Source organism: Porites lutea, chromosome 5 (assembly GCF_958299795.1).
Source record: "Porites lutea chromosome 5, jaPorLute2.1, whole genome shotgun sequence".
Lineage (NCBI taxonomy): Eukaryota > Metazoa > Cnidaria > Anthozoa > Scleractinia > Poritidae > Porites > Porites lutea.
The window spans coordinates 32,862,353-32,924,041 of NC_133205.1; the positions used below are offsets into that span (position 1 = coordinate 32,862,353).

General features: G+C 38.5%; 3 protein-coding genes across 5 annotated transcripts; all 3 read left to right on the forward strand.

The window, feature by feature from the left end:
• The first annotated feature begins 10,445 nt into the window (after nt 1-10,445).
• LOC140939179 (TNF receptor-associated factor 2-like) lies at nt 10,446-17,693 on the forward strand. Its single transcript, XM_073388745.1, has 8 exons — nt 10,446-10,513; nt 11,826-12,009; nt 12,723-12,774; nt 13,008-13,112; nt 13,373-13,537; nt 13,807-13,884; nt 15,773-15,862; nt 16,390-17,693. Exons 2-8 carry the CDS (start codon nt 11,855-11,857, stop codon nt 17,449-17,451), a joined length of 1,707 nt encoding a protein of 568 aa, XP_073244846.1. The 5' UTR covers nt 10,446-10,513; nt 11,826-11,854; the 3' UTR covers nt 17,452-17,693.
• Nucleotides 17,694-25,495: 7,802 nt separating this feature from the next.
• LOC140939180 (TNF receptor-associated factor 1-like) lies at nt 25,496-36,104 on the forward strand. Of its 2 annotated transcripts, none has more exons than XM_073388747.1 (8): nt 25,496-25,518; nt 26,209-26,290; nt 30,262-30,548; nt 31,062-31,116; nt 31,467-31,571; nt 32,527-32,691; nt 33,922-34,089; nt 34,543-36,104. In XM_073388747.1, the coding sequence occupies exons 3-8, from the start codon at nt 30,403-30,405 to the stop codon at nt 35,605-35,607; spliced, it is 1,704 nt and encodes a 567-aa protein (XP_073244848.1). In that variant the 5' UTR covers nt 25,496-25,518; nt 26,209-26,290; nt 30,262-30,402; the 3' UTR covers nt 35,608-36,104. The 2 variants fall into 2 exon arrangements, with proteins under 2 accessions (XP_073244848.1, XP_073244847.1); XM_073388746.1 differs by lacking the exon at nt 25,496-25,518 and adding an exon at nt 25,913-25,958.
• A 15,136-nt stretch (nt 36,105-51,240) lies between these two features.
• LOC140939181 (TNF receptor-associated factor 2-like) lies at nt 51,241-60,746 on the forward strand. Of its 2 annotated transcripts, none has more exons than XM_073388749.1 (7): nt 51,241-51,623; nt 54,368-54,419; nt 55,074-55,178; nt 55,820-55,984; nt 56,382-56,459; nt 56,958-57,047; nt 57,709-60,746. In XM_073388749.1, exons 3-7 carry the CDS (start codon nt 55,113-55,115, stop codon nt 58,744-58,746), a joined length of 1,437 nt encoding a protein of 478 aa, XP_073244850.1. In that variant the 5' UTR covers nt 51,241-51,623; nt 54,368-54,419; nt 55,074-55,112; the 3' UTR covers nt 58,747-60,746. The 2 variants fall into 2 exon arrangements, with proteins under 2 accessions (XP_073244850.1, XP_073244849.1); XM_073388748.1 differs by lacking the exon at nt 51,241-51,623 and adding an exon at nt 53,476-53,880.
• Nucleotides 60,747-61,689: the final 943 nt, after the last annotated feature.

Sequence of the window (61,689 nt, forward strand, 5' to 3'; positions counted from 1 at the left end):
TTACGTAAATCATTACATAATGAGACATATTTCAACAAATGTGAATTTACGGAAAAATTCTGTGAATTCATCAATTTGATTATTAATTCTGTGTAAGACAGCTGATTAAAGTCGACAAAATTTTGTTGGATTTGATTGTAGAATTTCTCCCTTGGGATTGAGAACCTATGCGACATGTGACGCTCCACTCTCAATTACAGAAATCGCGCCGAAATCACCGTTCTTATGTGTGAACAAAAGCCCTATCCCGTATGATTTTCGCCGCCGATCTATCCGGTAGGGTGTGAATACAACCTAAAGCTCAAAAGGATGAGAACGTCTTTCGTTTAGTTAATTTTATAAAGTGCTTTGTTTCGTTGAGGTATTGTACTGGCCCCAGTTGTTCAAAAGGTGGATAACGCTATCCACTGGATAAATCACTATCCACTGGATAGCGCAATTGGTTTCCCTAACACTTCTCCGTTGGATATGTAGTGGATAGCGCTATCCAACTTTTAAACAACTGGGGCCAGATGATTTAAAGCGAAAGGCAAAGACGATGTTCCGGTTATGCATGATCTCTGAATGAAACGACGAATATAACAGCCCGGGTCAGGCGACATTAAACATCCAATCACAAATCACTCTCACAAAAAATGAGTCAAAGAGCTTAGAGTTTAATTTAAAGTGTCGATGACCGCATGCAGTTGAGTTCATTGTACTTGTACACTATGTCCAAACCAGTCTAGGGTCTAAAAATTCTCTTAGGCCTAATTTTTACAGGTTCTGTGAACTCCAAACTAACAATTGGCATATTAAAAAGATAACGCTGTCGTGAAGAGTGCTCACAGTAAGATTTTGTCGCAATCCTCCCTGTCTTCTCTTATGTTTCTGAATGGATACAGCTCACAGAAACGACAATTTTCATTATTTGCTTTAAAAAAAAAAAACGCACACACACTTGGTATCGATTCTAGAGCTAGGGTAATTACATGGGTCTTTCATAGCTAGTTAGTCCCCCACACTTCCCACTGCGTCCCAACTCATAATCATGATGAGTAAAGGTTGTTCACCCCAATTTGTATCACCCCCTACAGAGTACCACATAGCTGGCTCGGTCCCCAGCCGAACAGTAGTTAATAGACCTTTTTCCGATGCGGCGGCCGTATTGAAGTAATTGGATTTAAGGAGTATTATGGGATGCCCAGGGGGCATGAGCACGATCCGATATACTCGCATCAGTATTTACGCGCGCTTTTCGGGCCAATTGTTCTTTAAGTTTTCCTAGAAAAAAGATTGTAATGGGAAAAACGATCGTTGTGCTGTGTTTGGATGTAATAATCATCACCTTTTTCCCGAGAAATGTGCATTGAAGTGCTCTTTTTGCCCGAAAAGTGCACGTAAATACTGAGCTAGTGCCCCCCTGGGCATACCATAATACTCCTTAAATCTAATAAATTCAATTTTACATATGGCCGCCGTATCGGTGAAAAGGTCTTCTGACTCGATGCACCCAAAGTTATAATTCACTCCACCTTATGGCTGGGCGCATGGAAAGTCTGGAAAGGGGACACTTTAAATTTTGCGAGGGATAAATTTTAGCCATACTAAGTTACGTACTAAGGATTTAAATTAAATTGAAGAATAACATAATGTTGTTTTATGGGGAACATATACTTTGAAACTTCTTGATCACTTGCTTTTGACAGGTTTGGCTTGATAATTTAACATAGGTGAAAAAACAGAGTTTACAGATGATTTCATTTCTCGTATGCTGAGCTTTGTAATTATCATGACTTCAAGAAAGAGCAAACAGTCGAACCCAGCTTGGCGCCCAACGGCTGGAGACTGAGGCAAGTGACTGCAATTTCATGTCACTTTGTCGGCAAAGCATGTTTAAGAGCCAACATCTGTAATTGTCTCAAAGAGATTTGTTGAAACAAAAGCTAAAAATATTCCTTTTGGTGGGCGAATAAGGAAAAAAACTGGGCTGAGAAACCGAGAGAAAATGTATCGATAAAGACAAATATTTGTTTCGTTACAGGTAACAGGGCTATCAATAAATTATAATTGAAAGAATTTTTTGAAGGTTTTCTGGCCTTTCATTTGTTTCATTTCATGCACTGTACTTGCCGAATCTGACGGAAGAAACTGAAAATATAAAGGTAAGTTACCAGTGCCTCTCCCCCATAAAAATAAAAAAAAATTATAATAAAAAAAATATATATAATAAGATATAATTCCCTCATACGATTAAAAGGGTGAGGGGGAATAAGCAAAATATCACAAAACTGAAAACTGCGTTCACTGTTTTGGTGACATGTTTAGTCAACTGATGTGTTTCCTGGAAATAAAAATAAAAGAACATAATATTGAAATTGCATCTCTACTTGAGTGGACATTTGTATATAATGACAATTTAAGAAATGGACATTTCTTTTCAATTCTTCTCCGTAATAATCGTCGCTCTTTTGCTATATTTCATTTAATTCTCCCACGCCCGTCAAGCAACGTATTCTTAGTAAATGCCGGGTTATGTGAAGGAGGAAAGGAGAAACTTTTATCAAAAATTACTTAGAAGAGATGTAGAATAATATCGATTTTTATCTTTTACTCTCAAAACTTCCAGCCCTCTCTAAGCCTTTGAATAATTCCCTTGAATTTAAATGGTGTTTCATAGCGAAGTAAAACGGGTTATTGACAATTGCTATATTGTAGTAAGCTGATATAAGGTATGTTCAGCGCGGAAACATTTCAATGCAAGTGCTTTTCAATTTAAGCAACTGGTTTTAACAGTGTAATGCGGTTTCAAAAGTAATGCAGTTATACTTACACTCCAAACAGTTGTAACAAGGAGGTATTTTAATTTACTGGTCAATCATTTGACTTGATGACTCAACTGCGAGCTTAAACTGGACTCGTGATATATTATTGTTAATGTCGTAGTGGACTAGAATAAACCTCAGAATTATTAGTAGTGGTTCCTACTAGACCTCTTGGAGCACAAGGCCGAGAGCTGGCCCCATAGCCTATTGTTAACAACGAAGCTCAGAACGAAGTTCACAATGAAATAATTTCTTTATTATCTTTACTTGTAGATAAACAGCATTGAACAACTAAACTTAAAGCGGTGGCCTGGGTATTGCTTTCGCTCTTTTGTGCCGCCTCTGGGAGTACATTTATTAACACAATTTCAAGAATTAAAACGGCCTGAAGAAATGTTTGTTTGCTTCTTTCACTTGATGTTTGTTTGTTTTCCTAAGCCCAAACCAGATGAATGCTAATCAGGGAATAGTTATCGAATTCTTTTTCATAGCATTGGCTGGAGAAATAGGTAGGTGCTAAAAGTAAAATTTATCAACCTGCAGTCACCAACAGTTTTTTCTAGCTTATTTGAAGACCGATCAGTACCAGGGATAAAAGGGGATGCATACGGTGTTACTCATGTATAGCGACAAGTGTTTCTTAATTATTGGACTGAAGTGTTTTTGGTCTCGAAGTGTTCTCGAATTCACGAAGTGTTTTTGGAATGCGGGAAACTGTTTTGTCCCCATAGAAACCACTCCGTTGAGGTGCAAAATTAACAGGACTCTAAACGTGAATAAGATAAAGTATTTCGCTTTTCTATTGTGCGATTTTTGGGGAAAGTTATTGTAACTGAGAAACCGTATCCGGAAAGGAAAAGCAAAAAATTCTTTCATTTTGCCAAAACTTGCCTTCATTTGGCATTATTTCCTTCAGCTTAAAAGCGCCAGGTGCTATCTAAAAGTTTCATGTTTTTTTTAAATTTTATCATCTCCTGGCTCTGAAGATGAGGCAACCTGAAACCTGAAACTTAGCTTTTTTAAGACAATTTTTAAATCGTATATTTCTTTTTCTGGTGGGAGGATCAGGATTAGCCAAAGCTTCAGGGAAAATTTTGGTCGCGATGACAGAAAAAAGTATTGAAAATTATTATCAGATTAGGAAGGCAAATTGTCGATTGCCATGGAAAAGTTCAATAAAAAAGAATTGTATCTTAGTGTTTGGTGTTATTATTTTTCAGGCTGCCATCCCTCTCAAGTTCCAGTAGAGGATACTTTTGATGACTTTTTAACCCAAGAGGATATCACCCCTCTCACTAAAATACTTGAACAGGATGATGTATTGAAATCTACGAAGTCCATTTTAAAACATATCTGGCCTTTCAAAAAGTATCTGTAAGTTAATGATACAATTATTAGTCTGTAATTGGACATACAAAAATATGTTAGGGCAGTAAACGGGAGAAAAGACAATTTTCGACTCGAAAAGTTTTTGCATGCGTCGTGTGATGTTCTTTCACTTTGCTACAAATGTCACCACTGTTTGGACACTGGCATCATATTCAGTTCGAGCAAGGTCGACTGTTTATGATGTGGCAGATACATAGAGATACACCGAGTTCCGTCAAACTTATGTGCATATTAAAACTGTTTTCTATTTATAACCTTTAAAATTAGGTAAACAGGTAGGAAATCTCATGATATAGTTACGAGACGGTGGGCCTGATTATGTCTGACGTACCCAGCTGTGTCTATTTTTTCTCACTATTTCAATAAGCATTGCTGTCTAGCTGTTTCGCTAAAAAAACTGTGATTTTATTCTCTTTAAGGTTGCCCATTTTCAAAAAAATCCTTATTGGAATTTCAAAAAGCAAGAATCCAACTGATATTCTACTTGACATTATTCGTGTCCTCGAGGGAGGCAAAAAGAAGAAAAAGAAAAACATGAAACCACGGAAAGAAGAAAACCGTACCAATGCAGAAGAGGAGAGGACGAAAGAGGAAGAGGTTTACGAACCTTCCGCATCAGGAGAATCGGACCTGGAATTACATGAAGATACCAAAGAAATTCATCCTAAGTTCAAAATTACTGGACCCGAAGAATGGTAGCAATTGGTCCGAATCTCGTATTGTATTCGTTAGGACACACGTCGTAAGACAAGTGTTTTCCCTCCGTGATGGAATGAAAATTTAAATTTTCGTATATTATTATGTTACGTTAATGCAAGGCGCTGGTTAAGTGCCGAAGCCACTGAGTTCTTTAACTTAATAAAGGTTGTTATCAGTCCCCTATTTCCCCGTAAGATCGTCGATATCAAGCACTAGTCAAATGCTACGGGGGTACCTTATTTTTCTTTTTTAGAGAGTCTATCCTGAGAAAGAGAATCAAATATACCTAGATGGCGAGACACGGTTTGAAATGAGGTGAGAACCCCCACCACTATATAGTCCGAGGCTCCCCCCCCCCCGCCCCCCTCCAACATTCTGAAGCCAAGAATAGCGCTCATAAAGGTCAGAGCTTGATCTTGCGATCTACAATCTTACTGAAGAAGAAAAGGGGGATTTTTTCAACATTCCATACGAAAAGTTAACAATATCGCACGTTCTGTGCTTGAGGTTGTTATATCCTGAGAGCATACCTATAATTTGAGCCTGTTGAGCTCACCAGTGCCCACTTACTTGACTCTTGGACGTGCGCCGGTCTGCCAAGCAGGAGGTCTGGTTCTTTCCTTAAAATAACCGAAGAAAATGATGGCCTTCTTTTAAACTGACATCTACTGAATAGTTCAGCATTTTGGTCTTCTCAGATAAGACAGTTACAAGGGCCCACCTCACAACCTTTCACTGTTCTGATTCTTTTGGAACATAAAATAACCCAAACTGCTGTCGGTAAAATGTTTAGTAAAGAGTAGAGGATATAACGGTGCCGTCGCACTCCACCATCTGAACGCCTAGAACAGGCTAGGGACGTAGACCTCGGTAGCGTGGACAGCCTTTCATGGGCTGCAAAGTGGGTGGATAATGTAGGAGTTGATATAAAATGGGACAGAAGTCCTTATGTATCCCTTCCACCCTGTACGTTGATCACCGTGGCACATTTCTTCGAAGTAAACTTTGCAACTCCCTTTACAAAACCAAAGATTTTGTAATGAGATGTTAAGATCGACCATATAACCCCTATCCTGTGTACATCTGCCTGAAAATCGTACCTACCTCATTTCTTTGTGTGTGTGTGTGTGTTGGGGGCGGGGGGGTGGATTCTTTGAATGCTTTTGTCCAGAGGTATCCCACCCCTATTTGGTCTTATACGAGTTGGTTTTTTTGGCCTTATAATTCCTTATTCACCCTTGACTTCATATTATTATAAACCACCTGTGATAATTTGTGTTTTGGGTGTTTGGTTAGAGTTATCCAAAACTTAAAATTCCTATATTGTGTTTCGATTTTTATTGGGAATCTGCCTGTTTCAGCCCTACATGCATTGTTGCTGCAGTATTTATTTACACCTAGCAACCATTTCAAGAATTTAATTTGAACTGATTATGCGGGATCTTTTTCTATTTGGTCGTTACAGTCAACACCCCAAATTTCACTTCCTTAGAGAAGTATGGGGGATATCAGAGCATCGAATAGCATAATTGTCAGCATAATTTTTTCTCTAAACTTGTCACCTATCTCTTTTCTTAGTTTATAAATTGCCTTAAGCCCAACTTTTTTTAGCTATGACCACCAAACTTAGCGACTTTTCCTAAAAAAATTATCCTGGAAACATTCTAACGTCGACGTTACCTTTGCAGCCAAGTTTTGGCAGCCATAGTTTTCAATTTCTTTTTTTTTCAAAGAAGTTTTCGTTCTATTTTACCAATGGAATTATTATTAATATTATATTAATTTCGCAGAAATCACAAAAGAGCACCTCTCAATTCGTTAACGGCGGATCAGTGAAATGTCTCTCACGATTCTCTCATACATGCATGTTCTTTGTCGGCGAGCTCATTTGGTAAAAAAAAGGACTTTTCTCGGTATAAGCATCCTCATGTTCTTTGCATGTGCTCTAAGGCATCGTAGAGTGATGACAGGCTACCATGTGACATTGAAATATCAGGCAAAACCCAGAACTATGGCCTGAAAAGGGTTTGCATCTCTAAAGTGACTCGATTCTACTTAATTTTGCTTTGCAAACAACATAATTGGACTTCAGGCACTTAATCCATTGAGATATCCACCTGGAGTTATGAAAACCGGGTTAGCAAACATTTTGTAATTTTTCTCAACTTCCCCTGTCTAATAGCTTTTTTACTCTCTTGTTTGCTTATGTCGTTTGTTTTTGCTTGTTTTGTGGTTAGGGATTTGTGTAGAAGTGGATGTGGACAGAATTACTACCTAACCCCTCCCCCGCTATTTTTTTTGGTCCCTACCCACAATTCTCTCTCTCTTATTTGAAATCAGTGCGCGCCTAAAGCTGGTTTCGGTGCCGTTTAGCAGTTTACTTTTAGATATTGGTCACCTTGAGAAAAGTTTCCCTGAGAGCATCATGTAAAGCTCCGAGATGGGACAAAGTTATTACGATTCGCAGAGTCTGCTTCGTCCAATATCGTATTATATTCTCGTTTCATTTGGTTAGCATTAGATGACAGAGCCAGATTGGACACCTTATGAATTTTACACAACGCATTATTTTCACAATGGAACGAGACTGGAATGTAGAATGAGCCTAGAATAGCTGAGGAAAACTACAGAGCGCCAGTTATGGAGAGAACACAGTAGAGAGTTAAGCACTGATCTGCAGTGATTAGGGTTAAGCACTGAACTGAAAACGGTTAGCTTTCAAATATTGTAATGGGGTACGGCATATATAAGAACATGTATATTTTAAAAATTACTGGATTTGGCAGCTAGTCCTCGATGGTTTAGTGGATATGGCTGTAGACTATAAAAAAGTGACCCGGGTTCAAAGCATCACAGTGGAGTTTTTGTATTTCACTTTTATATTACACAGCAAAGTTGGACTTAAGTTGTTCTTCATGTAATTTTACAGAAAGAAACAATCTGACTTCAGGCGATGTTACCTAATGCTAACCGTTTCATTTGGCTAAACGGATCAATCACCCTGATCCGGGCTGTTGCCCGTCGACCGTGTGACTCTACATCCAGGAACTTGAATAAGACGAGTGTAAGAGAAAAGTCCAGAGGTGTTTATTTGCTAATAGCCTGAGTTTTTCCGCGTTATTTGATGATATTTCGCTTATGTTGAACGTGAGAAGATTATGCGTGGTTGTGGATAGTCTTATCAGTGCCGCGAAAGTGTGTGATTGAGTGATTTCCGCATGGTGTTGGCAGGTATGTGATCGCGTGGTTGAACTGCCGTTTGGCCAAAATATTTTGTGCCAGCCATTAATACTTTTTCGTCGGTGTTTAGCTTAACTGGTTGTACCTTGGAAAAGCGACTCTCGACTCAGGAAAATTGGATCTAGGTCTAGTTTCAGCGTGCTCTAATGGCATTGAACCATAGGCCGATTTTGGCAGATGAGAAGGTGATAATTTGTGCACTACGTTTCATTCAGTTTGCTGTCTATTCCATGCGATATCCTATCGTTTATCGGACCTCGAAAGAAGTTGTGTTTTGCTAACTATTTAAGTTGTTATGTAAGCCTTAACCAGGCACTCTTTCGCTGAAGTTCACTCAACTTAAAAATTTCTAGACTGAAATGAAACCGGTTTGAAACTTCTCAAAGTCAGATTACTGAATAAATGTTCTAAAATTTGCGTCATTTTAAATTTGGACTCGTTTGGAATGCTTCTAGGGACCATTAGCTTACTGCCCGGCGTCAGATAAACGCTTTTAATCGGCCTTTGAACGAGTTTTATTGTTTTAAATTGCCAACTAGTAGAATGAGTTGATATTTTTGCAAACCCGGTTTTCAAAAATCCAGGTATATTTAAATTAGCATTATTTTTTCAAAGTTATTGTCACTGTTAATGAAATCCAGGCTTTTTGGTGACTAGTTTGAGAAAAGAAAAAAAAAACGTGAGCAGGAGAACATGAGTTAATATGACCAAATGGTAGATGCTAAGTTTGATTTTCATAAGTGTTCATTTCTATTTTGGAAATTTTCGATAGCCCATCCCTAAACCCTAACAGGAAAAACTCGTAGCCCTCCCAAAAAATGCCCTTTCCCCTTCATCATGTGGACCATCTAATACCTCTATTAATGTAATGTGATCATTTACAAACGTATCAGAGTTCGAGGGACATTTCCCTTATGACGTGCTAAGGTGCTCACAATACTGATAAGGGCATATTCGATTGTCCGTACTCAGGACTCGAGGAATACGAAAGTTATGATGTATATATAACACTTGTTATGGCTTTCATTGCTTTGCAATATCATGAATTCTGCTTTTGAAATAAAATACCGTAAAATTCCGAAAATAAGCCCCAGGGCTTATATTTTTCAAAGGCCCTTTTTGAGGGGCTTATTTTTGGAGGGGCTTATTTTCGGAGGGGCTTATCTACGGAGGGAAATTTTCGTTTCAAAATCGATTGGGCTAGCCTTAAAGTTGGAAGTAAATTTACCGTTTTTGCTTTGTGTTACTTTGTATTTGAGCGCAATTTCCAAGTACAAGCCCCCGGGGGGCTTATATTTGGAGAGGCTTATACATGGAGGGACTTATTTTCGGAATTTTACGGTATTCCAAAAACATGTAGCGTTCAAGTGGTTTTTAAAAAAATCATGGTAGAAGATAAGATATTTAAGTTTGTCACAAGTCTTCTGCGTATTCGTATTCCGGAATATCATGAATCAACCACACCCGAAGAAGAAGGAACTACTGTACGTTGCATTTACCCGGATGTAAATACAAGTATAGATATTACCATGATTACTGTGATATTAATAGGCGGGCGTGCAAGCCACGGGAGTCTACCTCGTTTCTCAAAAGCTCGGTTTGTAATACTTCGTTGATGCCTTTAATTTCTTTTTGATAATAATTTAATATAAAATGCTACAAGTCTTCAGACTGCTTGGTGACTTTCCCTTTTTTTGCTGTTGCTAGTTTATGTGCGTGTCCTGCTTTATTTGAGTGGTATATTGGTTTACCGGCGGAACACTTTCATCAACCACTGACAACAGGGACTTTCCCCTTCATTAGCTAAGCGCGTTGCTATTATATATATATATCTTTCTGCAAGAACGACTTGGGTTTACTCAAATACATTTTTCTGTTAAAAATCGACACAGATATGTGCAAAACAACCAAACACCCAGATATTAGGAACTAGTAAGAACTCTGGTAAAAATAGGAACTCGAGCGTCGCCGGTTTCCACCGGAAATCGAAATTTCTCCTTCATCGCGTCGCTTCAAACCATAAACACTCAGGACACAAAACATTACCGAGTCTTACCGTTAGGTACCCCTCTATTTCTTGAAACAGAAATCACAATAAACGGCAGTTTTAGTTTCCATTGCTTATAATTGCTGTTTGTTCAATTCTACCAAGTAAGGGCCCGGCGTGATTAAGTGGTTTACCTGATTGTCAAAATGACACGCTATGATGCATGTATCACGTAGAGGGAAAACCCCCACTCACAAAACCCCTACTCACTTTTCATTTCTGATCTTCCGTCTCACAAACTATAAAACTATCATTCATCTGCTCAGTGCAGACAGTGGTCATCCGTTGGTTGTACAGGGACTTGGACGAAACAGAACCGTGTTTGCAATCTTTGGTGAGTACTTAGGCAGGTATTTTTGACTTTCTAATCAATTCATTCGCGAGATGTAAATGGTTGAATGCTTAAATTCATCCCACCGGTTCTGCAACACGGACCGGAAGGGTCCTAGCTAGAGCGCCAATTTTAAAAAAAGTGAAATGGTTGCGCTGAAATTTTGGAAAAAAAAGTCGATTTGGTCAACCTTAAACCACAATCAAATCAACTCACGCCGTTTCATACCATGAATGAAGATATAATAATTATCCAGATGGGTTTTCAAGTAAATTGGCGCGCGAGGTAAACTCATGTCAGATGCTACACGATAACGACGATGCATCACTCAGAATGGTATCACTGAGAAATGGCTGTGAATAATGGCAGCTTCTGTAGGTCTTAAATTGAAATAAGTTTCTACATTATTTTCGGTCAACAGCAACATTATTTTGACGGAAAATAAAATATTTGCCCTCCGCGTAGGTGTCCACACGGTACGTGTGCGCCAAAATTTACTGTAACGCTGGCCGCATATAAAGTACATAGAAATATTAAATTTGAAAGTTTTAGTGTTCGAAATTTAAGACCAGTAAAAGTTCGTTCGTTTTAGAGAAGCCGTGGAGTAGTTCTAAAAACCGTTGGAGCTTAGAAAATAATTTTTCTCCATTCTATCTAAACCAGAAATTGTTTTAATTAGCATAATGAGCAGCTCTCAAAATCACTATTAATAAAATCCTATCACAAGCCCCACAGATTCCGAAATTTTTCTACGGATTTCTCTAGAATATATGAAGGATAGAACTCGCTTTGGTCTGGTGCAGCGCACTGATCGATCGTTGTCGTTCGCAAATGCAAATGCTCCGCCTTGGTCTAAATACGCTAGTTTCCGTCACGAAACACTTATTATAAGTTACCGTGGGACACCTTTTAAATTTTGCGGGTTCTAATTTTGCGTTTATTTTATTGTTATTGTTTTTTTACCTTCACGTAAAGTTTTGGCAAAAGACGCGCTCATAACCTGGCACTTGGCAACAACATGCTCTCAGCGGGTATCGCAGGTGAAAAAATTAAAGGGACTTTTCCCATGACCTCTTACAGCAAATGGCATATTCAAAGAAAAAGTCTTAGCAAGGAGATTATGGTTACTTAAATTTCCAAACATTATACACTTGAGATACGATTTTCCCTGACGTTTTTTTCGTCATAATTAGCGGAATGAATCCCGGAAATCCGTATATCCCATTAATGCCCTCTTTAATTTAGAATTATATTTCCGGTCAATTCTTGGAAGCGCCATAACACTCTGTTTAAGTTTTATTTTTTTTATTTGCAGATTATTAAGAAATCTTTCCTGAATTCACCATGCTTAGTCAGTACATGTGTGTTTTACCTGATAATGACAAGAAGCCTTTTGATCTTCAATACCTGTGCCCGTCCTGCAGAAATGTGCTGAGAGATCCAATACAAACTAGTTGTGGACACCGATACTGCAGGTCTTGTATAGAGGAGTTGTTAAGGTAATTTTAAGTTCGACCGTCTCCCTCTTAGGTCATAAGACATCGTAAAATACAACAAGCAAAGGCAAATACTAATACGTTACTAAAAGTGGAGTGGGAAGGGGAAACAAGCACGTGGAGCTGCAAAATGAAAAATGGGAGCAAAACTTAACTTGAACAGCAGTAGACTGTGAGTGGTCTCTTATTTTTCTTTGCAAAGTTATTGCACGCGAAACTCAAGCGATAAACAAGGCCGTGTTAAAGCCCGTCCCAATTCCTCATTATTGTAACGTAACGTCGTGGTCTGCAATCATAATAACTAGACGGATTTTAAGCGAAAAGGTTGACTGCAAGCAGTCCAACCCTAGCAGTAACGGGCTCAATTTTCAATTCTAGGTTTTGTTCTCATTTTTTCATTTTCTCTTTCTGCGTGCTTGTACCCCGTTCCCCTTTTAGTAACTTCTGAAATTAAATACGAACTGGAAAATAATCACCTCGTACCATTAGCACAATTTATGTTATTACTTTGTATATGTAAGAAATACTTCACGGACGTTAAGAACCGCCGATGCTGACCTGCCTGTGAAGTACATCTTTACTGAGTTCCAGCCACTTCAAATACTTAATGATCTACACCACGCACATGTCAAAACAACGCGTTGGCATTAATGCTATATCATGGAATTTCACTCAGATAAACATTTTGTTCCTTTTTTTGTTTCGATTCTTGTAAGGTCGTCCTCTGGCAAGTGTTTGGTCGATAACAAACAAATCAAAAGGAAAGAGGTAAATGCTCTCTTGTTAGCTCTTGTTCTTGTTCTCTTGTAAAAGTTTAAAGCTTTAAAGGACGGAAAAGAGCGTTATACATTGCCAACGAATAGAGCAGAAGATTTAGACTCCAGCGTGTAAGAAATAAAGAAAACCCGCTGTTTTAGTGCCAGCAGTATAAGGGCCTACTTTTAATTCAGGCTGAATCGTCTGTAACAAAATAATGTATAGTAAAATCATTTGTTTCTTAGATTTTCGAGGACCATTTTGCAAGACGCGAGATTCTGTCGTTATCAGTCCAGTGTACCAACCACTGCGACGGCTGCGATTGGAGAGGGGAACTGAGACAACTAGAGGTATGTTGTATTACCTCATTGAAAATATTCTGCCGTTTCGTTCTTACTTTAAAAACTAGGAAAACAACAGAACCCTGAGAGTAAATCTACGTTATTACAGTTGACGTAATTGAGTATTGATGTTGTTTCCCCGTACAAGACAGGAACGCTAGGGTCGCATTAAGTCTTGTTGCCTTAATGCTCTTTTTTGAATACCACTCCCTGTAGCTTTGACTATGTACCAGCCTTAAACATTTTACTCCTTTCTTTCACTGCTTAAGGTTCACATGGAAAAATGCTCGTATGCAAAGGTTCAGTGTATGCATTCTGGTTGCGGAGCCCTGGTACCAAGGGACGATTTGCCTCGCCATCTGACTGAAGATTGCAACTTCAGGCAGGTGTTTTGTCAGCTGTGCAAACTGGAGACAACTGCTGACCAGTTAAAGGTAACATTTCTCAATGAGTCTATTAAATTAGGAATTGTATGTCTAGAAAGGGCAGATGATCTACCGCAAAGCTAGCTGCAAGAATTTGCGAATCTTGATTAATCGATGAATCATTTCAATGAATCGATGTATCTCTCGATGAAGGTTTCTCCTTATGACGATATATGCCCTTGAGCATAAGATTATAATGTTCTTATAATTAGTCCAAAGTTTTGCAGGTTTGTTTTCAAGTTGTGTAAATGATATTTAGCCATTGCGTCTTTTTGCAGCAACACCACCAAGCGGACTGTCAGGAATACATCGTAGATTGTCCGAAATGCTTCGCTGTGAAAATGCCACGAAAACAGGTAAACTACGATTAAAGTCAAATTCCACGTAACTGTGTGCATCGGATTCTTCCTTTTCCTTTACTCTTTCATTCACCCACAAGGCTTACTAGCAACTCGACTGATAAAATCAATGGTTGTTTTTATGGTGACTTCGAGCGACCTCTCCTTTTGAAAATTTGTCTGAGTATGTATAGCCTGTGTTCACACTATATTGGATAGCTTTTGCGCCCCCGCGAAAATCATACCGGATAAGGCTTCTGTTCACACACAAGAGCGGTTATGGCAGCGTGATTTCCGTGACACAGCGAAGCTGCGCCGCGCCCATCTCTAAAGCGGATAGTCAAAAGTGGATACCTTTTACTGGCGCTACGAAAAGCTATCCTGTATAGTGGGAGTATAGCCTAAGCTAGTCTGTAGATCAAGATGAGCTATGAATTACATACTAAAAGCTTATACATATTTACATTCTTGGAAGTTCCCGGGGATTCCTTGAACAATTTTGCACGGTGAGAAGGCAAGACTGTGTTCAAACTAAAGGAAATAGAGGATATTACATGACCGCGCAGAGATACGAAATTTCTCTTCGAGTTTTGAAAAATATTTCACGAGTGAGGGCAGCGAACGAGTGAATTTTTTTTTTCAACACGAGAAGAGAAATTTCGTATCTCCAAGCGACCATGTGATGTTGTTGCGTTCAAGGTACGAGAACGCAACCCCTAATTTGTGTTGGGTGTTCTGTACATTATTGGGTGGCCTGTGCAATTAAAAATGGAGGTTTTTTCGAGATTGCATTTGTTGTCGTCGTCGACACACATTTGCCTCGCTTTGAGGCGCTTGCTTGCGTTTTGCCTCACTTTGACGATCTAACTCACGTGGTGATTCATGCGTCCTCAAGCGTTTGCTGAGGTCTTTTATTCTCTCTTCGTAAAGCGTTCATCTCAGTTTTAAAAGTTTTCTGAATCTTCGTAAAGCGTACATATTTCAAGACTTAAATGAAGTTCTACTATCGATTTGTGTTTGCTGAATCTTTCAAAACGTTCATCTTTCAAAAGTTTCGACGGCCGTTGTGCCACAAAGTAAATCTACCGAGTTTTGAAGCTCGGCGGCGCCGTTTCATCACGACTTGTGATATTTTCGGCACCGGACAAACGAACAATTTAGGTCCATGTTACTTATTCGGAAAACTTACAAACAGCCCAAAGTAACTCCACTCAAGTCACTGAAATCAACACACTCGACCAAACTACTGCACTTATTGAGATGGACCATACGATATCACTAGCGTTCAAGGCTTTTTCTTAATTATACGCAGTTTAAATAGAGGTGTCCCTGTAAGAAATCCTTACGTTTAAAATATGCCATGATCAAATTAAAGCCCGGTTTCCATAATGATCGCTACCATCGCTGTGATCGCAGCCGCGATCATATGAAACCACTCTCCAGCGATCGAAACGACAACAATCGCAGGGATATAAAAAGTTCTATCTCAGCGATCGTTGTAGCTGCCATCGCTGGAGAGTGGTTTCCATATGATCGCTGAACTTTTTTTTCTTAGCGATCACAGCGATCACAGCGATCGTAGCGATCATATGGAAACCGGGCTTAATCTATCGTAATAACCATCCGCCCTCCCTCCGCAACACCTGTACGCCTTGAACATATGGAACGCACTCTTCTAAGCTCCGATTACTCCTGGTATTTATTATATAAACACCAATGAAATACCAAACCGTTTTACTTAAATAGTTTTATGGTCTGAAAGGTGTGATTTATAATGAAGCCATAGGTACGGTGATATTTTCACATGTGAAGATATCAAGTTTTCGCGCGAAAGCTCGCTTGGTATTTCATTGTTGTTTATATAATAAAGTAGAATAATATAACGCTTACTGTTAATCTACAACAGCTTTCAAGCCACCTGGATCCTGTCAATGGAGACTGTGAAGCTTTTGAGGCAACTTGTCCGTTCCACATCATAGGATGCCCGGATGAAGAGGTTGGTCTTGTGAACATGCTGTTTTATGTTTGAAAAGCCAAAATTTTCCATGCACAGTATTGCTAAATCCCCTCGTCACTGTAAAATGTAAATAAATACTTATCTCTGTTAATTCAAACTGTATGATAAGCTGCTGGCTTTGGATAAACCGCTTTCCTTGAAACACTTGGTGTTTAGAGAAAATTAGTACAAAGCTCTCATTCAGTTCAATATCGCACTTTTTATAAACAGAAATATGACAACCCCATGTTTTCGTTTTCTTTTTTAATTCATTCATACTTTTCAATTAACTTCAGGCTTTCGGCACAAACTCTTAAAGCCACACGAAATGATGTATAATTCTTCAGTTTTAAGTACCCACACTACCTCTTTCAAATCACCGTATTTATAATCGTTTGAAACTGGTCGCTTGGGACATAACATGACTCAACGAGAAAAATATGATAAATAAATAAAAACAAAATAAGGCCCTTGAACGTAGCTAGGAAACTATATGTTTTATTTTATTTTATTTTTCATTTTTATAGCCAAGAAAGAGAAAAGAAAACAAGGATCATCAGGATAAAATGGTCACAAATCACCTTAACTTTCTCCTGTCATTTGTGCAGCAGCTGTCAAATGTAGTGTATTCCAAGATTGATCATGCAAATACATCAATGGCAAAATATCGACTCTTGGAAACCATGGATACCACAATTCACAATTTGCTACAAAAAGTAGAAAATATCATAGTAGAACAGTCTGACATGTCGGAACTGCTTCAGAGCCATGGTACACGTATTAGTGATGCTGAAAAGAGCATTGAACGCCTTTTAATGGATGATGTTGTACCTGACAGTCCTCCCTTAAATTCCATGCATCGTTGGTCTCAAGCCGATATAAGTCGTGTTTTGCATAGGTTGGACAATGCTGATGCAAAAACAGCCAATCACGAAGTTCTGTTGGTTGAAATAAACGCAATGGTGCAAGAAAAGACCAAACATGTCAGTGCTTTAGAAACTCAGCTTAGAAATGCAAATGACGAAATTAGGAAACTTCAACGTCGAATGGAAACTTTGGAGTATAACTTAAGTCTCAGAAACATCGCTACCGCTGATTTAGAAGAACATATTAGACAGCAGGAGTTTTCGTGCAATGATGGTGTCCTTATTTGGAAGATCACCGATTTTGCAAAGCGCAGGAACGAAGCCATAACTGGCAAACAGGTGTCTTTCTATAGCCCGTGCTTTTACACTAGTCGCCATGGCTACAAAATGCGAGTGCGCATCTATTTAAACGGTGACGGCATCGGTAAGGGAACGCACATTTCACTGTTTTTTGCTGTCATGCGCGGTGAGTACGACGCAATACTCCGCTGGCCATTTCAACAGAAGGTTACACTCATGTTACTTGATCAAAACAATGTAGAACATGTAATCGACGCCTTTAGGCCTGATCGCAACAGTTCATCTTTTCAGAGACCAAGAAGAGAAGTAAACATCGCTAGTGGATGTCCTACATTTTGTTCCTTATCAGAGCTACACAACCACGCCTATGTCAAAGACGACACTATGTTTATCAAAGTTATAGTTGATACCTGCGATATATAAAACCGTTTCTCAAAAAGGTGACAGAATATATTTTGATATTCTTACTATATCTTTCTTGACCTATTTAGCAGTTTAACATGGTGGTTTTATGCAAACGGCCTCCATTGTTTGTAAAGTTTAGATTGGGGCACGAATGAACGGTCAAAATTTCAGTTGCCCATCATTTGTAACAACATTTTACACTTAATAACTGTCCATAATAAGCGGTGATGTAACGAGTAAAATCATTTGCTAAAGTACAAGGGTTCGGTTTGCAATTTCTCCCCAAAATTTCACTTAGGCCCAGTTCACACTAACGCCTTTTCGTTTGAAAATGCATACCTTTGGAAGCGTTAGGGCCTTCCCGGCCACACTAATACGCCTACCGCAGTTCAATGAAAACGCTTCGATCTTAAAACGCTTTTGTAAGTGGATCAAACAAAAACTGAATACATATCGTATTTGTGTCGACGATCAAAAACGGTCAAAAACTCATTAAAATGAAAACGATGACTGAAAATATCGCAGACGCATGTATTTGAGGAAGCGCATATAGTTCAACTTACGTCACAACGTGCAATTTTATCGTTTTTGAACGTTTTAGTTTGGATCAGTCGAAAACACATGAAAACGGTAGTGTGGACGCGAATCGATCGATGCGTTTTCGATGACATCAACAAAACTGAGCACATTTTTTTTGAAAACGAGTTAGTGTGGCATCAGTACAATGGCTAGGAAGTGGGACACCGCGCTTGCAAACGCAAAAGTCGCACTAGGCCAGGACGTGGATCCGAATATTTGCACCGCTCTGTTTCTTTCAGAGTGTTAAATCTTGACTGTGTATAATTGGTCATAATTAGGTGCAGACGCTTCTCATTCGCCCTCTGATATTTTGACACCGTTAGAAGCCCGTCAAACCCGTTTTCTGGTCAAAATTACAAAACTTCTCAAATAAGCCAAGCACGGCGCTAGCTTCTCGGTCCCCGGCGTCAAATTGTATCTTGCGAAGTCCGGGCATACGCAAGAAAATACTGTCCTAGTCCAGTCTTTGTTTTTCCCTTCTTCGTCTGTGCATTTATTACGTTCAGTGCGTTATACTATATAAGGCTTCATGTCGGTGAGAAACCGCGAGGATCGTGGATTGAGGCCATGACAGGAGTCTAGTGGAAAGATATCTTCAACGTAATATTATGGTGAAAGTTGCATGTTTTGTTCCGTTCGTCAGGCCTGACTGACTGACTGATCATGAACTGAGCTTAAATCGCGTTTATTTAGGGTATCTAACTTGTAGAAGTTGTAAGTGGATATGGTTTTGTTATTGTTGTTGTTGCTATTATGACTTATTTCCCATTCAGTGACATCTGATGATCAGTGTACTCATAATCTTCTCACAACCGCAGAACTCACACAGGACCACTATTATATAATACGGATTAAGTCAATCTAAAAATCATTTTGCCGGGATATATATGACGAGCGGACTAAGAGCTTCCCCTCGTAATTAAAAAAAGTATGACGAATATTATTTCGACAAATTCCCAGGAGCCTATCTTGTAATTTTGACAATAGAGTTAATGTGGTGGTCGACTGTGCCAAACGCTTTCTTAAGGTCAAGAAAAACAACAGCGTTAACATTACCTATATCACTATTACAGGCCCAACTATCGGTTGTCTCCAATAAGGATGTAACTGTTGAATGAAGCGCACAAAATCCAGATTGGTGTTTAGACAAAATATTATAATCCGATATAAAATGGCAAAGAATTGATTGTAGATAATCTTTCAAATACTTTGGTAATTATAGAGATAACTGAAATTGGACGCGATAATTGTCTTTAGTATATACTAAAACAGTGGATAGTGTTTTTCGCGCGCTCTGATTGGCTACTCAGTCAGTGAATATCCTGCACTATTCACTGATTCACCTCCAGTTCCTCCGAGCGAGCGACGCCACACTCGCGTAGGTTGCCAGCAAAATGCTTTCCCGGTTTGCTGCCGTAACAAACTAAGAAATTTCACAACTAATCAAGCAAGCTATTTCCGAAATACATGAAGAAGGTGACGAAGTTCAGTTTGGAAGTTTTAACAAGTAAAGCTTTTTGTCTTTTTGACTCGAATTTATCGATAAAACAGGTGAAAAAGTTTTTTGTTTACAGATGCAAATTAACCTTAAGTCTTGTGTTACTTTATTTAGTTGACTTGTTCATAAATAAGCTTAAAACTAAATTTAGTAATCTTTTTTACAGAATTATTTTAAATACAAAAAGAATTCACAACTCCTTTTGAAGAAACTTCCCCGCAAGAGCTTAACAAACGCCTTCAAAAGTTTTATTTGTCACTAAGAAAAAGCGACGACCGCGGCCGTTCGGTCATCACGCGCCAAAATTGTAATCGTTGGCAACAGTAAATGAGTTAAAAATCATCATTTTTGTGCTCAATTATCTCACTGTTTTAGTATATACTAAAACAATTATTCACCTCAGTGTCGAAGCGACCTCCGGTAAATATCCAATACTAGCCACCTCCACTTTGGTGAATAATTGTTATATATCGCTTCTTTCGCCTTCCTTAAATAGATGAGTAACCCTCCTGGATTTCTAGGAAATATACCATTAGCTAAGGAACTATTAAATACAATTGAAATATGAAGTGCAATTAAATCAGCGCAATCAAGGATAAGCCGACTAGATATTCCATAGAGACCAGTTTAAGAGAAAACACCTGATTGCTATCAGTGAAGAAAAACTGGAATCTTTCGCTAAAGGCCAGAGATATATTCCTGAAAACTGGAGCCATTGTTGAAAGGTAGTTCGTTTGCCAGCTTGGAGCCAGTTGACAAAAAGTGATCATTGAAGGCGTTTGACAAACCGGACGAATTAGTTGTTGAAACTCCAAATGAGACTTACCTCCCTAACAGCAGGCCTACCCGTTTTGCGAGAAGTAAACTCATTGATCACCTGCGACGTTTTACTCGAGTGGCCGTCAGATTAGCTAAATTTGTTTTTGTAAAATAATTATTTGGCCTGTCGTATGATCGCAAAATTGGCTTTGTCACTCTTTCTTCATAGAACTCGCACTCTTATTTGTAAACTACAAATGGAAATCAAATGAGTTAAAAAAAACTTACATTTCTGTTCTAGTGAATCTGCTGCGGAGCAGGGTGAAATGGAAGTTGTTCTATGATGCAAAAACGATGTTTCTGTCGGCGCTTTCTCAGTAAATTTCACAATGCCTTATTTGAGGTGGTTTGTCTCGCATTTCACTGTTGGTGTCATGCGTTTGTTATTATCCTCTCGCGTTTCAGTGTTGATTATTAATGACATAATAACAACCGCGTGACACAACCAGGCACAACAGTGAAATGCGAGACAAACCACACAAAACAAGACGATATGAGAGCGTACACTTCGGGCGTCGTGGTTGTGGAATTAATCATGAATGCGGAGGAATAGTAAGAAATGATATTTTCCGGATATCCTTCCATAAAAATACCCTAGCTTTTCTCCTTTTGCGTAAAAGACGTCTTAACTTCTTCGCCGAAAGTCTGCTAGGTGCATGACCGCGTGGCTGCAACTCAATTCGATTATAATTCCTGTCATAAATAAATTGCGTACGACGCGATCTCAGTTTCACTTTCTTTATTTCCTCAACAACAACACTCTCCTTTTAATGTAAAGTTAACTGCACACCTTCTCCAGCAACGTAACTAACATCAGTACACTCCCTTACAAACTTGTTGAAAATGCACAATGTCCACACCGAGGATAATTCATGTACAACATCGCAACATAATTATTACATGAAAAACAATAGCACACAACACAAAATCAAGTCTAAAACACCTACTTTTCCAAACAAAACTAAAGGAAAAACAATGATAATGATGCCTATAACAACGGTTACGAAACTACGGTCACTGCGGGCGCTTTCCTACCCCTTGAATTCCCATACTTTGAAAAAGTTGCTAATTTAATGTATGATGTAAAGTCGAGTTCTGTTCCAATTAATGTATATCGAATTTGTCGTCTAAAGTCTCCAGCGTTAAATCTTATATAGTACACGCTCGTCAACATCTGAGCATTTTGACACAAAACAATTTGCACTTAATATTCAAGGAAAGGCCTTTTCCAACTAATGTTAAAAGCTTACCCAAAAACTCTTTTAAAAAATCTATTAAAGAAAAACTATTCAAAATTCTAGAATCTGAAGACTCCTAAGTATGTTGAAGTTGAATTGCCAATTAATAAAATGAAAAATTAGTTCTAGTTATTTTGTATAGCTTTCCTCTTGATATATTGTTCATATTATTCATATATATGTTCCTCTTCGGAAGTATGTTGAAATTCATGTAATATAATGATCAGGTTGTTGCTTCCCTCTTCGCATATTACATTTTGCTTAACTTGTTTTTGTTTGTTTGTTTGTTTCTTAATACTTAATAATATGAAGTCTAGCGTACATTTAATGTATATCTATATAAGAAAGTTATCTCTGTACAGTCTGGCTTGCGGCGCCTGATTAGCCCTTGGCTATCTGCAAGCCCGCCTATTATTGTTATTGTTAATTGCTTTTCATTTTGCCGACCCAAACATTCAGAAACCAGTGGAATTATTAAGAGAAAATGGAACGACATTGTTTAATTGTAACAAAGTTTCTAGTCGAATCGAAGGGATCCATTTGCGTTTCGACCGCAATTTTGATTACTGTTTAGCAAATTAAAGTAGGACTGGAAACAAGAAGTGTTTGAAATGGAACAGCAATTTTCGGTCGGACTGGACCGACCGGTCAAGGAGGACCATCTTTCGAGGTGGACAGCTTCGATCGGAAAATTTCCACGCGAACCGAAGCGTTCCATTTATTTCTTGAGCGAAATTTTGAAACATTTTGGCATAATGGAAAGCAACCTAGTTTTGCTTCCCCTTGTTGACAGTCAATCGCTTCGTCTACACGCACCTCTTTCGAATCACTCTTGCTGCAGCCAGTTGTTGAAATCTCTTCACTCTCAAACTTTATACACATTTCTGTCCCCAAAATTTTGTCCGAGTAACTTTTGTAACCTTGACTTTCTAAAAACTGATTTCGTCTGTTTAAGAATATTGTCTTTGACTGTCTCAATAATTTTCTCTCATTAATTAACCTTGACTTCGCACACCAGCCCATTCCGAAAACGCCTTACAATTTGTATACCTTATACTAAATTATTATTAATATCAACGAACACAAAAGAGCGACTAACAACTAACCATTGAAATTCTCTTTCAATTACAATTTTGTAATATTTCAAGTTATACTACTTATAATAGTTTCATTATGAAAATTCTTATACTGTACATTTCTTTCACTCCCCTCCCCCCCTTTTTTTATGAGAGCTTACATGTGACATTTTCCTTTACTTAATTCTAATCTTGTATTTTATCCAATATCTCGGACTTTATTTTAAAGTATTATACAATATTTTAAAATTATTTCAGAATTTTTGTAACTCTGCAGATGTCGCTATAGTTACTAGAGAAACTACTGAATCAATTCTCTGCACATTCAATAGGGAGTTCAATAGGAAGTTTTACATGTAACATAAACAAACCATTTTTGAGCTACGCACGTCAACCGGAACCAAGAGACTATAAAGGGGACAGAGAGGGCATCCCCCATATACACCCTACTCCATAGGTAATTCGTCTCGAGTTATTTTTAGAATCGGGATAAAGTTACCTCGCGCGAGGCGTGGATGTTTCGTGGAGGTTTCGCATGACCAAACGCCATGCAAAACATGTCGGGCGAGAGGCAATGAAAGCGTAAAAAGATCGAGAGCATTCCTGAATATTGAAGCGAAATGAGTCGGCGCTCACCTGGGAAAAAGGAATCGCTGGACTCTTTGACAACCCGTGAAATCAGTTTAACTCGAAGTTTTCGTAACCTCAGTGCTTTAATAAAATGAGAAATTTCGCCGGTCTATTGAAACCGGTCGTTTGTACAATTTAGGGAGTTTAAGATCCAACGACGCGGACGACAACTAGAACGTCAAAAAAACAATAGGTTTAATTAGCAAAACAACAACTTCGCACGTGCAACACACTTTTTTGTTCATTTCTTTCCCGTTTTGGACGACTATGACGTGAAAATGCCTAATTTCGCGTTTTATTGGCCGTTTTTATGCTAGAGACGTTAAAGTCGTCTAAGACGTTAAAGTCGTCTTAAGACGACTTTAACGTCTAGTATAAAAACGGTAAATAAGGCAGGCGACTTTAACGTCTGACGACTTTAACGTCTTCTGCTAAGTGCGTCCGAACGACGCAGTTAACAGACGACTTTAACGTCTCAGACGTTAAAGTCGTCTGGTATAAAGACGGGACGTCGTAAACTAGGAAGTTTGCTAGCTTGAAGTTCGTTTTTGGCGCCGCTTTAACTCGTGTCCAGTGTCTTCCGAGAGTAGAGCCTAGTCCTTTTTTCAGAAAAATCTACTTTTTTAAATAAGGTCGTCTACTTTTGTGCGTCCCGTTTTTACACTAGACGACTTTAACGTCTCAGACGTTAAATGCGTCTAGACGACTTTAACGTCTCTAGCATAAAAACGGCCATTGAGGACGTAAATAAGCAACGACGAAATTTTATTTCTCTTTCTGAGCTTGAACATGGTCCCTTGAAATTCAGCTTTAGGAGGGTTCGCCTACAATTGACAAAGTAAGTGGGTAGGAATAATCGCTATAAAGACTAAAAAAAAATAAACATCTAACCAGAAATTGCTCTCTTCAAACTGTAAATTATAAATGATCCTAGAGAATATTCAGTGTGTTAAGGATTTCCCTGCTCTACTGTTAGCTCTATATATACAAGAGAGGAAGGGCGATTCTTTTTTAATTTCGGTTTCGCTGACACAGCTTTCGCAGAAATCTCGCTGTAGTCGTTTTCGTCGACAAAAGGAATAGCAAAATCGCTCTCCGCGTCTTCCCCCATTTTGTTCTGCGTCATTTCGTGAAGGACGCGTGGCTCTCAGCGTGGGTCATCCACGCGGAACACATTCGCGCTATGTGATTGGCTTTTGTCTAATCCCCCTTGAGATCTGTGGTGTTAAAAATAACTCGAGACGAATTACCTATGGAATAGGGTGTATAAGGGGGATGCCCTCTCTGTCCCCCTTTATAGTCTCTTGCCGGAACTGAATGCTTTTCCATTGCTAAGTGTCTTTACCCTTATAAAGAAAAAACAAAACAAAACAAACAAACAAACAAACAATTTCCGCAGAATCACTTTTCAGGGATGCCAAAACTCCACTTCCGGTTTCACTCAGTTTCCTAAAAGCCCAAACTAACTAATCTTCGCACGCCGACTATTATATAAATATACCCTTGGCAAAACATTAATTTAACTTACCGTTCCCCGGGCGAGCTAAAAATAATATTTCTTTCTTCCTCGGATTAACTATAAAACAACTCGAGCTGATCTCGAGAAATCTCGAACAACTTCCTCCCTCACTTCGGCAACAAACTGCAGTTCATAAGGCTAAAATGCTTGCTTCTCGCTCCTCCTGAAATATGTATTGTAGCCGAAAGAAATCTAAGTGATCTCGAGATATCTCGAACTCATTCCTGTGTGACTAGGTTAAAGACCCGAAACAAGCCGAAAAGTCACAAACTTGTGTGGCCCAACCTTATCCCGAACCTAGTGCATAACTTATCGCTATTTTTCACATTTCAAATTACCTTAGGCCTCAGTGGCGCAATCATAAGTTGAGGGATTAAAATCCCCAGCTTACGGTGTCATCTGATCCGACGGGTCACACGTGAGTCGGTTCAAACCCTGGGCAAGCCAGAAATAATAATTATTTTCTCCTCAGTGAATAAGTGAGAACTCGGAGTGATCTCGAGATATCTCGAACTAATTTCGCTCTTACTTCGTCAAATAGCCGACTAAAAAAGCAACTTTAGGACATTCCTGAACGTCGCGGATCCTTTACTTTGCCCTGCCTCGAAGTAATAATAGAGCATTGTGAAATTAAAGGACAAAGCGCAGACACAAACATCGTTTTTCCATCGTAGAACAACTTCCATTTCACTTTAATTCAAGAAGACTGATAGAAGAACAGAACAAGTGAGTTTTTATCTCTCATTTGATTTCCAGTTTACAAATAAGAGTTTGGGTTCCCTAATGCATTCGTTTAATGCATGCCCAATCGTGTGGATCATTGAATCGGACTTAACAGCTTTTATTCCCCTTTTTGGTCATATCATGATAACTCGTAGAATGACCAAACCAAGCCGTGTTCGCAGAAGACGGCTGCATATCAGCCTCGTTCTTTTTTTTTGCGTTTTCATTGACCTCGCCCGTCTCGGTCCATAAAAACAAACTGATAATTAAGAACTTGGCCAATATCCATTCACCTACTGAATACGCTTGGTTATTATTGCATGAGTATTGCGTGACCCTCAATTCATAAACATAAAAAATGAAACCGAGAATTTTCCCTTTCCCGACATGCTTTGTCAGCATATTTTCCGCAAATTTTCAGTTTGGCTTCTCTTAGACTTCAAGTAAGTATGGTAAAATCATCGTCAGCTAAAACTGATGAGAATTATGATTTACTATAACGCTACATGTACATTATTTCCTTTACGTTCTGTTTTCATTGAACTGAATTCATTTGCATAATGCTTATGATTCAGTTCTAAAATGTACGTACCAAGTCAAACAAAATAACGAATGTTCTCGAAAGCTGGTTGTGTAAAGATAAACTACGTCTTTAAACTTTTATCATGTCTTTATCATCTTTTTTCTTTTCAGGCAGCAACTTGATATTCTGAAGTCAGAAGTTTGTGGCAATCGACGACGTCGCTTGCTGTAGCATAAATCAGGATACGATAAGGTAAATGAGAGTTAGAAGCGGAAGTGTTGGAATTAAGCTAGGGATGCCGTGTCAAGACTTTTTAAGACGTTTCCGGGTGTGGATTGAAAGAACTAGCGACAATTTTCTTCTATATTTGTTTTCTGCCCTGCCTATTTTTTCATCAGCCGAGGTCTAGGCACTGCGTAGTCATTAGAGCATTCGATAGTCGAACTCAATCTCGCAGTCTGTTCCGTCCGTTGCGGGTCTGCTTTCTAGGAACCGTTCAATTTTTACGAGTTAGCGGGGGAGGGCTGGTGGGATGTGGGGGGAAAGGGTCAGTTGACAAGTGGCCTTTAATGAACTATTTTGTTAAAAGTCTGATTAATCCCCAGTGAAATACACAAAGTAGAGTTAAAAATATATTAAAACAGTTTCTTCTGCTTTTAATAACGTTTCCACCACTACAGTCTGCAATTTTAAAGCTAGGGGATTTGAATAAACCAACAAAGTTTTCTTTTTATTTAGCATATTTAGTGCTTGCACCAGAATAACCAAATATCTGCAAGCTGCTAAGGCTTATAAACTATCCTAAAGAAATAAAGTTACTGTTAATTCATTCCTTCTCACTACAAATCTTCTTCAAGCTCTTCCTTGTCGTTTGTGCTGTGGGAGTCGCTTTTGCTGTCAGGCAGAGCATACTCTTCAGCAGGATAGAGGAAGCGTTAACATTATCTCTAACGTCAGGGGTCCGTCAGGGTTGAGGTTTGTGATTATTCTGGTTCCCGTCGCGTTGTTGAAGTGGTTTGATTGCTACACGGTGCATCTCGTCTATTCAGTTATTCTGCAACTTCTTCAATGTTGACGCGCACACTCTTCAGGGATGGCCTGGGAAGGAGGAAATACAAGACATTCTCCAAGTTACGTGCCTGGCGGGTTTCCAACACTGATGCCATACACTCGCTGGACGTTGTTTGCATCTACCTTCTTCTTCCTTTCATTTGATTTTCTTCGGTTTTCTTTCTTTCTTCGCCTTCTGCTAATATTTCCTTATGTATGCACTTATATATAGTGTGGAAAGTTTTCTTGTTTTCTTCTAGCATTTGCATATCCTGTTTGACCTTCAGCAGCTTAGCCCATGTCACTGCGCTTGATCTGCTCCACATTAAAATCGTGAGAAAATTGTTCTCCTTGCTTCAAGGTAAACCCACCAGGCTGAAACAGCGTGGAATCATGTTCTTTGAAATGTTTGACCATGCCATTCAACTTGTCAAACATGTTTCTGCGCTCCATGATTACTAAGATGTTCATTCTTCTTCTATCACTGGGTTTTAAACGATATCCTGGTTTCGAAATTCACGTTCTTTTTTCGAACACCCCGATCTGCACCAAGAAAAGTAGCCTCTTTTTGATTGTAAACATCCGCATCGATGGGTTCGTTCAGTGGTGAACCTTTCCTTCAACGATTCGTCACTTTGGCCATTCCTTCGCATTTTGAAATGAGAGAGGGCCTAGGAAAGTCAGAGTCTAAGGCGAAAGAGAAAATTATGAGGATTATGTGTGCAAAGATTTGTGCGAGCCAAAATTAAAAAAAGGTTTGGGTGCTACAACTTAACAAATACCTCAAGCACTATAATATCCAAGTAGACAAGCATCCAAAGACCACCAAAAATGACAAGCTAAGGTGAAGGTGATAATCGAATAATAATGTGTTCAAAAGCATTTTCTGGGATAATTCTCTCTGTTGATTTTAGAGCTTTCAATCATGTTGAACTTGCAGACAAAAAGAATTAAAACTGAAATGCTTTTTAAGCTTTCAAATCTGAATTCAAATCTCTCACTAACCCTGGGTTATCTTAACCCAGCTTTGAACAACTCGACCCTGTGTTATTTACTCAGTGCCAAAAAGTTCTCCGAAATTCATTAATTAAAAGAGTCACAAAATAATTCCCTTCAAGGTCTCTGGAAGTCGTCAAGTTGTCACACTAAAATTCAATATGATGTGTACAAATCCACTAAGGAAGTTCTTAAAGATTTCCGTTCTAATCAACAGGTTAATCTGCAACACCACCTAGCATCTCAAGGTTTCTTTTTCTCGAATCAATAAATTAAACGCTCTGCTTGCGAAGGAACAAGTAATCAGTAAACCATTGTAGTTCTGTATCATATACGCCATAACGCGGGACAGTTTTCTTAAAAGAACGGAAAGACTGTATCAAACGCCTTTGATAAGTCAATGAAAACTGTTCCTGTTGCCTTACCACTGTCGGCCTCCTTTCTGATGAGATCAATGAAGTAAGTAACATCAAGTTCCGTTGAGCGATTCGAACGGAAACCAAACTGGTTCTCAAAAAGTAGACTATGCTGCTCCAGCCGAGCCATTAGCTGCTTATTAAGTAGGTAGAATTGAGATAGGTCTGTAATTGTCTATCTCAGCCAGAGAACCAGCTTTGTAGAGGGGGTAATCACCTTTGCCACTTTCCACTCACAAGGCACAACTCTAGTTTCAAGAGATAAATTGATAATAAATGTCAAAGGCTTAAGTCAAAAAAAGAGCAGCGTCTTTGAGCAATCCCGGGGGAAAATTATCCAGTCCAGACGTTTTTTTAGCGCTTAAGATGCTTTAGCTCTTTAGGAATTTGTCCGTAACTTGATTGAAAAGATTTCTTCAGCAGGTTTGCTCCAAACAAAGTCACGAAACAAGACAACCTTTCCAGATTTCTAGCAATGGTACTGAAATATTCACAAAAGCTGTTTGCAATGAAGCTTTTGTCAGTTGACGTTGATTCATTTCCCGGGATTCATTTATCACAAACGCCTGAACCTTGTCCAGGCACTGCCTTCTCCAAATGAATCCTGAAGGAACCGATCTGCTGCAAAAAAGATTGAGAGAAAGAGACTCGACTGAAAATGAATCTTTGCTAGATTGATAACGATGATAGCAATGAAAGACACAACAGTGGAAGTGAAAGCAGTAGCAATGAGAGAATGAAAACGATTTCATCATGTTGGAGAAAGTGACGAATCGAATGATGCCATTCTTGCCTTCATCGATGATAAAGAAGTTTCCTTCATCGATAACGAAGAAACAACATTGGGAACAGGCATAACCAGAAGATCAGAAATCGATTTTTCCTTTTTTTGCTCTTCAACAAATTCAAAGTTTATAGCAGGCTGACACATAGTACAATGTCTTGATATTGTGAAAAGCGGCGGTGCTATTATTTGTGGGGGGTACCCCAAAATAAAACATTGTTTTTTTTGGGAGGGGGGAGGGGAAGGAATGAAAAAATATTAACTGAGGGGAGGGGCATGCAACTTCTTAAGGCCCCCACCTCCCCCACCTCGTAAAAAATGAACGGTCACCTTGTGGTACTGCTTTGAGATGCCATACATCCCATTTCAAGCTAACACATGTGTCAGCAGCAAACTCACTATCTCTAATACATGTCATATCCGGAACAGATTTCTTATTTTAACGTAACACCACGTGGTCTGATACGAGAAAACAACATGTCATTTGAGCGAATCCTTGTTTCATTTAGCCCATAGAAGACGCCGCCGTACATACATAATAGGTTTAAAAGTTACAGGGCAGATTAATTTGGGCATTTTTTATAAGTTTCAGCTAATTGCTACCAATAACAAAGGAAATAGCATCAGCACAAAACTGCGGAATTGCTGGGTGACAAAACAGTTAATGAGTTCAAACATTCTATACAAAAATTTTTCAAAAATAATTTCACCGAAACTATTCGGCATATTGGGCTTAAATTTTCAGAGATAACTGAAATTGTTATGTTCTTTCAATATACAGAGAAGATATTTCATAGCTCTCTCAGAAAATGATAAGCATACGCTAATGAGGCAAAAAGGTGTGCAAGGATTCGCCTATACTCCGGTTAGAGCCTGCCAGCAAGCTTTGCAAGCATTATATGTTACACAAGCTACTAAGGTATATTGACATTGATCATTAGAACAGTAAACATCTTAGCATTTTTTTTGCCATACAGGTCTTTGAAATATTATCCAAACTGGCGGCTACATATATCGTCACAGCTTTCAAAAAATCCTCTATCAAAGACAACGGGAAAATATTCGTGGATCTCCTGATTTTAACTTCAAAGTTACACATCATTATTGTGATTTCGAGCATGGTTGGATATCAACTCTCCAGTAATGATCTAAAAAGTATACAGTCCAAGTACATTTGTAAGCAGTGTGGCTTAGTACTACGCGAACCTATGCAAACGCCATGTGCTCACTTTTACTGCAGATCCTGTTTAGAAGATCTCAAAAGGTAATTATTGTATATTTACATATCGGTATAGATAAAAGAGTTGGTAAGCACTGAAAAATAAATAAATAAATAATGAATTAATGAATACGCCAATCAGCTTTTCTCTACTTTTATCCAAAATGCTGCCTATCGAATTGAACTTATTTCTATAAGCGAGGCATCCAGTCAGTATGATGGGTTTAATGTGCACCGGTCTTAAAGCTCACCAAGGCCACTGAATGTACAAAGATAAAGACAGAAGTAGGGCCGGATTAGAGCTGGAGAAGCCGGGCCTGACCGACCGGTTCACTTGTCCGCCATTGGACAGTTCATCCGTAAATCTGATGAGACCAAAACTATGAACTTTGAACGGTCAAAATAAGGACGCTTGAAGAATTCGAATGGTTTTATTTTTGAACCGGCACCATTTTCCTGCGAAAATCGTTGGAACAGTTCTTGCAAGAAATGCACTTTTGCGTCGCCTCCTTCTTTGACCTACGCGTCAAATTATTTCTGCGCCATTAATTTTTGCAGCGGGGACGAGACTTATAAATGTAAAGATGACAGTGAAGAGTTTAACCTGTCTGAGGTAAGGTAATGAGTTGTATGTGATCAGCATGCGAGCCATCGCGTTACGCTACTATAGCCCACGGGCTACCAAGGAAACATTTACTGCAATTGTAAAAGTATGTTTTAAAGAAATAAATTTAGGTAATTTTAGCCTATCGGAAATTCATAACTAGCTGGGCCCCCACCACGGGCTACATAATTCCATACCGTAGAGAGATGTTCAATTTTGTTTTTCTGATAGGAGCCAATAGAAATAACATTGATAATGATGATGATGACGTGGTGAAGAGCGTGGTGATGTCAATTAATGCACTAGCGAAAAAAAAAATCACCTGTTGAAGTTAAGATACCTAACTGATTTTTTTGTAGGTATTTTTTGATCGCTGGGTTAGGAACGAAATCCGGGACCTAACCGTCCACTGTTTATATAAGGAACACGGTTGTGAATGGGAAGGGAAGATAACTGCTCTGGAGGTGAGTGACGGATTAAAGTTTTTGAGATGAAAATTTACCTCTTGAAAGCCAGCTTTATGTCTTTGATACCTTCCCCTTTGGTTTTGATAAGTATATGCAGCCTACGAATTCTGCCACCTCTTGTCACTCCCTCTCACAGGGGACGTTTGGCGAGAGAAACGTAAAATACTTAAATAGTAAGGTTTCTGAAAATATTAAGAGGTTGGCTAACACATGAGTAACCTGTGACAATAGTGGTGATGTCATGATGACGTTATTTATTATCAAAGAGGGTACTGGAAACATCCCCCATCTTGAATCTGCCATTTTGAATTAATCAAAAGTATTTCATTCATTACATTGAAAATCTGTATAAAAATCGCGGTAATCGTCATAGAAAATTCGGCTGTCTTTGAAACAGTTTGAAAGGATGCTTAAGAAGCGAGCAATCTGCAAGTTGTAAAAAAGGAGAGAAATGAACAGTGCTGGAAATTGAATCCAATATCTACCATTCTAATAATTTTAAAATTCATGTTTTTTTCCCAATTTAGTGACGCAGGGGTCTGAATTTCAGTAACAGTTATAATACATTTCACATATATAATAATGTTTATACTTAATTAAATTAAAGTGTAATATAAGAATCCAATGAGTAAAAATAAAAATAAAACCTTCTTTTTATATAAAAAAATATGGCTGCCAATAATCGGTTGCTATGCCGCTATGTTGACGGACACTTCACAATGAATTAAAACTTTCGTTTCCCATTTAAATTTTAAGGAAAAGTCACTTATAGTTTGTTGATCATGACGTGAATTGTTTTTTAGTTATTTAACTTTCAATATTTGGGGAACCACAAAAGCCCGCCCTCCACCACCTCCCCCGTCTCCCCGGCCCGACGACCCAGCTACTTAACAATAGTTCTGAATGATGGTTACTTTAATTCTTTCTCCATTTTTGTTTGATTAATCACTAGGAACACTCTTCCGGTTGTGATTTTGTAGAGATACCATGTTTGTTTGAAGAGTGTCAAACAAAAGTACTGAAGTTAAGATTAGCTGAACATCTGAAAAACGAATGCAGTCAACGGACTGTGCACTGTGAGCACTGCAAAGAAGAAATGCCTTTTGCTAAACTGGAGGTAATTTTGTCAAATTAATTAAATAGACAAAGGATTACGTTGTGAGTCCTCAATGAGTTATAAAGGAATGGCATCCTAAAATACAATCAGTGGTCGGGAACAGAGGAATGTGATGAGATATTTTTTATGCATGAAATGCAAAATAAACTTTCACTGATAACCGCTATTTCAACGTGGTCTACATCCGAGCAACCCAAATGTCTAGTCGGCAACCTTTGTCAGTTTAAGCGGTAGGCCAAAGTCGACTTTTCATGAGACAAACAATCTCTAATTTTGGTCGACCTAAATTAAGATCGTCTGGGTCAGACGTCGAACTTAGGACGCGTCGAACCAATCAACCGAATTAGACCATAAGGCAATTTTAGCTCAGTTTTTAATAAATTGTCTGCCAAGCAAGGCTAAGTATATATATTCACACAAATTTTTAATTTGTTAGTTTAGTTCGTCGCATGTGAAATCGACGTTTCTCCCGAAGACGATCTTCTGACGTTCTGTCCGTCTGAAGCAGACGGATAGAGCGTGTTGGACGATCCAAACTCCTTCAGATGAACTTAACTGAACCAAACGTCGAACTTTTCATGAGACGGAAGGCCAACTTAAGCTTTATAGTGTTATAGTGAATTAAGTTCATCAAAATTTCGACGTCTGACTCAGTTAAGTTCGTCTGTTGAGTTTGGATCGCCCAACACGTTCTATCCGTCTGCTTCAGACAAAAAAAACGTCTGAAGATCGTCTCCGTGACAAACGTCGATCTACTAATAAACTAATAAATGAAAATTTGTATGATATGGTATATTCAGCCTTGCTCGGAAGACAACTTATCAAAATTGCTTTTTGGTCTGATTCAGCTGATGTGTTGGACGCGTCTTAACCCGACGTATGACCCAACAGACGATCTTAACTTAATTTAGGTCGACCCAAATTTTTACAGAGTTTGGTTCGTTTCATGAAAATTTCGACGTTTGCTTAGGCCTATGACATTTCTTCGGTTGGTTAGGGTATTAAAGCTGCGATATCTCGCTCTGCTGATCATCACTCTGTCGAACTTGCAAAACTTTCTGCGAGTAAAAATGTCATGCTTTTTTTTTTGTCACCTTTTTTAATTTCCCTTGCAAAAAGTCATAAGTTAATTCACTGTTAATTCAAGTCAATGGCAACTGACCGGAACAAGATCCGTTTTAACTTATTGTTCAGGATGTAATTGTTTGTTTTTTTGTTTGTTTTTGACAGGACCATGTTGCCAACGATTGCGAATCGTTTGCCATTGACTGCACTCTGTGCGACAAGAAAGGGATTCCTCGAGGGAAACTAAAAGATCATCAGGATGCAGAATTTGGCGACTGTGAAGGCACCAAAGCAATCTGCCCATTTGGATTACTTGGCTGTGAAGCAAGAGAGGTAATGCGGGAGGATCAGACTGCGTTTAGTATTTTTTTTTTTCTTCAAAGTTTTAGTCTTTTAAGAGATTCAGTGTGAAGCATTTTTCCCAAAGTAACAACTATGCAATTGAGAGGACATTTTTTATGCCGTTTAAGACCTACAAAAATCAAGATTACTTATAAACAACAAGTCACTAAAAACTAAAACAAACAAACAAAAAGAAAAAAACTTAATGGAAACAATAGTAAAATATATAAATTAACTTTCTAACTTTTTTTTAGCGGTTAATTGTATTTCATCTCTTTGGTATTTGCCCTTTCTACCTTATTCAAACCATTAGGATCAGCTGGTGAGCACGGATTCAAGAAAGTCACTCAGTGACGGTCTGTTTCTGCAAATCTTCTAGTAAGATTTTCTTTAAAAAAAAAACTATAAAACTTTTCCGTTTGTGTGCATTCTGGCTCTTTGCAGGAGTTAAGACGAACTGAAAGGAGACGCCACGAACAAACCTTGGTATCGTATCACCTGGCACTTCTGTTTCGATTTGTACTTACCTTAAGAGACCAAGTTGGAAGCTATGTTAACGAGATAAGTCCTTTAAGAGAAGGCGTCACAGCCGTAGATCGACTGAAATCAACAGTCGGTCAGCTTCTGTCCCAAGTTACAGCGCTGGTTCGGGAAAATGGGAATATCCAAGAGGAAGTCGATGGCTTGAGAACGCAACTGGCGCAAATGGAAGAAAACCTAGTGGAGCCAGATTCTGCTGCTATTGGACCGGGTCACTCCCTGCAAGTACGGTGTCAGCAAATAAATGCTATGCTAGCTGATTTAAGGCGTCAGCTAAGCAACATGGAAGCAAAATTTGAAAACCACGAACTGCTGCTCTCCGAAGCAAATCGTTACATTGAAGAACAAAACCAAGAGATTACTAGGTTGAAGCGACAAGAGGAAATGGACAGAGAACAATTAAACCGGTTGCAGGCCAAAGTAATATCTATGGAGGAAAGTTTGAGGAGACGCGGGAATACACCACCTGAAGCGAGTGTTCAAAACTCGCCGAGAAATCAAGAACCAAATAGCTTTGATGGTACTCTTCTATGGAGGATAAATAATATTTCAGCGAAAATGTATGATTCATTTAACGAACCCGAGAAGTCCTTTTACAGCCCGCCTTTCTTCACAAGTCGTCATGGATACAAAATGTGCGCACGGATTTACTTGAATGGTGATGGAATGGGAAAGGGAACACACATTTCGCTGTTTTTCGTGCTCATGCGTGGTGAGTATGATCCGTTACTTCGCTGGCCATTCAGACAAAAGGTCACCTTTATGTTGTTGGACCAAGACAATGTGGAGCACGTGATTGACGCCTTTAGGCCGGATCCAAACAGTTCGTCCTTCCAAAGACCCAGGAGGGAGACGAACATCGCCAGTGGATGCCCCCTGTTCCTGCCGCTTGCGAACTTAAACAACCACGCTTATATCAAGGATGATGCAATGTTCATAAAAGTCATAGTTGACTGCTTTGACCTGTAAAAGTTGACTACTTATCAGCTGTTAAAATTTTGTAGTATATTACCCGGCAGTTCGTCCCAGTGTTTGGCGGCGTATACGTAATGACTAATTAAAACTTTTTAGGCCACGTTAAGTGCACTATTAACCCTAGGTCGAGGCAATACATTTACACCTCGCACATTTGTCTGTAAGGTTATTTTGAGTGCAGTGTGAGCCTACCCAATTTAACAAAGTATGATATATAGAATAGTTTCACTGTAAATGAATATGAAAACGCGTTCCTTTACATTCTTTAGCTTGCCAATATTTCTGGCTCCAAAAGGGACCCAGACTTGGCTGCATTACTTAACAACAAATATAAGGAACAGGGGCATCAGCCTATTATTTAGCTAGTATAATAATAGACACGAAAAAATTACTCAGTTCTGACTGGCTGAGAAGGGAGTGCAGTTCTCCTGTAACACGAGTGCAAATTACAAAAGGTTTCTGATTAGCTGAAAAAAAAAAAACAAAAGAAACCAACAAGAACCAATCAGAATAGAGCTGTTTTAACAACAAAATTTAGTAGGAAAATTGCCGCCTTTTTCAGCAAACAACTATTTGATTTTGCATACAAATCAATAGAACATTTTTAAAATATTCCAAAACCCGAACACAGTAAAAAGTTCGACTTTTGGGCTAAATATGTTGAAAATGTGGTGCTAAGAGAAAAATGTTGTCCACGAAATCGAGGAAAATGAGCCAGGGAAACTAAGCAAGCTACTTAAAACAGGCTTCGCTTAAGTCAAAAAAAAAAAAGAACAACAACATCGGTGACAACCGCATGCAAGCCGTGACTGCCACACTTGTCAGGCATTTAAATAAACAAAGATACAATTTTTCCATCATAACAAAAGGGATTTCAAGCCGTTGGAGGAGAAAGATGTCCGGTTGCTCTCTTTAAGTTTTTTGTCGAGCGAAGACTTCTATTATAACATGCAATGGCGTGGTTCTTCAGTTCTATCTGATCAGTATCAAACGAAACCGAAACCTTGATGACATACATCTTGTTCAAACTAAACCAAAGGGCAAAAATACCATAAGTAACCGATAATGAAAAGAATCTGTCAATGATACTAGCCGTGAAGTTTAAAGTGAGAAAAACGTTGACGAATCATAGTGCAAGAAAAACAACAGACAGCAAGCATTGTACACTTACATATCGCCAAAGTCACAGTCCACAGAAACCGATGAAAAAGAGCGACGACGACTCTCTCTCAATAAATCCAAACGAATTTATTAAAACCCCAGCGTTGAGAAAAACAAATATTGGCAGTTTCCAACATCACAACAAATGTGGCTCCACTTGCCCATCGATGGCAGCGTTGAGAACAAATTGCCTCCTTCATTTTCGAGTTTTAAATCTCAAAAATGTTTCCATGAATCCAGCCAATCATGGGGTGTCAGGAACAGACAATGATGAACATTCGTTAAACAACTCAGCAAGTAATGTCTTTCATCTTTTGCAGCTCAAAGCGTTCTCCTGTTTTCAAAACAGCAGTATATACGTCTTGCCGAGCTTTCATAATGGCAGGATGATTCTAAAAACATTTGCTTTTGCTGATTATTGTAAACCGAGTTATGTTTAACAGGCTGGTGTAAAATCAATACCCTGCACATTTCCAAGTTCTTAGCTGAATGATTTTGAAAACGTTGGTCTTGAAAATGCTTGAATTTGACAAAGGTTGTAATCTGTTTGAGCCAAACAGTTGAATGAATTGAACTAAAAACGCGCGCGCTGTCAAAATTTGTTGTTGTAGTTATGTTTTTCGTGTATATTATTAACAAGTAATCACATGATTTTTCTCGTGCAATTTGGAATAAATAAGCATTTGTAAATTTTTCAAAGACCGAAAAGTGCACTCGCCCTACGGGCTTGTGCACTTTTGTTGGTCTTGTTTATTCGTGTTATTTATTCCAAATTGCACTCGAAATCATGTGATTTCCTATACTAACACCTAATGATAACTTGATATCTTTTGTAATGGGAACCAGTTTATCCGCCCAACTTCACTCGCTCGGAATATAATACTGACATGAATTCACAGATAGAGCAAAAGAGAGGTACAAAAGAAAATAGAAAGAGAGAAAGAAAGAAGAAAAAATGTTTTCTTATTCCTTGGGTGGTTAGACTGCGCGCAGTCCCTTTTTTTTCTTCCAAGTCACTGATGAAGCACGCGTGAAAAGCCTTTGTTGACCCTAGTATGTATTCGCTCACTGTCTAAGAACTCAAAGGATCTCAGAGAAAAGTTGGACTGCAAAAACAATCTATCGGGTACTGGTCCACATGATTTTTAACCATTTTATGGCTCCGACAACATCCAACAAAGAAAAGACATAAAAATTACGCGTGGTAAATAAAGCCATTTTGTATCCATTTTTTTAAATTTTTTTACTTTATTTTCAGGTTTAAGACAATTGTTTTTCCTCCATACAAGTGATCACATGTATACTTCAAAAGTTATACAACAATGCTGACGCTCATACTTCGATTCGAGCTTGGGCTTCCCGTGACGGGCTAAACATAGCTTGCGTTGCAAGCGTCGAAAGGGGTAGGGGAATGGAAGGAAGGGGAAAAGGGAGACGGATTGGGAAGAGAGGGTAAGGTACACCTGCTATAGGAACCTCCATTTGTTTATTTCTGCGGACGCTGGCGTCCGCAAATTCCTGATTGGCTGAGCCGTAATGAGCCAGAGTAACTTATTGGCGTGTATCCTGGCGTGTATCAGTAAGAGACAAATATGATGAAGGCATCAAGGAAATGTATTTTTCTGGCATGAGCTTTGGAAGATCTAGAATTACTCCAATCATGTAACACCTGAACATTAATTAATGAAGTAATAAATAAAACAAAATCAAAAGAGATTGTAGCACATCATTTCAAACAAAATGAACAAACAGTCACGGACTTATCCACATTTGCTTGATAGCCGAAAAGTTCAATGACTATTTTGTAAAAATAGGACCAAACCTGGCTAAAGAAATACCAACCCATCATATTTCCTTTACAAAGTATACATTAAGTATGAAAGAACTAATTATAGACGTTTCTCAGTTAGATTTAGAACTGCTATGATATGGAAACTGTTTGCCAAATAGTTTGAAGGAAATTAGATCATTACAGTTTTTTTAAAGAAAACTGGAATGTTTTGTTAAATAACAATTGTTCACCGAAGTGGTGTGGCTTGTGGATTTAATAATAATAGATTAATGTCAGTTATAGATGTAATACAATAAGTACTTTATAGGTGGCAAATAAAAGATTGATTGATTAGAACTAACTGTGATAGCTTGTTTAGCAGGCAGAGATCCTCTTGAGGTTTTGTAATTGGATTTTTGCAAATACAGAGCGGCGAGCGATTGCGATTCTTTCCCACCTTTTCCGCAAAAACATATACCGTCTTGAATAAACTTCTAAAAGGATTGTAAAGAGAGAGCTGAAGCTTTGTCCGTTGCGCTTTTTTAGAATTGTTTATAATTCTTCTTTGATTCATTATTCGCGCCACAGGCTAGAAACTGTTCTGTTTTTTTTTTTGTGATCATTGTGTTTGATGAGATAAGACCAAGGGTCTTGTGGACTCACACAAAACTGATTAGACTGCTAGCAGTAAAAACAAGAGAGACTGCTCGTAGTCTATGTTTGTCGTGTTTGCTGCGGGAGCAAGATCAGTAAAAAAAATGTATCATTTCGTTCGAGCTATCCTGATTTGAAAAAAAACGATTCGACTTGACAATTTCCGGTAAACAAAGTAATTTAAGTTCGGACCATGCTGAGACTAAAACTCACTATTTGTGATAGGGTCAGGTATTGACAATTGACGTTATCGGATTAGTAACTTAGTTAAGAAAATGGTGGCGGAACCAACTCGTATAGCAGGCGCTCCCTACCCCGCTTTTAGATCGTTCTAAGCCGACATAAACTTCAATGGTTTAAAAGCTAGAAAACGTCAAAAGTTCAAATTACTACCTAATCTTAGAAAACTGTAGCGCTTTATTTGTTTCTGTCAGATCACCAATTTCAGGTGGGTAAACACAGTTTTGGCAGTTTGAGAGTATATGTCATATGTCAAATCGTTGGAGCTCACAAGCTGAAACTTGGAAAGTGAAAAATATACCAGGTCAGTAAAAGATTTTGATTGACAGGTAAAATTTTACGGTTTCGTAGTTTCCATGGCAACATAGACCCTTCAATGCAACATTATATGTCACTTTTGCTCAGTTTACATAAAACTAGCTCATTAGATTTTCCTATAAACTTGCACACAGCTCACTATAATTAATCATCACCATTTGAAACTTATTTGACCAAATACAGTCAACTCGAGTTGGTGTCCTCATTAGCGAGAGTCCGTAATAGTTTCTTGGCGTTTTATCGTTTCGGAGAAAATGTGAGACATCAGTTTTCTCAAATGGACAACAAAGGAGGCGGAGTTTTGTACCTGACTGTACGGAATGCTAGAATATCCACTTACTAGGGATATTTTTTACAAAAGTAGATGTTTTAAAATATATTTAAGTTAAAAGACTCTCCGATGTAAAGCAATGCAAAAGTTTTCATCTGTTCTGTTTTTGGGTTAATTGGCTGGTTTTATTTTTGGCAGTGCATGTGTAATGTGGTTCTATTTCATCCTTCGTTTCTTTCTTTCTTTCTTTTTCTTATTTTCGTTAAAACCCATACGTTACCCATACGAATCAAGAAAATAGATTAAGTGGGGATTACATTGAATTTTAACATGTGTACATGTTTATTAATGCCTTTTCCTTGTTATTTAAGGTTGGATCATCCTCAGACGATTTTGCATTCCTTTACTTAAGTTGTTGATGTCGCAGGATGTACTGCATGAATGACTAATAACCAAACAATCAGTTAAGCAATTTTGATCATTATCAGTAGACTGGACTGTAAAGGTTCGCGATAAAATTCTCATTCAAAAGTGCCACATTGTAAAAGAATGCTAAATTCTGTTTACAACCATGTACGCCATAAAATTTTAGCCCTTTCGGACCCTTTTACAGACCCAATGAGAGATTTAAATGTCTGTTTTAGAATCATAATACTAATAAAAAAGTGGAATTAAGGCACTTATTTGAATCTGGGAGTGTATGAGTGAGAATATTTCGATATTGTGATATTGTGTATTCGATACTGTGTATTGTGGTTATGATATTAAATTGTGTTGGAATCTAGCAGAACGTTTCAAGACAGAAATTTGCTAGCGTGTCTACACGAAGCTACAAGCTCGTTGCACTTGTTAAGAGTGGCTAGATAGGACTTTCTGGGATTATAAAATATTTCTCCCACATACATAAATTACACCTTTTAGAAGGGGGTTTGTAGGCCTGCTTAAAAATTGTCTAGGTGACCCGGAAGTTCATGTTACGGTCTTTAAGGTTCCACAGGTACGCAGAACATCAGTTTACCTAGCTCGATGCTCATTGTTAAGTGATACTTTATCCTCTTTCAGTTCAGTTAGTCCCACGTAAGTCTTGTCAGGCTTGCTGTCTTTTGTATGTAGTTACGGTCGCTTGATTGATACAATGTATTTCCTGAGGCACTGCAATGGCCATTAATGGGGAAGTCGAAAGGTATGTTGCACAATTTTTTTTAAGACTCGTTCGCGGTATTCATGCTTGTGCTTCCAAGTAATACAGGAACAATGGATCACTGTCCTTGGAGCAAAGTTCTAGAACGTGAAGCAGATCCAACTATTTTTTTATCAGCTTCTTGAACACACTTGCTCCAAATCGACCTTTCGGCCGGCATAGCCTGCGTCGAAGACACGGTGAATCTTCTGTCAGTTGTCTAGACGATGCGTGGGCCGGCTCTAATGCAGGCTAATAGGACCTCTCACGACTGCGTCGCCCCTTCTGGCTTTGGAATTTAAGCCAATTCCTTCCCCTGTATTCGACTTAGTTTAAGCCTGGTTACAGAAATTATTGAACTGAAAGGCACGTCTGATCATACCCTGGCTCCAGAGGTCCGTTCCTAAAATACCTAATATGAAATAAACCGTGCTTACGGTTTGCGCCTCGTTGACGCGGCTTCGCCGCGAACAATCAGTGTCGATAAGAAAAAAATATCCTCTGGAACCCAGGATAGTCTGATTACTGAACCTATTGGAAAAGAACCAGCGGTTCTCTTTGCTATTCAGTTTGCAAATCACGAGAACGTCATTTGACGCTTTTGGTACTTGCGAGAGAAAAACATTGTGTCTGATATGACCTTATGATGTCACATGTTGATTACTTTGGGGTGAAATTGATCAAAATAGCTAAAAGACGTAACTCACTGGGCTTTAATACCCTTGGCGAAAATTGAAGGACCATACACTTATTTAACAAGTTATCGTGCACAAACGAATCTTGCTGTGATAGGTAAAAAAACAACCTCAACTTTTACAAGAATTATAGCAGTTTCCGAGTCACTAGAAATCCCTGGAAAACAGGTGATTTCTTACCCACATTCCGTTTCAGGGCGAGGTGTTCAATGTCTTATCACGTGGATTTCAAACAAATATAAATGGTGCAGTTTGAAGCAATATGCATTATTTGACAATTTTAACCGTTTTTGTGATGGCGCAGAGAAGAAATTACTCATCACCCGATCAAATGGTAGGTAAAATTTTGTCTCCATTCACGCTCCAGGTTTACTGACTCATTACAAGTTTATTGTCGCGACACCGATCATTTAGTATTTCCAACGAGGCATGCAAGGTAGATCAGCTATTGGTTTCTAGAAAAGTCACTACATATGCAGCATATAGCTCATCATGTATAGAAATTTGCCGCATGTTCACACAACTAAGCCCTAGTAATCTCTACTTCTCCAGCTGCTTCTTGGATTTTATGTTTGCAAGTGTTGAGTGACCTTTCCAACCTGTCTATCGTCGCTCTCCGATCCGAGTCTATAGTCTGTGTCCGGAACTGAAATGACTGGTCGCGCGAACGTTCCTTGGTGGTTTCCGTGGCTTATTTTTTTGTCTGTAACCCTGAATCTCCTCCAAAAATCCGGGAAAAAAAGATAAGTACAGTAGGAAAACGTAATACAGTGAGAAACTCCCGGGAAGAAACTGAGGATTTTTTGTTACCTTATGCACCGCGAAGTGACCCTCTTGAGAATAGCTTGCGTTACTGCCTTAACCGCTCATAAATTACTTAGTTTTAAACAAAATGTGTCGTTTTAGAGGGATATCCATTTCTTTTGCTCGGCTTCCATTTCAATAGCATTTAGCTGCTTAATAAGATTTTTTGTTTCTTCTATGGGCTAAAAAAAACTTGTAAGCCTTTATTAAACTGCCAATACGGCTCTTCAGATGCCCGGTGCAACCGCGTCTGTACGTGTATAAAGGTAAGGTTCAAAAATAACTCGTGATCAGTGCAAGATGTCATTGTACGGGGTTTCCCCGTGATTCCATTCATGATGAATATTTGCATATGCCCACAGTAACATTATTTAGATTTTAGGCCATAGAAACAACTATGAAAAATTGATTAAGCGTCACCGATATAGATGCTCTCTTAAACTCGTATTGACAAAATACCGAATTTTGTCGAGCAGATCGTATATATGCTTAAACAAGTCGTAATGTTTCCCATAGGTTTGAAGGTTCTTGGACTTTTACGCAGATGAGCAGCTCCCGTCGCTGGAACGGCTGGGCAGTAGCATCCTTCGTAGACGGGTCCAGACGTTGCTAGGGCTTCATTGTACGTTGACAAAGCCGCTAACAGTGTCTGCGTGGAAAACGCCGGCACTAGGTTTCGCTAAGTAATAGTGACGGTCCGGTGCTGCATGTCGAGGAATAAAACGGGCAGGAACTAAAGTCAGTGTTCAACTAATCGACGCCAATTCCACCGTCAATACCGTGTTAAAATTTCTTTCGACGGCTGTTCGGAACAATTTCAGGTAATGCATTGAATTCATGAATCTATTGCATATTTGTTTCGAACTGACTTCTCTTCACACTTTGCCAATGAAACTCCGTCATGGTGCCCATAAATGATATTAAATTGGCAGCTAAGTAGGGGTAGGGACTTCTATCAGGGGCGCCAAGAGAGGATTTTTGCACCCCCCCCCCCAAAAAAAAAAAAAAAAGAAAGAAAGAAAGAAAGAAAGAAACCGAAAAAATCCAAAAAGAATATAATTTGTGGCATTATCTAGAGACAACATAATTCTCCCGAACGTTTCTTAGAGTATTTTGAACAAACTCTAGAAAAATTTATCTCTACTGGGAAAAATGTTTGCGTCATGGGTGACTCCAATCTTTGTCTTTTGAAAAGTGAGGTATCGGAATTTAGTCACGACTTTCTATTATCTCTTCAGTGCTGTTATCTCATTCCTACCATTGACAAACCTTCGCGAGTTCGCGGCAACTCGGCTTCTCTAATTGATAACATATTTGTAAATAATCCTGATTGTGTATCATTGAGTGGCAACATAATTTGTAAGTGACCATTTCTCGCAGTTTTGTATATTCAGATCAGCAAGAGATAGAATTAAACCCGTTAAGAGAAAAATGCGCGACTTCACAAATTTCGATAGGGATTCTTTTACGCAGGATCTTAATCAAATTGATTGGCAGTCGATTATAGCAAATGGTAATAATGACATTGATTATATATTCTCCTCTCTTTATAGTAAATATAATGAAATAATGAACAAGCATGTGCCAATTAAACAGATTTCCCGACGCCAATTGAAGCGTTTTTCAAAACCATGGATAACACAAGGGATAAGAGCTTCAATTAAGACTAAAAATAAACTTTTTGCTTCTGGTGGTCAAGCTAAATATAAGTTTTATCGCAATAAAATTAATCATCTTATTCGAATTAGTAAAAGAGGTAACTTCCACGACTATTTTGAAAAAAATTTACAGAATAAGAAAAAGACCTGGAAAACGTTAAATAATCTATTGAATCGTAAAACTAAAAAATCCCGACATGCAAATGCGATAAAAGACTTCAATAATGGGAATAAGATTAATCGCAATCTACAAAGAATTGCTAATATGCTAAATGAGCATTTTGCGTCTGTTGGAGAAAAACTAGCGAGTAAGATACCTGCTTCTGGTGATCATCGCGACTTTCTCAAAAAAACCAAATCTCCAGCGAGTTCTTTCATGTTTAAGCCTGTAACTGCCAGGGAAGTTGAATTAGAAATATTGGCTTTACTCAACAATAAATCTCATGGTTTGTACTCCTGCCCGACTAAACTCTTGAAATATTCAAGTACTATTATCAGCGACATTTTAGCTAAAATCGTCAATTTGTCGGTCACATCTGGGAACTACCCTTCAAAACTCAAAAAGGCTAAAGTCATACCTGTGTTTAAAACTGAGGATGAGACAGATACAAATAACTATAGACCGATTTCTCTCTTACCTATATTTGACAGAATCTCTGAAAAGTTTATGTATAAAAGAATGATGCATTTTATTAATGTTAACAATATTTTTTTTTCAGCTCAGTATGGGTTTAGAGAAGGGTTTTCTACTGAACATGCCATTGTAGATATAGTTAGTGCAATTCAGTCTAATATAGATAAACGTTTAATTACCTGTGGAATTTTTATTGACTTAAAGAAAGCCTTCGATACAGTTAACCATCAAATTCTTCTAAATAAGTTAAATCATGATGGTTTTCGTGGAATAATTAATAACTGGTTTGAATCCTTTTTGTGTAACAGATCACAAACACTAGAAATAAACAAACAATTATCTGATGCAGCTCTAATATCTAATGGTGTTCCACAGGGGTCTGTACTAGGTCCTTTTGCTTTTCCTCTTATATATTAACGATATTCATACTTACTCTGATGCTTTTAATTTCTACCTCTTTGCTGATGATACTAACATACTGTATGCCAACAAGAACCTAAGGTCACTTGAGGTAACAGTAAATTCTGAGCTTAAAAAGTTGTCTCTTTGGCTGGCCTCAAATAAATTAACCCTTAATACCAAAAAAAACAATTTTGTTATTTTTCATCCTTACCAGAAGTCTGTTGACTACCTTCCCCAACTTAAGATCTTCGATACTGATACCAATCAGTACGTTAGTTTAGAAATGAAAAATTATGTTAAACATTTAGGCATTCTGATTAACAAAAATCTTTCGTGGAAAATACACATTGACAATGTAGCTACTAAATTAAGTAAAACGGTTGGTTTAATCGCCAAATTGAGGCACTTTGTTCCTCAACATACCTTGCTAAATATTTACCGTGCTTTAATCTTGCCTTATTTAACTTACGGTTTGATAGTTTGGGGGCAGGCGTCAAAAACACATTTAACAAAAATCTTATTGCTTCAGAAAAAAGTTATCCGTTTCATATTTTTTGCCAACAGGAAAGTTCATGCCATTCCTCTTTTTATTGATGCAAATATCCTGCCAATTAGCTTTCTCTATTTTAAGTCCGTATCTTACCTAATGCATGATATTCATACTAATTCTGCACCCTCAAAAATCGTTAACTTGTTCATGAATATAACACAAGATCATCCTCTAAAAATAATATGTACATCAAAAAATTTAATCTTGAAAACTAAGGCAAGCCGTACCAATTTTTTGGCGCTAAAGTATGGAATGAGATACCAGGTAGAATGAGAGATATGTCAAAAAAAGTGTTCAAACGAAAATTAATCAGTGTGCTCTTCGAAATATTAAAAGACAAAGATGATTACCTTGATGCAACCATGATAACACAAGAAATAAAATCGCGAAATCCTAAACCTTAGCCTCTTTCACAGGTTGCATTAAACAGATTTGTCTTTCTTCCTTTTGAATTCATTACACATATTTCTTTCCTTTTTCTGTGCTTTTTACTTATTATAATATGATGTGTGATTTGTAATAGAATTAATTTGGCACGCCTCGACTAGCATTTTTCTTGCTAACTGCGTGCCAAACAATTGTACTTGTAATGTTACGATAATAAATGTCTTGTCTTGTCTAGTAAACCTTCTGTCAGTCAGGTCTAGACGATGCGTGGGCCTGCTCCAATGCAGGCTAATCGGACCTCTCACGACTGCGTCGTCCCTTCTGGCTTTGGAATTTAAGCCAATTTCTTTCCCTGTATTCGACTTAGTTTAAGCCTGCTTACAGAAATTATTGAACTTACAGGCACGCCTGATCAACCAATTGAAAAAGAACCAGCGTTCCCCTTTTCTATTCAGTTTACAAATCACAAGAACGTCATTTGACTCTTCTGGCGCTTGCGAAAGAAAAGCATTGTGTCTGATATGACCTTATATAGATGTCACATATTGATTACTTTGGGATGAAATTGATCAAAATAGTTAAAAGACGTAACTCACTGGGCTTTAATCCCCTTCGCGAAAATTGAAAGACCACTTATTTAACAAGTTATCGTGCACAAACGAATCTTGCTGTAATAGGTAAAAGCAAAAAACCTCAACTTTTGCAAGAATTATGTCAGTTTCCGAGTCATTAGTTTAAAAACTGCTATTTCTCGAATCGAGGAGCGTTTTAAACCCCTGGAAGACACGTGAATTCTGACCCACATTCCGTTTCAGGGCGAGGTGTCCAATGTCTTATCACGTGGATTTCAAACAAATATAAACGGTGCAGTTTGAAGCAATATGCATTATTTGACAATTTTAACTGTTTTTGTGATACCTTTCAAAAACATCGACGCCTAAGAATTTTCTTGCGTTTTCAAAACATATTTCTATAAAACTGGCAAAAACATACCGGGTTCATCCCAGTGCATGGTTTTTTATTTTTTTATAGGCTGTGAATATAACACCGTAGTCCTAGAAATAGGGAACCAATCAGATTGCTTGAAACACCAAGATCACTGAGTGTCGGCGAATACTAATTAGATGTAAACAAAGTACATAATAATATATTATTCACACTCCGCTCACCAGAGAACAGTCAAAGAGTATTGAAGTATCTCAGCAAAAAAAAGGCAGAGCAAGTTAACAGTGAGTCACGCATCATGTTGTTCCTCGTGGTTCTTTTCTGTACTATGAGCATGTATCTTGCTGTGCTAACAACTGCTGATCATGAGAGTAGAAACTTCCTTGTTCGGGGCACTAAGATAGAAGGAGAAGACACTCATTGTTATAGCTCCTGTCCAGTCAGTTTGAAGCTGAACCAAGTGCTCCTTGTGATAACTGAGCCAGTTAGCCTTGCCGCGTGGCTTATCGTCCTTATCGTGATGATCTTGGTTCTGTACTCTACTGCTCTCAACTTGTACTTCGCCTTTGTAATAACAGCCTTCGAACGAATCTTGATTCAGGGCGCCAGGGTAGAACGACAGCAGCTCTGGGATGAGCGAGCAGCAGCGGATAGAAGGGACAATCTTGCTGTGAACGGAAATCGAGCCCTACCGCAAGAACACCCGGGATGACCGCCTTGAGAAGGTAAATGGCATTTCTTCTTCTTCTTCTTCTTCTTCTTCTTTTTTTTTCTTTTTTTTTTTTTTTTTCATTTTTAGTTTCTTCGCGTTTTATCGTTTAGGACAAAATGTGAGACATCAGTTTTCTCAAATGGACAACAAAGGAGGGAGAGTTTTGTATCTGACTGTACGGAATGCTAGAATATCCACTTACTAGGGATATTTTTTACAAAAGTAGATGTTTTAAAATATTTTAAAGTTAAAAGACTCTTCGATGTAAAGCAATGCAAAAGTTTTAATCTGTTCTGTTTTTGGGTTAATTGGCTGGTTTTATTTTTGGCAGTGCATGTGTAATGTGGTTCTATTTCATCCTTCGTTTCTTTCTTTCTTTCTTTTTCTTATTTTCGTTTAAACTCATACGTTACCCATACGAATCAAGAAAATAGATTAAGTAAGGCTAGGATTACGTTGAATTTTAACGTGTACATGTTTATTAATGCCTTTTCCTTGTTATTTAGGGTTGGATCATCCTCAGACGATTTTGCATTCCTTTACTTAAGTTGTTGATGTCGCAGGATGTACTGCATGAATAACCAAACAATCAGTTAAGCAATTTTGATCATTATCAGTAGACTGGACTGTAAAGGTTCGCGATAAAATTCTCATTCAAAAGTGCCACATTGTAAAAGAATGCTAAATTCTGTTTTCAACCATGTACGCCATAAAATTTTAGCCCTTTTGGACCCTTTTACAGACCCAATGAGAGATTTAAATGTCTGTTTTAGAATCATAATACTAATAAAAAAGTGGAATTAAGGCACTTATTTGAATCTGTGTATGAGTGAGAATATTTCGATATTGTGATATTGTGTATTCGATACTGTGTATTGTGGTTATGATATTAAATTGTGTTGAAATCTAGCAGAGCGTTTCAAGACAGAAATTTGCTATCGTGTCTACACGAAGCTACAAGCTCGTTGCACTTGTTAAGAGTGGCTAGATGGGACTTTCTGGGATTATAAAATATTTCTCCCACATACATGAATTACACCGTTTAGAAGGGGGTTTGTAGGCCTGCTTGAAAATTGTCTAGGTGACCCGGAAGTTCATGTTACGGTCTTTAAGGTTCCACAGGTACGTAGAACAGCAGTTTACCTAGCTCGATGCTCGATGCTTTATCCTCTTTCAGTTCAGCTAGTCCCACGTAAGTCTTGTCAGGCTTGCTGTCTTTTGTATGTAGTTACGGTCGCTTGATTGATACAATGTATTTCCTGAGGCACTGCAATGGCCATTAATGGGGAAGTCGAAAGGTATGTTGCACAATTTTTTTTGAGACTCGTTCGCGGTATTCATGCTTGTGCTTCCAAGTAATACAGGAACAATGGATCACTGTCCTTGGAGCAAAGTTCTAGTACGTGAAGCAGATCCAACTATTTTTTTATCAGCTTCTTGAACACACTTGCTCCAAATCGACCTTTCGGCCGGCTTAGCCTGCGTCGAAGACAGTGAATCTTCTGTCAGTTGTCCAGACGATGCGTGGGCCGGCTCCAATGCAGGCTAATAGGACCTCTCACCACTGCGTCGTCCCTTCTGGCTTTGGAATTTAAGCCAATTCCTTCCCCTGTATTCGACTTAGTGTAAGCCTGGTTACAGAAATTATTTAACTAAAAGGCACGTCTGATCATACCCTGGCTCCAGAGGTCCGTTCCTAGAATACCTAATATGAAATAAACCGTGCTTACGGTTTGATATCTCGGTGCTTCGCGCCTCATTGATGCGGCTTCGCCGCGAACAATCAGTGTCGATAAGAAAAAAATATCCTCTGGAACCCAGGATAGTCTGATCACTGAACCTATTGGAAAAGAACCAGCGGTTCCCTTTGCTATTCAGTTTGCAAATCACAAGAACGTCATTTGACGCTTTTGGTACTTGCGAGAGAAAAGCATTGTGTCTGATATGACCCTATGATGTCACATGTTGATTACTTTGGGGTGAAATTGATCAAAAATAGCTAAAAGACGTAACCCACTGGGCTTTAATACCCTTGGCGAAAATTGAAGGACCATCCACTTATTTAACAAGTTATCGTGCACAAACGAATCTTGCTGTAATAGGTAAAAAAACAACCTCAACTTTTACAAGAATTATGGCAGTTTCCGAGTCACTAGAAACCCCTGTAAAACACGTGATTTCTTACCCACATTCCGTTTCAGGGCGAGGTGTTCAATGTCTTATCACGTGGATTTCAAACAAATATAAATGGTGCAGTTTGAAGCAATATGCATTATTTGACAGTTTTAACCGTTTCTGTGATGGCGCAGAGGAGAAATTACTCATCACCCGATCAAATGGTAGGTAAAATTTTGTCTCCATTCACGCTCCAGGTTTACTGACTCATTACAAGTTTATTGTCGCGACACCGATCATTTAGTATTTCCAACGAGGCATGCAAGGTAGATCAGCTATTGGTTTCTAGAAAAGTCACTACATATGCAGCATATAGCTCATCATGTATAGAAATTTGCCGCATGTTCACACAACTAAGCCCTAGTAATCTCTACTTCTCCAGCTGCTTCTTGGATTTTATGTTTGCAAGTGTCGAGTGACCTTTCCAACCTGTCTATCGTCACTCTCCGATCCGAGTCTATAGTCTGTGTCCGGAACTGAAATGACTGGTCGCGCGAACGTTCCTTGGTGGTTTCCGTGGCTTATTTTTTGTCTGTAACCCTGGATCTCCTCCAAAAATCCGGGAAATAAAAGATAAGTACAGTAGGAAAACGTAATACAGTGAGAAACTCCCGGGAAGAAACTGAGGATTTTTTGTTACCTTATGCACCGCGAAGTGACCCTCTTGAGAATAGCTTGCGTTACTGCCTTAACCGCTCATAAATTACTTAGTTTTAAACAAAATGTGTCATTTTAGAGGGATATCCATTTCTTTTGCTCGGCTTCCATTTCAATAGCATTAGCTGCTTAATAAGATTTTTTGTTTCTTCTTTGGGCTAAAAAAACTTGCATGTCTTTATTAAACTGCCAATACGGCTCTTCAGATGCCCGGTGCAACCGCGTGTGTACGTGTATAAAGGTAAGGTTCAAAAATAACTCGTGATCAGTGCAAGATGTCATTGTACGGGGTTTCCCCGTGATTCCATTCATGATGAATATTTGCATATGCCCACAGTAACATTATTTAGATTTTAGGCCATAGAAACAACTATGAAAAATTGATTAAGCGTCACCGATATAGATGCTCTCTTAAACTCGTATTGACAAAATACCGAATTTTGTCGAGCAGATCGTATATATGCTTAAACAAGTCGTAATGTTTCCCATAGGTTTGAAGGTTCTTGGACTTTTACGCAGATGAGCAGCTCCCGTCGCTGGAACGGCTGGGCAGTAGCATCCTTCGTAGACGGGTCCAGACGTTGCTAGGGCTTCATTGTACGTTGACAAAGCCGCTAACAGTGTCTGCGTGGAAAACGCCGGCACTAGGTTTCGCTAAGTAATAGTGACGGTCCGGTGCTGCATGTCGAGGAATAAAACGGGCAGGAACTAAAGTCAGTGTTCAACTAATCGACGCCAATTCCACCGTCAATACCGTGTTAAAATTTCTTTCGACGGCTGTTCGGAACAATTTCAGGTAATGCATTGAATTCATGAATCTATTGCATATTTGTTTCGAACTGACTTCTCTTCACACTTTGCCAATGAAACTCCGTCATGGTGCCCATAAATGATATTAAATTGGCAGCTAAGTAGGGGTAGGGACTTCTATCAGGGGCGCCAAGAGAGGATTTTTGCCCCCCCCCCCCCCAAAAAAAAAAAGAAAGAAAGAAAGAAACAGCGAAAAAATCCTAGAATTTTCTGGAATTTCTCAGAAACTCTGGTGTAATTTTAAATCGGGCAAACAGTAAAGCGGAGCTTTAATTTTTTATCTATTTATTTTATTATTTATTTATAATTTTTAATTTTATCCCTTTTATCACGGTTATTTTTTTGTTTAATTTTTTTCATTAGTAGTGCCCTATTAGCAATAAGACCGTGCTTCTTACTTAGGCAAAGTGAAGTAACTTGAAGATTTACTTAGATCCTCGAACAAGCATTTTTGGCTGAGTAAGTTGTTAAGTTTTATTAACCAAAAATGTGCGTGTGAAGGCTGATGTAAAAATGTCATGGCAAGTGACTTTAATTTGCATCTCAAGTCGGAAAGTTGAAGCGATTCAAGAAAGTTTCAGTGACTTGAAAGCCATCCTTCTAACCGACTTAGATGACTTGCGGTTTCTAGGGCTTTTAATCAGGCTTAATTTCTCTCTCTGTGAGAAACTACTCCGACGCTCTTTGGATTTGAAATTCGCAAATTGGGTTTCTATAAGGAGTCCAAGGTAGGAGAAACAAGTAGCACATCACTTTTTTTTTGAGACCTTGGCAACTCTCAAGCTTGCAGTCGAGTCTTTGCTCGAATGAAGGCTCGCTGCTTGCAACATTTTGATTCTATGATTTGATGCAAGTGGAGAAAGAAATATAAAAATAGACTAAAAATATATAGTCAAAACCCTCCTCTTCTCCACCCCTCGACAGAACCGCCACCAAAATCACTTTTAAGTAAATGGTCCAATAAAAGCCTCCTCTACAATATTAAGATTGTATTAGACGCCCTTTTCTAAAAAACGCCCCATACCTAATAATAGACGCCCCCCCTCTCCACCCCATAAGAACACCGCCCTACAAAATACTAGATACCCGCGCTGATACCACGTCTTTTTTCTATTGTTATCCCCAAGAAAACTCATTTTCCTCTTTAAACCAAAAAGTCCCGGATATTTGAATGATTATATAGGTACTATAACCCATTCGAATCGTGTTCCATAATCTACCCTAAATTAATTTCAGTCGTCTTCTCAAGACGGAGTTTTGTTCCGACTTGGGGCCGTGCAATAGCTGCAATTCAGGCTGTTAACACGATTGCATTCTAATCCGTCAAAATCGAGGTTTTGTAAGCGTGGCCTGAAATCGATAAGGCGGTAAACTTTGGCTATGTCGTCATCATCGCGAGTAAAATCTGCGACGCCCAGGAAACTACGTTTCAGTCAGTTTGCAAATTCCTCCGCATAGTTTCGTGTGGGCCTTCCATCAGTATTTTGGGAGCTCGTAAAAGCGACGTGTCCACAAGGCGAGAGTTTACTGTTAAGCTGCTTACCATTTGGCAAAAATGTCCGAAATTCTTGAGGGGAAATCAAGTCATACACCAATTAATTTGCAAATTCCAAATTTCGGGGTGCTCCATGCAGCGGTACCCCTTCTCCTCCCTTTCAGAATGGGAAGTCGCAACCGCCTCTTCTTCAGGGCTTTTCCCCTGGAAGTTTTTAGAAAACTGAAGGGACGACCCTCACATTCTCTAAGGGAAAAACCCCGAAGACGAGGTTGGTGATGTTTGGGTATTGTGTACAATTCACTCATTTTTATGAATGTTAAGCTACATATAATGGAAGAGGACGGACGCGACTTCCCCTAATACATACGAAACGGGTAATTCAAGTTCATGTAATATGCTATGATTATCTCTGAGGGGTGAAATACGTTTATTCCCCGTTTACTATATAATTATTATTACTTTTTTTTTTACGGAACAATAAGTTCATTCATTTTTAGGAAATTCATAATGAGTAAAAATTGCCGTTATAAGTTCTTGTCCTATTTCTACCGATCACATTGTTACTCACTCATCAGAATTCATATCTGTAGCTAATCATGCCAGGTTACAGTTTGGCTGCAGTTGACCAGTCAAGAATCGACGAAAAGAGTCTATGCCCTAAATGTAAGGGTCTTCTCAAAGAAGCTGTTCAGACCATAGAGTGTGGTCACAGATACTGCAAAACATGCGTCGATGCCCTGTTAAAGTGAGTTAATATGATCATGGACGACGAAGTAAAATTTAATGAAGGCGAAAATAGTTTAAGAGAAAAAAAACATTTCTCAACAAACAACCAAAACACGCTTGGCTTAAGAAGTCTGGCTATGGTAGCTATAGACCCTTCCCCGTTGATGTTGTCGTTTTTTTTCGTCAAAACAGGTTAGACTTACGCCTTAAAATTCGTAAAGATGCCAAATTTGAACGTGATTGGTTGAAAACTAACGAAGATTTAGCTTCGAAAAGTCACCGAATTTCAAATTTCACTGAATTCAGTGGAAGTCGTTGTAGTTCATACCGGCTTTTGTCTTTGTAACATATGCACACTGATTACTTAACAAATGACCCGTTTTTTCAGGAAATTTGAAATTGAATCTTTTCAGGGTCAGAACACCTTGAGCTGTTGACGAAAGGTTATGGGTATTTAAATGAATTTACAAAAGCGTTTATTTCCCTCTTTTTTGTCTCTGATTCAGCCATGAAGATGGAAAGTGTGTTATTGATCGATCAAATATTATACGAGAACAGGTAAGTTTACTTTATTCCTTTTTCTTACGTCATATCTACTTTTGGACTCCTTTTTTTTTCCAGTAAATCCTTTTCTTTTCGATTGTAAGCAAGATTACAGTACATGAAATATTTTCTGTTTCATTTCTTTTTCCCGCTTTTTGCAAGTGTCAACATCTATTTTTGATTTAAACACTTTCAACAAATTTCCCTCCGTTACTCAGAGGCATAACAATTTTACTATAATCCCCACCTTCATTTAAGAAAAAGACGGTTATTTTCTTTTAGATAATTTTAAAACAATCTTGTACATAACGCTTGGAAACCAAAATACCTATGACAAGACACATATTTACGGCAACCCATGTAACTAAATCGAAGTGCCTCATCCACCAGAAGATTAACGTTTGGTTTTTCTAGATGCTGCAGTTTTTATTCTTTCCTTGCGTAAACTATATATTTTTTGTCTTTTTTTTTCAATCTGTATCACATGCAAACCGAGCATGCATTGGAGTGAAATAAATCTCATTCTCTTGTCTTGCCTTGTCATTCTTGTCTTGTCCTATAAGATTTTGAACAAAGAAATGTTACGGAGACCGGATGTGTTTGCATGTTGTCATTTTCTATTTTTATTTGTGAGATCAGTATTAACTCCGGGTTTTAATAACATTTCAGGTGTTCTTGGACAGATTTATTGAACGTGAAATCCAATCAATGTTGGTTCATTGTGTTCATCATGATCAGGGCTGTGATTGGAAAGACGAGTTAAAGAAACGAGAGGTATACAGTAGTAGTGTCTCTGAAGAATTTATCAGTTTATTTTTCTCTTTTATTTAGTATCGTGCTTCCTTCAGCAAAGTGCGCGGGTACAAACGATACGGAGATCTGTGTGGCGACACCCTTATAACTCAAGTTGTTTAAGCCGGGATTGCGAGCGCTAGACTTAATAGAATTTTTCTCTGCAAAGAATTTACATATGAAAATTGTGTTAAGTTCCCAGAGGAGAGAAACGCCTTTGTTCTTGATCACCAAATTGAACGTGGCCGCCTTGACGTTACGTGCATGCAAAGCAACGATTTGTTTTGTCAAGAGAGATGGGACGTGACTCTCTTATTATAATCAAGGGAGTTAAATTTCTCTAGTGCACTTATTTTCGATTTAGACTAATATGCAATTTCATGGTGCCCCGCACCAGACTTTCCATGTTTGTCACTACAAAACAGTAGGTTATTTTTTTACGGTTTTTGACCATGCCGTGAACGATATCTTACGGATATCAAATGTTCTTTATCCTAATTATATCCTTGGAGACTCCGGGGAGGAAAATCTTTCCATCGATTTCCTGCTTGAAATCTGACTACATCACTAGTTCAACTGAATAAAATTGTCATTTAAGTATGCATGTACATATACGTTTTCAGGATCATGACGCAGTCTGTGCATACGTTCAAGTACCATGTGTCCATTCAAAATGCGGGGAACTAGTGACTAGGGCAAAGCTGGTAGAACATCTTGAGCATTCATGCAAGTTCAGAATGGAAAAATGCGGGTACTGCAACGCTTTGATAGAAAATGCATTCATGAAGGTAGATGTTAAGTTATTTTACTAAGGTTTACTTTTTTGTTTGTTTGTTTTGTTGTTGTTGTTGCTGCTATCGCTTATATTTTAAGCCCAATTTTCTAACAACAGGTATGCATCCTTCCTCGTAATGCAGCTTTAGGTTTTGTCGTAATATGCCGTTTTTTCTCTGCAAAGAATTCGTCGTATCGCCGTACTAAAATTTTCTTAACTTTGGATTAACCTACCTTATAGTTTCTTGTTTCTTGCAATCTGGTCTTTAATGGCTGATTGCCGTTTTAAAATCCATGAAAACCCAAATGAATGTTTATGAATCATGAATCTTCAGGTGAGTGAATTATATTGTTGCTGTAGTAGAAACGAAATACTATGGTAATAAGCTAATCATGTATTATTATGCACAGGGTCACCAGGAATCTCAGTGTCCTTCAGTCCCTACAGTTTGTCCAGAGTGCGACAGGAAAGACATCCCTCGAGCTCAGGTGAGTTTTTTCGCCCCATGTAAGGGAATCCAAGATAGTGTTGGATTCTGGATCCCAAGCCGTTGATTTCGGATTCCAGGTAGTGGATTCCAGTCAGTGTCAGTGGAGTTTGGATTCTGGATTCCAATCGTTAGTAGGATTTCGCATTCCACAAGCAAAAATGTCCCGGGTTTTTGAATCCGGATTTCCTTACATGGAGCTACATGGGGCGAATATCTACTGAGGCTGCACGAGTATATTTTTCAAAGACCAACAAAAGCGCACGAGCCAGTAGCGCGAGTGCACTTCGATGTGGTCTTTGAGAAATTTACGCATACAAGTGCCTATTTATTCCAAATTGGATGCGAAAAATCATGTGATTAATTGATTAATTTACTCAAATTTATCATTTATTGAGCGTTTTCAATTCGTCTTCCGTTTATCTGCTCAATATGTAGATACTATGTACAGATCAATTTTTTGTAACAAGTTTATTAGTTTTGATCTTAACCCGTTTAGATGTCTGCCCATATTGATCCAGTGAATGGAGACTGCGAGGGAGTGCTATCGCATTGTCTATGGACACAGATTGGGTGTTCCGAGACTAAGGTATGGAAACTGCGACTTCAATTCGGTTGATTAATAAGTTGATAGTTTCGTAAATATTGAAAGAGATGAGCATGGTAAAAAAGAAAAAGTTACACGGTAAATGTTATACTGTGTCAGCGACGGAATCGAATACGAGAGTATAATTGTCTGCCGAAACAGAAGATTTTTCAGCTCATGCTGGCTATTTCCAAAAAAGACAAAACAAAACAAAACAAATATAATAAGAGGTCTTCCTCTCAAGGCAGGTACTTAACTGTGATGATTTTAAGACTAATTAATTTGGCAGACCGTAGTATCTCCAATTATACTATCAAGTTAGAATACACTCTAATTATGCATCACATGCAAACGGGATATGATTATAACCTTCAAATTGATATACGTTAACTTGTGCAGAATGAAAAACCCTAGTCAGTGGTTGGAATATAATAAGTGCAAAGATCATATCTTTCGCTATATCAGCCGTTCACGTCATTTGATTCATTCTAGTTCAACATGAACAGTTTTACACCAGTCAAAGTGTAAGTAAACAATAGCTTTAAAAATTTTGAAACAAAAAAAAACTAACTAGTTAGGTATCCTTAGCGTAATTTAGTAGGTAATTTTACATCATCACTTAGAACTCTCTTTCTTTCTTTCTCTCTCTTGATTATTTTTCCAGAGTATGAAGTTACAGGAAAGAAAGATCCATGAAGAAAGACATGCCTCTGTCCACCTGATGCTCCTCTTTCAGACCGTTATGCAACTCTTTGCAATTGTTGGAAGGAACGTGCGAGAATCTGGTAATTTGTCACTGAATGGGGTAAATCTCCCTGCGCAAACAGAATTGGAACATTTTTCCAAACAAGTGGAGAATGTGCTAAAGGAAAACGACGAATTAAAAGCTAAAGTAGTTGAACAAGAACAGCGAATACAAAAGTTGGAGGGCGCTGGACAGAATGGCCCTCTACCAGGAAGCGCAGCTGCGGCTGCGTTCGATTCGCCGTTGGGTGGGGATCTTTTGAAGAGGATAAATACAGAAGAGGCGAAGACAGCCGATCTGGAAGTTTTGTTCGTTGAAAGCAACAAGCTTAACGAAGAACTTCAGCGTCAAGTCTCTAGCATAGCCAGGCGACAGGAGTCTTCGAATGGGACAGTGGATAGACTACAGAGACAGTTTGAATCCATGAGTCACTCATTAGCACTTCGTAATGTAATGATGACCGATTTGGATGAACATATTAGAGAGCAACAAGTTTCTAGTCATGATGGAGTCTTGGTTTGGAAGATTTCTGACTTCGCCAAAAGAAGACAAAATGCAGTCACTGGATATGAAACGTCGTTTTACAGCCCCTGTTTCTTTACCAGTCGCTATGGATACAAGATGTGCGCACGCGTCTACTTGAATGGTGATGGCATTGGAAAAGGTACGCACATTTCAGTCTTCTTTGTGGTCATGCGTGGTGAGTGCGATGCCCTTCTCCGCTGGCCATTTAGACAGAAGGTGACGTTCATGTTGTTGGACCAGAACAACGTGGAACATGTGATCGACTCGTTTAGACCTGATCCCAACAGCTCCTCATTCCAGAGGCCAAGAAGAGAAACAAACATCGCCAGTGGATGCCCTACATTCTGTCCCCTTTCCGAAGTAAACAATCATGCCTATGTCAGAGATGATGTCATGTTTCTGAAGGTCATTGTCGACACCACCGATTTATAAAGCAATTTGAAAACTCCAATTAGCTAGAAATTATGAACTTTTTACCCTGATTAAAAAACTTATAAAGAGACAACGATAACAACACACAACAAAATCAAATCAGGAGGCTGTAATTTGATCACTTATTAGATGTCTCTACAGAAGTGGAATGGATACGAAACAGATCGAGAAGTGCGTGCGCATCTACTGGAACATAGAGCGCACTGAAAATAGTTTCTTCCCTTACCATGCTGGCAGAGGGTCACGTGTTTTGGATCATTATCAACTCGGAACATATGGTAGGCATTAAGCCTGATCCCAAAAGCTCAGAGGAGACTGGAGGTTTGGATCTGCTCAAAGACGATCACCCTGACCTTGGCTAACGGTGACTACAATGAATTAACTTGTAGTGGTATTTTCCACGTTGGTGTTGTATATTGCTGAGAGGATGATAATCAGGATTCTTATAAAGATCCTCATCAGTGAATATACTGACACCAGAGAGAATGTAGCTCATTCTCTCTCGACTGACATTATTTTCAATTCATGGTACCCAGTATTTAATTCGTTTAAATGCTTTTTTTGTAATGAAACTTTTGATTTATGAAATAAATAAGTAAAAAAAAAGGTTAACTTAGGAGGTGGCCAATTTTGGCACGGTACCTTTAAAATGAAAAAAACTGTAATTATGCCGTTTTAATAATGGAGGTGATGTTACAATTGAAAGTTATTTTAATATTTGGTTAAGTCTTTCTGTATTGAGAGGATGTTTAGGTCAAAGGATTTTCTGCTTGTCACAGTCCTTTTAACAATTTTCATACTCGTATGTTTGATTAGTACCTGGCTACAGTAATCCTATATTTTCTACAAATGACCTTATTTCTCTTTGCATGAGTTATTTATATCAGTTTTGTGTCCCTAGTTATTTTATTTAGACTGCTTATTTAACACCATTTCAGCTTTGCGGCACTTGAAGCAGCTACGTGCACATGTGTTAGTGCGGCATGCACACGCAGTAGGTACCAATCACTTATGGTAAGCGAGTTGTTTGCACATTAATTTTGGCTAGGTCGTTAAAAGTATTTATTTTGGCTATCGGCGGATTTAGAGGAGGCGGACTGTGGAGATGGGGTTTTGGTGCGACTGGCCTCTACCCCTCCTCTATTTGTCCGAAATTGTGCTGAAATTCTCCAAGAATTCTTTGTAAGATCGTTCTTAGCGAGGCTTTTAGATTTTTGGACGCATATACTCTCTGAGTTCTTTAATTAATTTATTGTAGTATCTTCACACAGTAGCTCGTAACCTTGCGATCCCCTTTTCTTAATTTTCTGAATCCGCCCTTATTGACTAAAGTAACCACGTCAGGATTAAAGCACAACTTGCAAATCATGCATCGAAGTATGGTTTGCCTGCCAAATCACACGCATGCACTGTGCATGCCCACGAAGTACACACTTGCGGATGCTAAGCTCGGAAATAAACATGCATTCATGACTATTTCAAATGCCTGGGTTCCAATCAGTTTCGAACCCTTTTTCAATAACGATTAACGTGAAAAAATTGAATTGATCCACCCAAATAGCCCATTGAACGACTCTTGAATTTTAACAACTCAATTAACCGTTCCCGGCAACCTCGTTTATATTTAGAATATTATATTGGAAATCATTGGGAATGTTCGAGAGTATTTAAATCATGTTCGGCAATATTCGGATTACACTGTTTGGAAGTCGTCGAAAATTTCTTATTTTCAGGTAATATGGTTTCAAAAATCTAGGGCATTTTACTTATAAAGAGTTGGCAGGTTTACCATAGTTAGTTAATATCGAAATAGTTTTGTTTGGCTACAAGAAGTTAATTATTTATGTTTCAGTTAAATACTAGAGCCAGATAGGGTTTTACTCCAGGCCCACTGCACGGTTCCTCTCTCTAGAAACAATAATTTTTGTAGTATTGACTTTTAAGAGATAAAAGAAATAAAATATGTGGATGAAAAGTAAATATCCATAAACTAAAGTGCATTGCGAGTTTATTCATTGGCTAGCTAAGTTGTTAGGAAAATAGCCTGATCACAGACTTTCAAGTTTTCTCCATTTCTAGATTAAACGGAAAAAGGCGCTGAGAATTTATTGACTCAAGCGCCAGGAGAAGGGAAGGGGGAAGGGGGGGGGGGGGGGGGGTGTTTTTTTGTTTGTTTTGGTTTTTGTTTTTCTCAGCCTTCGTCCTCGGTTTTGAGAGCTTGCTTTGCTAACAAAATACAGGCACTCAACTAGTTAAAGAATTGCATGTTTATCCGTAGTAAATAAACTGACTTTTTTTATATGAGTTTGGAAGAAATTATGACCAGTCTGCTCAGTTCTGCCAGTTGACAGGATAATTCAAGAATCTCTTTTTACACGTATCTCTGATCACCATATGAATTGAGCGATATATCTGCGGCAATGACATATATACCTAATTCAATAAAGGTTACTTTAGCACTTGGTCATTGCCAATTGGTCATTGGGCATTTGGGTCGTTTTACGGAACTCGCTGCAGTCAGATTTGCTTGAGTGACCGCCAAACAATAGCTTTTCAGTGCGCAAAGCCCAATGCCCAAAGCAACGTTTATTGAATAAGGTATTTCTTCTGTGTCGCCGCTTATAAAAGACCTTTAGATTCAAGGACGAGGACGACTACGAGTACGAGATTTGACTAAACGTTTTTTCGCGTATTCGCAAAATATAGACTCCCCGGAAAGCTTCTTTTTACGATTTTTTACTAGAAAAGTTAGCACTGTTACCTTTATTGAGGAGGTCACGCTTGCCTGTAAAGCACTAAGTATTGAAAGCATGGTTGGTGAGGTGTTTTTACCAGAGTCATCCTCATCGTGAACAGCAGTAGTTACCTGCTCTTTCTGTTTGGTGCTTTGGCCTTCAACAGCGGCCTGGCTTTCATTCATGCTGAAAAAAGAGCGGGAAAAAC

Excerpts from the sequence above, each read along its gene's own strand:
- LOC140939179 (XM_073388745.1), top strand. The coding sequence starts at position 11,855 with ATGCTTAGTCAGTACATGTGTGTTTTACCTGATAATGACAAGAAGCCT. Across the intron at positions 13,113-13,372 it reads GGGAACTGAGACAACTAGAG|GTTCACATGGAAAAATGCTC; the intron begins GTATGTTGTATT and ends TCACTGCTTAAG. Across the intron at positions 13,885-15,772 it reads TGAAAATGCCACGAAAACAG|CTTTCAAGCCACCTGGATCC; the intron begins GTAAACTACGAT and ends AATCTACAACAG.
- LOC140939180 (XM_073388747.1), top strand. The coding sequence starts at position 30,403 with ATGGTTGGATATCAACTCTCCAGTAATGATCTAAAAAGTATACAGTCC. Across the intron at positions 30,549-31,061 it reads TGTTTAGAAGATCTCAAAAG|CGGGGACGAGACTTATAAAT; the intron begins GTAATTATTGTA and ends TAATTTTTGCAG. Across the intron at positions 31,572-32,526 it reads GGAAGATAACTGCTCTGGAG|GAACACTCTTCCGGTTGTGA; the intron begins GTGAGTGACGGA and ends ATTAATCACTAG.
- LOC140939181 (XM_073388748.1), top strand. The coding sequence starts at position 53,732 with ATGCCAGGTTACAGTTTGGCTGCAGTTGACCAGTCAAGAATCGACGAA. Across the intron at positions 55,179-55,819 it reads ACGAGTTAAAGAAACGAGAG|GATCATGACGCAGTCTGTGC; the intron begins GTATACAGTAGT and ends ATACGTTTTCAG. Across the intron at positions 57,048-57,708 it reads TTGGGTGTTCCGAGACTAAG|AGTATGAAGTTACAGGAAAG; the intron begins GTATGGAAACTG and ends TTATTTTTCCAG.